Source organism: Phacochoerus africanus, chromosome 2 (assembly GCF_016906955.1).
Source record: "Phacochoerus africanus isolate WHEZ1 chromosome 2, ROS_Pafr_v1, whole genome shotgun sequence".
In the NCBI taxonomy this organism is placed as follows: Eukaryota; Metazoa; Chordata; class Mammalia; order Artiodactyla; family Suidae; genus Phacochoerus; species Phacochoerus africanus.
In genome coordinates, this window is record NC_062545.1 from 86,579,842 (window position 1) to 86,651,930 (window position 72,089).

The following is a 72,089-nucleotide window of genomic DNA, read 5'->3' on the forward strand; positions in this document are numbered from 1 at the left end:
GTAAACATTTCTAACAGCTGCATATTATGCTGTATGGATTTTTACAATACTTTTCTTAACTTCTTAATTATTTTGCAATGGTTAGACCTTTAGATTCCTTCCATTTTGTTGTTTTTTAATTGTACTGCATTAAACACTTGTGCATAACTTTCCCCCTATTTTTTAGGTAATTTTCATAGTATCCAGGAATGGAATTATTGAATCAAAGATTAAGGCGTGATTAAAGATTTAATGCATTTTGCCAACTTTCTTCCAGTTTTTTCTTGATAATTTTAGAAGCACTTTGTTCCAGTTTTTTCTTGATAATTTTAGAAGCACTGAATGTTACTTTGAGAAATCTTTTATAGTTTGATAGGTTTAAAAATGGTATCTGAGGTTGAAAATTTTTATGTGCCTATTGTTTGTATTGCTTGCTATGGGTCTTAACGTGGTATTTGCCCATTTATCCCCCCCGCTTTTTTTTTTTTTTTTTTTTTTTTTTTTTGCTGCCCTGCCTTATATGGTGTTGCTGGGCTAGGGATCAGATCCAAGTTATAGTCCTATAGTCCTGACCTAAGCTTAACCCACTGTGACGGGCTGGGTATCAAACCTGTGTCCCAGCACTCCCAAGATGCAACCAATCCCATAGTGCCACATTGGGAACTCCTGCCTATGGTATGTGGAAGTTCCTGGGCCAGGGATTGAACCTGCGCCACAGCAGCAACCCAAGCTGCTACAGTGACAATGCTGGATCCTTGAACTATTGCGCCCAAGGAGAACTCCTAATTTAAGTGTTTTTTTTTTTGTCTTTTTTAGGGCTGCACCTGCGGCATATATAGGTTCCCAGGCTAGGGATCTGATCGGAGCTACAGATACCAGCCTACACCACAGCCACAGCAATGCCAGATCGAAGCTGTGTCTGCCACCTACACCACAGCTCACGGCAACACCGGATCCTTAACCCACTGAATGAGGCCTGAAACCTCATGGTTCCTAGCTGGATTAGTTTCTGCTGCATTGCACCACAACGGGAACTCCTAATTAATTTTTAACATGTTTTAGTTTTACATTTTTATGCAATCTTAGATATTTTTCTTTGTTAACAGGCTTTGTTGATTTCTTTGATATCCCCACACCACCAAAAAAAGAAAAAAAAAAGAAACTGGTGATTTGATCATTCTTCACCTTTAAAATCAGCATTTATAATTTTTTTTTTTTGCCTTTTCTAGGCCTGCTCCCGTGGTATATGGAGGTTCCCAGGCAAGGGGTCTAATCAGAGCTACAGCTGCCGGTATATGCCAGAGTTACAGCAACTCGGGATCCTAGCCGCCTCTGCAACCTACACCATAGCTCATGGCAATGCTGGATCCTTAACCCACTGAGCAAGGCCAGGGGTTGAACCTGCAACCTCATGGTTCCTAGTCGGATTCATTAACCACTGAGCCATGACGGGAACTCTGGCATTTATAAATCTTAAGATTGAAAGGAGTCAAATTCACTTAACATTTATTCAGAGAGTTGTATGTCAGGTTCTTTACATCTTCTCTGTCTAGTCTATGACAGTCTGCCTTTGCTCCAAATACTGTGAATAACTGTGTGAAAATATAGATGAATTAAATTATAGCCTCTTTTAAAAATTACAAGCAGTATATTGTTTTGCTTTTAGTATCTTTCATTGTAATTAGCTGTAGAAATCCACTTCGTGAAATATGATGTTTCCCTCCCCTTCCTTAATTATAGCAGAAAAAGTATTTCTTCTAGTCACGCTGTGGATTGCGGACTTCAGATACACAGAGAAAGCAAATTGCACAGACATGAATATAATCCCCAGGATCTGAAGACTCTAAGAAATGGTCTTCAGGTTTGGATTTTTCTGAAGAAAAGAATCTGTGAAGTTATGTGAATAGAGACCATTTTTCAAAGCCATGGGGGAAAGAGAAGGAAGTCCAGATACTGATCGAGAAAGTAAGGCAGGCAGACACTGTTACTCTGACTGCTCATCTGACTTTGGAGGTACGCCACAGTCCTCCAGACGGTCATCGCTGGTTCACCCTTCCTCACCTACAAGTATTAAGGGCAAAAATTCTAAAAAACAAATTTCAGATAGCCAAGTGCATCATCAAGGTAAGCATCCTTTAAAATAGTCTCTAGACATAGCATATTCATTTTGAGTGCTTGAGGAAAACTCGTATGAATGATGTTCTTCTACTAATACATATAATGCTGTGCATGGAAACGGGCTGATTTATGTTTAGAAAAGGATGTATTTTTATAAATGTATATAAATGTTGCTTACGGTATTGTGTATTAAGTATCCTTTGTTATTTTCAAAGTCATGCTATATAGAAGAAAGAACCATAACTAATTTCGTTTTCTCCTGTTCCTAAATAAATGATTGTCTTGGGGTTTGTGAGGTACTGTAAAGGCCAAAAAAAAAAAAAAAAACCACAAAAACATTTGTGTCTTTATCTTCATTTCTAAAAAGTAGTGAAAAGCATTGATGTAAAGTGGTTAAGGGGCATTTTTATAGATTGAGTAAAATTACCTCTGCCTATCTACTGCAGAAGTTCAAATTCAACCTAGAAATGTAATTTGGGACTTGAGACCACCAGTGTGTTTTTTTTTTTTTTTGTTAAACTGTGTTATCATGAAAACAACATAAATAATTAGAAACTTTTTTTTTTAATTAAAATGTTACTAGTCTGGAGCTAGGTATCAATACATATTTGACCAGGTAATGTTCTAGAAATCTCTTCTTCACCTTAATAAATCCCTGGTCAATAAAACCCTGGTGTACTTAATAACAAAATATCTAAGGCCTATTATCATAGAAAAGTAAGTTAAATGAGGTTTTATAGTATACATTAATAAATGCAGCACAGCTATAACAGCAGTTGCTTAGAATGATGAGAGTTTGGATTGCACAGTGGAGAGTGGTAAAGTTGGGAGTGAAACAGGAAAATGGGGGCGAGGCATGAAATGCCTGGAATCCTATTAATATATTGACAGTTTCTGTTGGAAGGAATAGTTAATAATTGAAAAGATTGATGCAGGGATATGATTAAATTTCCCTTTATGAATTTTTACTTTGAAAAGTAATACTTGCTTTTTTAAAATCTGCAAACAATGTGTGTTCCTTTTGAAAGCAACCCTCTGATTGGACCCCTGATCTAGCTTCCCAGGGATGTCGAGGCTTTTAACAATTAGGTGCTTTTTCTTTTTTTCTTTTTTTGCAAGTGCAGTGCTACAGATTTCTTGGTCTCTTCCTCCAAATCTGTCTCCATGCAATTTTCTTATTTTGATTTGTTGTTGAGAACATGATGTGATATTAAACTTTTGCTGTATAATTAAGAACAAACAGACCTTAGGGTTAAACCTTAGAAATCCACAAAATCATTTACATACCTTGGGAATATTGGCGGGAATACTTTAATTTTTCTCTCCTTACCCAGAAGCATTTTAGGAGGCTATCCAATTAAGGAGCCAGAACTTTTTATGCCTTATCTTATTTAAGAAGATAATTGAGAGAAAACTGTGAGAAATAGTTTTAGCTAGCATAGCCCAGAAAAATTTCAGTTGTCTGCTTTGCATTGTCTTGTGAATTAAAATCTCTGTGGTAATTTTTAGGTCACTCAACAGGACCAAACTGGTAACTTTCCTTAAACATTAAGTAAATTTCTTTTGCTTTAAGTTGCAATTTCCAGTGTAGTCTAAACTAAGGAAAAGAACAAATGTAATTAAAAAAGGATCCTGAACACTTGAATTTGTGGAATTTTGTGTTTGACAACATATTCTTCCTTTAAATTTTTCAGCACATTTTATTATTTTAAAAAATAAAGTCTGTGCTCTATCAGAAGTTTTATATATATAATAAAATTTAATAATTTAGGTTATACATGTTTGTATATTACATGTTACATACTTGTTCTATTTCTTGTTTTATCAGTAATATAAGCATATTGAATTTTTGGTAGATGCATAGTTTATCTTTGTTACATGTTTTTTAAATGGAGTCATTGTAATTTTAACACCTCAAGGAAGGAAAAAAGCAATATTTGCTCACTTTTTTGATGGTGACTTAACAAGGAGAGGATAAAGAATGATAAACACAACAGTCATCTTCATTTTTACTCTTATTAGCCCTGTACTTCATCTTAATGGTTCTAAAAATGAAAAGGCAAGAGGTAGATGAAAGCTGAGAAACATTTTTGAGTTCTGGTCAAGTATACTTTGTAGACATAAGGAGAATATGCTACAAATAAATGGTCAGATATTTAGGATGTCAGAAGTTGGTTGTGGAAGCCCTTTCTGTCTGGCTAAATAGTTGAATAAAATATTAGTGGAAAAATTTTACCCTAATTCATATATCTAGGCTTTTAACTTTTCTAATTAAGTTTCCATTTATATGAAGTCTTGTCTGTTGAGCAATACAGTTTTGTACATAAAAGCCAGAGATTTGGAATGATTAATGTTCATCCATCTGTACAGTCTTTTAATATATAAAGTTTGTCACTCCAAGAGATGACTACATATTCTATAGTAGCATGTAGATACTAAAACTCTTTTAACCCAATATGTTGGGAAAGAAAGAAAATCGAAATGAAGAGGCTCCAATTTAAAATTGAAGCAGTTGTCTCCAATGTAAATGCAAGTCACAAATACAAGCTACACATATAATTTATATTGCCACATTTAAAAAGAAAAACAGGTGGAATTAATTTTAATAATGTATTTTATTTAACCCAGCATATCCAAGATATTATCACTTCTAAATATAGTTAATATAAAACATAGTGTGTGGAATACTCAGCATTCTCTTTTTTTTGAACTAAGCCTTTGAACTCTGGTGTGAATTTCACAGTTGTGGGTATCTCACTTGGACCACCAACATTTCACATTTCTCAATAGCCACATCTGACAACTGACTACTATATTGGATAGTGTAGTTTGTTTGTTTGTTTCTTTTTCTGTCTTTTGTCTTTTTAGGGCAGCACCCACAGCATATGGAAGTTCCCAGGCTAGGGGTGGAATTGGAACTGTAGCTGCTAACTTGTGCCACCACCAGAGCAACCCCAGATTTGAGCCGAGTCTGTGACCTACACCACAGTTGGCAGCAACGCCAGATCCTTAACCCACTGAACGAAGCCAGGGGTGGAACCTTCGTCCTCATGGATGGTAGTCAGATTTGTTTTTATTGAGCCACGATGGGATCTCTGGATAGCGTACTTTAGAAGTCACCAGTAGGTTTTCCCTCATTTCTTTTTATTACCACCTCCTTTCATGTATTCAGGCATTTATAGAGCTGGAATCCCAAATCAGTATACCTTCAATATACTTTCTCTAAAACTTCCATCTCTTTAATAAAACTTTATAATGTTAGGTTGTAAGTATTACTTGTGGTATTACTTGTTATCTTTTGCTTGTTTACGTAATCAAATCAGGATGTCCACTATCTGGTGAGATGGGTAGGGAAACGTTGGGTTTTGGGGTTTTCTAGTTTTTCTTCATCCCCTCCCCCAACTGGAATGCATTTCCTTCTTGAAAAAATGCAGTCACCTTGGAGATTAAAGTTGGTTAATTCTCAACTGTGGCAAATTTCCAGATGCCTCTTTTAAAGGGCAGGTGTTCTGTATATGAAGGGCTAATAAGTTTAATGGACTTTTAGTAAAAATAGTAACATTCTAAATTTTTGTGAAATGTGAGTTAATAAGATTTCATATGTTTATATTTTTTAGGATGTAGTTTTTTTGTTTATCTTTTTCTTAAATTATGAAGATTTTTTGTTTTTGGTGTTTTTTTTTGGCTTTTTTTTTGGCCTTTTTTTTGCCTTTTCTAGGGCCACTCCCGAGGCATATGGAGGTTCCCAGGCTAGGGGTCCAATCAGAGCTGTAGCCACCGGCCTGCACCAGAGCCACCGGCCTGCACCAAAGCCACAGCAACGCGGGATCCGAGCCGCATCTGCAACCTACAGCACAGCTCACGGCAACGCTGGATCCTTAACCCACTGAGCAAGGCCAGGGATCGAACCCGCAACCTCATGGTTCCTAGTCGGATTCAATAACCACCATGCCACGACGGGAACTCCATGAAGAAGTTTTTTGATTCGACTATCACACAAAAGAAAGCCCCGGGAAAGCATTTACAATCACATCTGTACTGCTGAAGTGTTTTCCATTTTCAATCACTGATACATGGGATTAAATTTTTATTACTGACAGAGAATATTTGTGGAGAATCTTCTATCTTACATGCATACTTCAGTTAATCCTCACTGTGAAATGATATCCTCATTCTATAGGGGGGGAAAATAGACCTGGAAAAGGTTTGGTTGAATTGCCCAAGGATTTATTAAGTATAAATCTGAGTCCCAAATCTTCTTGCTGTCATATTGTCATCCTCTTTCCCCAAATAAAGATTTCTAACTATTTTTTTTTTAAAAAACATACATTTCCACATTTCAAATAATGATCCCAAATATCTTGGCACAAATGACTTGAGTGTTACAGTGTTTTGTCCAGTGTTTATCAGGCACCATGCTAGTGCTAACAGTGTGTCTATTTGAATTCTGGCTTGCCATCTTATCTATAAAGTTAAAAATGGTAAAGCCTAATATTGCCATCTTTTAAAGCAATGTAAAGTAATCCCCTATAAACTATTGGGATATTATTTTGATGGATCAGAATATAATTCTCGAATTTTCTTAAAAGATTTCAGACCTTTCTTAAAAACATTGTATTAGGTGCTCTAAGTAAAACCTGATATTTAACTAAGTATTGTAAAAATCACTTTTTAAGGAAACAAAATGACTTAAAGAATATTATGGATCCACTTGTGTTAGGATAAGTAAATAATACTGCATCTGGTGCAGCTTCTACTTTACCTTATTACTGTTTCTTTTTTAGTCCCTAGGAAACCAAGCCCTAAGGGTCTGCCACACAGAAAGGGAGTCCAAGTGGGATTTTGCTCCCAGAGCCTCAATAGGGAGTCACTTCGGAAAGATACTGATCTTGTTACAAAACGGGTTCTTTCTGCAAGACTGCTAAAAATCAATGAATTGCAGAATGAAGTAACTGAACTCCAGGTCAAGTTAGCTGAGCTACTAAAAGAAAATAAAGCTTTGAAAAGGCTTCAGTACAGGCAGGAGAAAGCCCTGAATAAGTTTGAAGATACCGAAAATGAAATATCACAACTTATTGCTCGTCATAACAATGAGATTACAGCACTCAAAGAACGCTTAAGAAAATCTCAAGAGAAAGAACGGGCAACTGAAAAAAGGGTGAAAGATACAGAAGATGAACTATTTAGGACAAAATTTTCCTTACAGAAATTGAAAAAGATCTCTGAGGCTAGACACCTACCTGAACGAGATGATTTAGCAAAGAAACTTGTCTCAGCAGAGTTAAAATTAGATGACACCGAGAGAAGAATTAAGGTAAAATTTCTGCAGTGTCTAATTGTGCTGTTTTGCGTTGTTTTTCATTGAGCCTTTAATGTGCTCTTTTAAGACTGCTTTTGAAGTTCAGCATTTACTTGGAAATGAAAACTAACTTTTTAATATTATTTTTCTCAGAGGTTAGGAAAAATTTAGGGTTGTATCCTTAAGAGCAAGGTGTAAAAGATTGTATACATTATTGGGCCACATGTTAATGGATGTTTAATTCTGTGGATCCTAGCCATTTGGGGGAAATATAGTATTTGATTATGTGATTGTTTCTCTAAAATTGAAAATGATACTGTAATAGCTTTAGCATATAAAACTGACATTTGGGACCCATTGTGTAAGAAATACCACGTGAACAATAGTTTCTATATTTCTTTGAACATTTGTGAAAGATATATTTTGGAACAGGGTATGCCTCTGCCAGTTCTCTCCACCCTCCTCCCACATGAAAACTGATGTGAGAGGTTTAGTTAATAGTTCGATGTTGAGTTAATAGTCTGAAAATACCATATATATATACACACACACACACACACATACATACACACACACACATATATATAATGTATCTCACAAATCAGATAGTATATTTCCTCTAAATGGCTAAGATCCATGGAATTACATGTCCACTAATACCTGGCATGTGTGCACGCATGTGCACGCTCGCGCTCTCTCTCTCTCTCTCTCTCTGTATATACCAAACAGAAGCCCTGAGTCAGAGCTTAGGAGTGACAAAGTAGCTTGGAAAACAAAGGTAGAGAAAAAGTATAGGAATAAAGCCTGCTATCAGAGCTCTCTGACTAAGGGGAAGTCAGAACTGCAGATAAATTAGCCTTCTGCGTTGTATTAGGTGTTTTTAGTACATGTTAAGTTATAGTACTTTTTAGTCTCTGTGTAACATACCATGCTCAATATAGAATGCTATATGCCCAGGGTACCCTAGCTTATTTTCCAAAATTAGCAATCATTATCTTGTTTCAATGCGTAGAAGATAACTTTGTTGGATAGGTTCCACCATTGATCAACTCAAACTGCAAGAGCAAACATACGAAAACTTTTTTTAAGGGCCACTCACCTATGTAGTGAGATGGGGGGTAGGGGATGAAAACAGCTGTTGTCATAAAGAGCTGACATTTCCATTATTTTTAAAGTGAAATATAAAATATACCACATAATGGATTTTAAAATTAGAGACCATGAGCATAAAATGCTAATTAATAAGTATTATTAAGAAACCTCCATACCTCTGTCCGTGTTTGTATGAAACTAGAGAGTGCATGGAAACGTGTGAGCACATACGTGCACACACACAAACACACACACACTGCATTCTCTTCTAACCAGTTATAAATGGAGTTGATGGAGTGGTAGAGGAAGGAGGAGAAAGAAAGGAGAGAGGAAAAATGGAATAAGTCTGTGGATTCTGAGTTGTAGATGGGGTGAAATTATATGTCTTGCCCTCTCCAGAGCATGAAAATCAGTCCTCTGTGATGATGTCTTTGAAATACTTAATTGTATTCCTACTTATTTTCTTACTGATTTAGGAAAATTTAAAACTTTTGGAGTTATAGATTGACATGGAGTTGTAAGAAAATCATATAGAGAGATCTCATATACTCTTCATTTAGTTTCCCCAGGGGGTACATAACTGCATAGCTATAATATACAGTTATAATCAAGAAATTGGTAGTGATGCACTGATAGAACGCATCAACCTTATTCAGATTTTACCAGGTTTACATGGACTGTGTGTGTGTGTGTGTGTGCACGCTCGCGTGCATGCATTTAGTTCCATGCAGTTTCATCACGTGGGTGGGTTATGTGACCATCGCTGTAGTCAGGATGTAGAACAGTTCTATTAGAGGGATCCTTTGTGTCACCAACTTTTATAGGCACAGTTACCTTCTGCCTCCCCCAGCTTCTTGACCTGTGGCGTCTACTGATCTGTTCACCGTTTCTATAATTTTGGTTTTTTTAAGGATATAATGTAAATGAAATTATACAGTGTTTAACCTTTTGAGATTAGCAGATTTCTTTTTTTTTTTCCTTGAGCTCTATCCAAGTTGTTGCATATATCAATAGTTTGTTCCTCTTTTAAAATTTCCGATAGTATTCCATGGCATGGATATACAACAGAGTGTTACGGTATATCCCATTGAAGGACATTTGGGTTGTTTCCAGCTTTTAGTTATAAACTAATAAAGCTGCTGTGACCATTCATGTATAGGTTTTTGTGTGAACATAATTTTTCATTTCTCTGGGCTATATGTGGGAAAGTGTGCTTGATGGACTGTGTGATAAGTACATGTTTGGTGTTGTAAGAAAGTGCCATTCTTGTTTATAAAATAGCACTACCATTTTACATTTTTATCAGCAATGTATAAGTGATCCACTTTCTCCACATCCTTGCCAGAATTTGGTGTTATCACTTTAAAAAATTTTAGCCATAATTTAGCCATAGTATGTAGGTAGCGCTGTCTCCTGGTTTTAACTTGCATTATTCCAATGGCTGATGATGTTGAACATCTTTTTATATGCTTATTTGTCATCAGAAGATCCTATTAATTTTGTTCATGTTTTTTGCCTGTATTTCTAATTGGATTCTTGTGCTTCCACTGTTGATTTTTTGATAGTTTTTTTATTTTTAATTTTATGGCTGTCCCCACAAGCATATGGAAGTTCCTGGGCAAGGGATTGGATCTGAGCTGCAGCTGTGACCTATACTGCAGCTGCAGCAATGCCAGATCCTTTAACCTGTTGTGCTGGGCTGGGAATCAAACCCACACTTCTGTAGCAACCATAGCCACTGAAGTAGGATTCCTAACCCACTGCCCCACAGTGGGAACTCCTAATAGTTCTTTATCTGTACTAGATACTGGTTCTTTTGCAGATGTGTGGTTTGCAAATATCTTCTCCCAGTCTGTAGCTTGTCATTTCATCCTCTTCACAGGGTCTTTCAGAAGGAAGGTTTTAAATTTTGATGTGATCCAGTTTATCACATTTTTCTTTCATGGATTGTGGCTTTTTGGGTCAAGTCTAAGAATTTTTCCCTATCCCTGTCACCTTTTGCCAGTAGCCTCAATGATTTTCTAGTATATTTTTATTCAGAAGTTTTATAGCTTTATGTTTTACTTTAAAGTCCATGATTCATTCTGAGTTAATTTTTGTATAAGTTGTGAGGTTTAGGTCGAGGTTCATTTATTTTTTTCCTACCCCTTTGTGGTGCCCAGTTGTTCTAGCACCCTTGATTGAAAGGCTATTCTTCCTTCATTGAATTTGGCACCTTTGTTAAGAATTGGTTGGGCATGGAGTTCCCGTCGTGGCGCAGTGGAAATGAATCCAACTAGGAACCATGAGGTTGTGGATTCAATCCCTGGCCTCGCTTAGTGGGTTAAGGATCTGGCATTGCTGTGACTCTGGTGTAGGCCAGCAGCTACAGCTCTGATTAGACCCCTAGGCTGGGAACCTCCATATGCTGCGGGCGTGGCCCTAAAATGACAAAAAGACAAAAAAAAAAAAAAAGAAAGAATCAGCTGGACACATTGTAATGGGTTTATTTCTGGATTCTTTAGTCTGTTCTGCTGATGTATGTGTCTGTCCCTCTGCCAGTACCACATTCTCTTCATTGTAGGCTCTGTAGGGAACGCTACATATATGATTATGGTAGAGTAAGTCCTCTCATGTTATGCTTTGTTTTAATATTTTTAGCTACTCCAGGTTCTCTTTCTACGTAGACTTTAGAATAAGCTTGTCTCTGTTTGCCAACCCCTTCTTGAGATTTTGATAGGAATTGCATCAAACATGGATCAGTTTGTGGAGAATTGATATCTTTATTATGTTGAATATTTGATTCTTTTTTTTTTTTTGTCTTTTTTAGGGCTGTACCTGGAGCATATGGAAGTTCCCAGGCTCAGGAATGAATTGGAGCTGCAGCTCTTGGTCTACGCCATAGCCACAGCAACTGGGGATCTTAGCCACATCTGCAATCTACACTGCAGCTTGCGGCAGCACAGGATCCTTAACCCGCTAAACGAGGCCAGGGATGGAACCCATGTCCTCATGGATGCTAGTTGGGTTTCATGACCGCTGAGCCACAGTGGGACTCCTAAATTGCTTCGTTTCTATTGTGATTGAAATGATATTGGAGTCAACATGTAATCATTATTATGAACCTACTTCTCCTAAATCAATCTCACATCAGCTGTCACACCTGTACTAACTCTCTTCTGAGTGGAGGAGCCCATGCAACCCACCTGAAGGTGATTATTTTCTACTTTTTAGCTTACCTTGTCATACTTCCTAAAGTTTTTGTCCTCTTGTGTATAATTATATCATAATCTCAGTGATCAATCCAGACTTTGAAATTTTATTAATTTTCTTAATTTAGTGTAAAATTTAGCTTTAGTTTACATGCTTCAGTTTGTCAAATTTTCCTTCATTCAACACTAGGTTAATCATTTTTCTTCAGACTCAGTACCACTAATTATAAGGGTAAGGGAGCAAGCTAGGACCTCAATTGTGGCAAATTAACTAAAACCTAGAAAGTCCTGAATAGCCCTTGCAATTTCAGTAAATTCCTAGTAGTGCTATTTCTAAGTTCTGTGCAGTTCTTCCCTAAGAATGACTGTGTGCTGCTTTTTTGTTTGTTTGTTTGTTTGTTTTGTTGTTTGGTGTAGCATTTTGTTTTAAGAGTATGTCCTTAAACTGGAACTTGTGACAGGCAGCTTGGTGTATTTGTTTAGAGGTAGCCTCATTTCAGGACTCAGGCCACATTTTCCTTTTTTTGTCTTTTTAGGGCTGCAGTTGCAGCACATGAATGTTCCCAGGCTAGGGGTCCAGTCAGAGATATAGTTGCCAGTCTACACCACAGTCATAGCAACTCCAGGTCTGAGCCATGTCTGTGATTTATACCATAGCTCACGGCAATGCTGGATCCTTAACCCATGAATGAGGCCAGGGATTAAACCCGTGTCCTCATGGATACTAGTCAGGTTTGTTAACCACTAATCCCTGATGGGAACTCTCAGGCCACAATTTATTATTCCTCTTGTGAATTTCTTTTCTTAGTTGAGGGGGGCTCAAGGTTACCTCCAAATAGGTGAACTGTGAAAAACTTCCCTTTGTACCCTCTCTGTAAGTTGGATATAGGCTCATTTTGCTCATTGGTGGAAGTGACTGAGTACAGTCTCACTAATTTAAGACCTCAGAGGTTAACATGGTTAAAGAGATGGTGGTTAACATGGTTAACATAATTAAAGAGACAACCACACGCATGACTGGGGACAGTGGTCTGTGTCAGTTGTTTTTGGCCAGCCTTGCACAGTGTGGTCTGCCGGATCCTAGGTGTGTACCAGGAATGGAGAGCTGCTTGACGTGTTAAACTTGTCGAGCTCTGTATGGAGGGCAAACAGCTAAATCAGACTACGTGTTGATTTCGTAATTTATGGTTGGCTTTATACTTTCGTTTTGGCTTTTACTTCAATACGTTTATTAAGTAAGGTCCTGTCAAGGTATCAGCCTCATTTAAGCATATTTATTTTAATATTAGTAGTTTATACATTATTAATATTTAAATAAAGCTTCAAGAAACTGTAAAAAACTGTCACAAACTGTTAAAGTTGTGCCAATATTTTTAGCAGAAAAACATTTTTAGTTATATAATGCAGTGGTTCTCAAAAGTTTTGGCTTTTAAGACCCTTTTGTACTCTTAAAAATTATTGCACATCTCCCCCCCCCCACACTCCCACAGGAGCTTTTGTGTATTTGGGTCTATCTATTGCTATTTACCACATTAGAAATGAAAGAAATTTAAATATACTGCTGTATTTAAAATTAATAATAGGAGTTCCTGTCGCGGCTCAGTGGTTAACGAATCTGACTAGGAACCATGAGGTTGCAGGTTCTATCCCTGCCCTTGCTCAGTGGGTTAAGGATCCGGCATTGCCATGAGCTGTGGTGTAGGTTGCAGACACGGCTCGGATCTCGTGTTGCTGTGGTTCTGGCGTAGGCCAGTGGCTACAGCTCCGATTGGACCCCTAGCCTGGGAACCTCCATATGCCGTGGGAGTGGCCCAAGAAATGGCAAAAAGACAAAAAATAAAAAATAAAAATAAATAAATAAAATTAATAGTAAACAACTCACTGCATGGTATCATAAAATCTTTTAATGAAAAATAACCATTTTCTGAGCTCAAAGTAAATGAGGATAAGAGTGGTAATCATATATTTGCATTTTCTTCAGTGTCAGGCTTAATAGAGGACAGCTGTGTCCTCATAGCTGCTTTTGCATTCTGTCTGTTGCAAGATGTTATGGTTGATAGGAGTTAGAAAATGGAGGAATATTTGGGAGTTCCCATCATGGCTCAGCAGTTAATGAACCTGACTAGCATCCATGAGGACAGAGGTTCAATCTCTGGCCTCACTCAGTGGGTTAAGATCCGGAGTTGCCATGAGCTGTGGTGTAGGTCATAGACGTGGCTCAGATCCCACCGAGCTGTGGCTGTGGTGTAGGCCAGTGGCTATAGCTCCGATTGGACCCCTAGCCTGGGAACCTCCATATGCCATGGGTGTGGCCCCAAAAGACAAAGAAATGAAAAAAAAAAAAAAAAAGGAAAATGGAGGAATATTTAAAAACTTTTCAGATAACTGGATATTCTTTGATACTACATTAAAACTTAACAGCAGTGTTCTCAAAGGTTTATGAAAGAACTTTTTGTACTCTATCACATAAAATCCATCAGTCTTCTTCAAATGAATGTTTTACCCATGAATGATTTTGTAATACCATGCATTAGTCATATGGAAAATATTCATCATTTGGGAAATGTTTCTTCATTGCGTTAGATACATTTTGCAAATGTTGACATGTCTCATTATGTAACATCATAATGTTACATATAGCCTTTGGAAAACTCCAACATACACTCATGAAAAAAAGTGAAAACAGCAAATAATATTGTCTGATAAAACACTTCTGACCTTGCAAACTCCCAAAAGTGTCTCCAGGACCTGATTTAATATAAGTGGTTCTTTGTTAATGACTTCATTAGTGATTCTGCAGTCTGCAGTTTCTATTAATGACTGCCAAACTGCACCATTGCTTACTAGTCCTGGAACTGGCCTCCAGTAGGGCTGAAGGTAAGGCATCAATTCTGTCCCATCTCGCATAAGAAAGACAGTTGGGGTTGCATTCCTGATCTAAGGATGCAATAGCAGATTAGTCATAGATATGACCGACAATCTGTCATAAAGCAAATACTGTGAATTGTTAACTAGCATAAGAATCCTAAATCACTAAAATGGGGAATTATCTATTAAGTTTTATTAAAAGATCATAAATGTAATAGCATGTACATGATTGTTAGAAGTACTCCAATAAACTAGGCTACACATTTAATACATTAAAAATCCAACTGTATTTTAACATTAAATTGGCACAGAGTGAATTACCTTGTCAGAAAAATGTAATGAAACTGTTAACAAGGCTTTCTCTCCCTTTTTAGAAATTTATGGGAGTTCCCATTGTGGTGCTGTGGAAATGAATCCAACTAGTATCTGTGAGGATGTGGGTTCGATCCCTCGCCTCACACAGTGGGTTAAGGATCTGGTGTTGCCGTGAGTTGTGGTGTAGGTTATGGACATAGCTCAGATCCTGAGTTGCTGTGACTGTGGCATAGGCTGGCAGCTGCAGCTCCAATTGGACCCAGAGCCTGGGAACCTCCATATGCTGCAGGTGCAGCCCTAAAAAGCAAAAAAAAAAAAAAAAAAAAAAAAGAAATTTCTGAAGATTTGTGGGATGGATTTGAGTAGCCTGAGTATCATAGTATCATAGAGCTATAAAAGAAAGTTTGAATCAATGTTTCCTTTACAGTTTTTCTTGTAAGAGATTGGTATTCAAATTCCCTTGGCCTTAGTGCTACACTCAAGTAGGTATTTGTTTCTTGTTGATAAAAAATAGTGTAAATCACTTTCAGAGGTAAAGGTTGCTACAGCTTATCTTCTCTAACCCTTCTTAGTTTATTCACAATGAGAATTGAGCTGGCTAATATTGGTCAGGTAGATTCCTTTTCCTGCATCTTTCTATGTCATACCTTAGTCTTGTGGCTGGGTCTTTGCTCTTAATGTTTTTCTGCCATCTCACCCTCTAGAAACCCACATCCAGATGGCCTGCCTTTGCCTCACCTACCTACTATGTTTCTTTAAAAATGAAGCTATTAGGACAGAGCAGTGGAGGTCAAAGCAGGAGACAGCTGTGTTCTTGTCCTACTCTGATGTTGGGAATACTTCATTGTGATTTTGATTGCATTTATCTAATAAATAGTGGTGTTGAGCATCTTTTCATGTACCTGTTGGCCTTTCATATATTTTCTTTTGGAAAATGTCTATTCAGGACATTTGTATATTTTAAAATTTGGATTATTTGTTTTTTTGCTGTTGAGTAGAATGATTTTTTTTAAAATATATTTTGGATATTAACCACTTACTAGATACATGGTTTGCAAATATGTTTTTTCCATTTCATAGGTTGTCTTTTCATTTGTTGATTCTTGCCTTTACTGTGCAGAAGCTTTTTAGTTTAATGTAGTGTCATTTTGCTTGTGTTTTAGGTGTCATATTCAAAAAATCATTGCCCAGATGCATATCAAGTTTTCCCAGAACCACTTATTGAAGAGACTGTCTTTTTTGCATTGTGTATTCTTTCCTCCTTTGTCAGATTAATTGACCATCTGTGCATGGGTTTATTTCTGGGCTTTCTCTCCTGTTCAATTGAGCTGTGTTTCAGTTTTTGTGCCAGTACCATACTGTTTTGATGACTCTAGCTTTGTAGTATAGTCTGAATTCAGGGACCCAGGTTCCTCCAGCTCTCAAGATTCCTCTTTCTCAAGATTGCTTTAGCTATTTGGGGTCTTTTGTGTTTCCATGTGAATGTAAAAATGTTTTATTCTAATTTTGTGAAAAATGCTGTTGGTAATTTGATGGCGATTGCATTGAATCTGTAGATTGCCTTGGGTAGTTTAGTCATTTTGACAATATTGATTCTTCCAATCCAAGAACATTGTATATCTTTTTGTGTTCATTTTCTTTCATCAGCATCTTACAGTTTTCAGAGTACAAGTCTTTTGCCTCATTAGATAGGTTTATTCCTAGGTATTTTATTATTTTTGATGTGGTGATAAATGGGATTGTTTCCTTAACTTCTCTTCCTGATCTTTCATTGTTAGTGTATAGAAATATAACAGATTTCTGTGTATTAATTTTGTATTCTGCAGGTTTACCAAGTTCATTGATGAGCTCTAGTAGTTTTCTGGTAGCATCTTTAGGATTTTCTGTGTGTAGTATCATGTCATGTGCAAGCAGTGACAGTTTTACTTCTTCTCCAACTTGGATTTCTTTTTCTTCTCTGATTGCCTTGGCTAGGACTTCAAAAACTATGGTGAAAAAAAGGAAACATAAAATAAAAAGACACCCACTGAAAGGGAGAAAATAAATTTACAAATAGTGTGACTGACAAGGGATTAATCTCCAAAATACACAAACAGCTCATACAGGTCATTATCAAAAATGAACAACCCAATCAAAATGTGGGCAGAAGATCTAAATAGACATTTCTCCAAAGACATACAGATGGCCAAAAAGCACATGAAAAGATGTTCAGTATCACTAATTATTAGAGAAATGCAATTCAAAACTACAGCAAGGTATATCACTTCATACTGGTCAAAATGGCCATCATCAAAAAGTCTACAAATGATAAATGCTACAGAGGGTGTGGAGAAAAGGGGACCCTCCAACACTGGTACAGCCAATTTGGAGAACAGTATGGAGGTTCCTTTAAAAACTCAAAATAGAGCTGCTTTATGATCCTGCAATCCCACTCCTGGGCATCTACTCAAAGAAAACCATAATTTGAAAAGATATATGTACCCCAGTGTTTATTGCAGCACGTTTACAATAGCCAAGACATGTAAGCTACCCAGATGTCCATCGACAGAGGAATGGATAAAGAAGATGTGGTACATATACAGTGGAATATTATTCATCCATAAAAATGAATGAAATAATGCCATTTACAGCAACATGGATGGACCTGGAGATTATCATACTAAGTGAAGCCACACAGAAAAAGACAAATATCATATGATATCACTTAATGTGGAATCTAATAAAAAAATGATACAAATGAACTTATTTACAAACACAGATTCACAGACTTAGAAAACAAACTTATGGTTACCAAAGGGCAAAAGTGGGTGGGGGGAGGGATAAGTTAGGAGTTTGAGATTAAGTTATACACAGTACTGTATATCAAATATATAATCAACAAGGACCTACTGTATAGTGCAGGGAACTCTACTCAATGTTCTGTAATAATTTATGTGCAAAAGAATCCGAAAAATGATGTATGTGTATGTATAACTGAATCATTTTGCTGTACACCTGAAACTAACATAGCATTGTAAATCAAACTGTACTCCAATATGAACTAAAAATTTTAACAAGACCCATATCAGGGGGCTTATTTCCAATGTTTTCTTCTAAGGCTTTCATGGTTTTGTCTTACATTTAAGTCTTTAATCTGTTTTGAGTTAATTTTTGTGAGTGGCTTAAGATAGGGGGTTTAGTTTCATTCTTTTATGTGTGAATGTTCAATTATTTTTGCATTTGTTGGAGAGACTGTGTTTTTCCCACTGAGTATTCTTGACTTCCTTGTCAAATATTAGATTTTTTTTCCATCTTTTGTCTTTTTAGGGCCGCACCTGCTGCATATGGAGGTTCCCTGGCTAGGGGTCTAATTGGAGCTGTTGCTGCTGGCCTACACCAGAGTCATAGTAGTGCCAGGTCCAAGCCACGTTTGCGACCTATACCACGGTTCATGGCAATGCCAGATCCTTAACCCCCTGAGCGAGGCCAGGGATTGAATCCAAAACCTCATCGTTCCTAGTTGGATTCGTTTCTGCTGCACCATGACAGGAACTCCTGGTTTGTTTTTTTTAAGGCTGCACCTGCAGCATATGGAAGTTCCTGGGGCTAAGGGTAGAATCGGAGCTGTAGCTGCCAGTCTATGCCACAGCCACAGCAACACTGGATCCTTAACCCACTGAGGGAGACCAGGAATTGAAGCTGTATCCTCATGGATACTATGTTGGGTTCTTAACCTGCTGAACCACAATGCGAACTCCCTCAAATATTAGATTTGCCCATATATACTTGGGTTTATTTCTGGGTTCTCAGTACTATACAACTGACCTCGTCTTTATGTCGCTACCATACTATTTTAATTACTATAGCTTTGTAGTACCTCTTGAAGTCAGGAAACAATGATGAAAGAAATCAAAGATGAGTAAGTAAGGGGAGGGAATGGGATGGGCAGGGTTTTGGGTTGGTAGATGCAAACTATTACTTTTAGAATGGATAAGCAATGAGGTCCTACTGTACAGCACAGGGAATTATGTCCAATCTCTTGGGGTAGAACATGATGGAAGATAGTATGAGAAAAAGAATATATATATATGTGTGTGTGTGTGTGTGTGGAGAGAGAGAAAGAGAGAGAGGGAGAGACTGTGTCACTATGCTGTGCAGCAGAAATTGGCACAACATTATAAATCAACTATACTTAAAAAAAAAAAGAAAACAACCTAGTGGTTACTGGTAGAGATAAGGAACAATATAGGAGTAGGGAATTAGGAAGTACAGACTATTATGTATCAAATACAGATAACATACTGAAGAGGGTGTGGAGAAAAGGGTACCCTCCTACACTGTTGATGGGAAAGTAAATTGGTACAACCACTATGGAAAATGTATGGAGTTTCCTCAGAAAACTAAATATAGAACTACCATATGATTCAGCAGTCCCACCGTGGGCATATATCTCAGATAAAACTATAATTCAAGAAGGTACATGTTTTCTATATCTGTGAGTTTGCTTTTTTTGTTATATTCATTAGTTTGCTGTATTTTTTTAGATTTCACATAAAAGTGATACATAGAGTATTTGTCTTTGACTTGTTTTGCTTAGCATAATGCCTTCCAAGTCCACCCACATGGCTGCAAATGGCAATATTTCATTTTTTTTTAATGTCTGAGTAGTATTCCATGGTATAGGTATAAAACACATCTTCATTTAGCCATTTGTTGATGGACCCTTAGACTGCTTTCCTGTCTTTGCAGTTGTAAATACTGCTGTGAACATTGGGGTGCCTGTAGTCTTTTAGAGTTAGTGTTCTTGTTTTTTCTGCATATATACCCAGGAGTAGACTTGCTGGGTCTTATGGTGGTCATATGGAAGTTTTGCCTTTATATCACAAAGCTATAGTTACCAAACAGTATGGTGCTGGTACAGAAACAGATGCATACATCAGTGGAACAGAATAGAGGGCCCAGAAATAAACCTACAACCTTATGGTCAATAATCTATAAGGAAGGAGGCAAGAATATACAATAGAGAAAGGACAGTCTTTTCAATAAGTGGTGCTGGGAAAACTGGATAGCTACATGTAATAGAATGAAATTAGAACATTCTCTACCACTATATTAAAAAAACCCTAAAAACGTACTGAAGACCTAAATATAAGACCGAAGTACTATAAAATTGTTAGAAGAAGACACAGGCAGAACATTCTTTGACGTTAATCATAGCAGTATTTTTTTGGACCTATCTCCTGAAGCAAAGGAGTAATAAAAGCAAAATAGCCAGTGGGATCTAATTATACTTAAAAGCTTTTGCACAGCCAAGGAAACAATCAGAAAAACAAAAAGACAACCTACTGAATGGGAGAATGTGTTTTCAAATGATATGACCAATAAGGAGTTAATATCCAACCTATAGAAATAGCTCATAGAACTCAATATGAAAAAAAACAAGCAACCTGATTAAAACATGGACAGAAGAACTGGATAGACATTTTTCCAATGAAATTCATATGGCCAATAGGCACATGAAAACATGGCACATGCTGAGCATCACTAATCGTTAGAGAAACAAAACCGTGATGAGATGTCACCACACACTGTCAAAATGGCTGTCATGTAAAAGAACACAAATAACAAATGTTGTCGAGAAAAGAGAATTCTTGTACACTATTGGTGGGAATGTAGATTGGTGCTGCCACTGTGGAAAATAATATGGAGGTTTCTCACAAAACTAAAATTAGAACTACCAGTCTTGTTAGTTTGTTTCTAAGAATCTGTACGTTTTCTAGGTTGTCTGGTTTATTAGTATATAGTTGTTCGTAGTAGCCTTTTAGGAGATTTGTGTGTCTGGTGTCAGTTGTAATGTTTTCTTTTATTCATATCATTTGTTGATTTGCACCCTCTCTCTTTTTTCCCTTGGTTAGTCTAGCTAAAGGCTTGTCAATTTTATCTTTTCAAAGAACCAAGCCTTAGTTTGGTTAATCGTTACTATTGTTTTCCTGTTCTCTACTTCATTCATTTCTGCTCTAATCTTTATTATTTTCTTTCTTCTACCAACTTTAGGCTCAGTTTGTTATTCTTTTTCTCATTAGTTTAACCACGCAGTTATCGAGATCCTTTTTGTTGCTTTTTTCTTAAATGGGGGCACTGCAGCATGTGTGTGTATCTATTGTAGATTTTTGGTTTGCAGTTACCCTGAAGTTTTGATATAGGAGTCTCTCTCTATATATCTCATTGTTTTAAATTGTTGGTCTCTTAACTGCATCTCCAGCGTCCTCTATTTGTACCCTCTTCTTTTCATGATTTCTGATTTTGGGAGCATATTTGTGTGTGGATGATTTCCTACCTTTACCATATTTATGACTTTACTGGTGAATCTTGTCATTTGTAATTTTTTTTTTTCTGGTTATGGCCTTTTCTTTTCCACCTAGAGAAGTGCCTTTAGTATTTGTTGTAAAGTTGGTTTAGTGTTGCTGAATTCTCTTAGCTTTTGCTTGTCTGTAAAGCTTTTGATTTTTCCTTCAAATCTGAATGAGAGCCTTGCTGGGTAGAGTAATCTTGGAGGGTTTTTCCCTTCATCACATTAAGTGTATCCTGCCACTCCCTTCTGGCCTGCAGAGTTTCTGCTGAAAAATCTGCTGATAACCTTATCGGGGTTCCCTTGTATGTTATTTGTTTCTTTTCCCTAGCTGCTTTCTGTTTTTTCTCTTTGTTTTTATAATTTTTGTCAGATTGATTAATATGTGTCTCGGAGTGTTCCACCTTGGGTTTATTTTATATGGCACTCGTGCTTCCTGAATTTAAGCTGGTGATTCCTTTCCCATGTTAGGGAAGTCTTCAGCTATTATCTCTTCAAATATTTTTTCTGGCCCTTTCTCTCTCTTCTTCTTCTTCTGGCATCCTTATGGTATGAATGTTGGTGCATTACAGTTGTCCCGGAGTTCTCTTAGACTGTCTTCATTTCTTCTGCATCTTTTTTCTCTTTTCTGTTCCACATCAGTGATGTCCACTAGTCTTTCCCTGCACCTTGCTTATTCATTCTTTGGCCTCCTGTATTCTGCTATTGGTTGCTTCTAATGAAGTTTTTATTTTAGTTATTGTATTCTGCATCTCTGCTTGCTTAAGTTTTAAACCTTGTATTTCTTTGTTCAGTGTTTGCTGTAAATGATCAATCTTGCTCCCAGTTTATTTCCAGTATCTTGAATCATCTTCACCATCATCAGTCTAAAGTCATTGTCATGGAGGTTGATAATCTCCGGATTACTTAGCTTTTTTTCTGGGTTTTTTTCCTTGCTCCCTTTTCTGAGTTATAGTTCTCTGCCTTTTCATTTTGTATAGATTTTTGGTGTGGTGTCCTTTTTGCAGACAATAGTGTTGTACCCTCTCTTGCTTCTGATGTCCACTCCTCTGGTGTCTGAAGTTGGTACAGAGGCTTGCTTTAGGCTTCCTGATAGGAGGGACTGGTGCCTGCCGACTGGTAGGTGGAGCTAATTCTTATCCTTCTGGGTGAGATGAGAGGTGTCTGTGTGCCTAGGGGTCCTTTAGGCAGCCTGTTTACTGATGGGTTGTGCTGTGATCCTACCTGGATTATTGTTTGGCCTGGGGCTTCTTTGCACTGATGGGTGGGTGGGCCAGGTTTTTCCAAAATGGCCACCTCTAGGGGTACATGCACTGATGAATATTCCTGAGACCTTTGCCTCCAATGTCGTTCCCCCGCAGTGAGCCACAGTCACCCCTGTTTTCCCAGGCAATCCTCCAAGAACTGCAGTCAGGTCTGACCCAGATTGCTACAGTGTGTCTTCTTTGCCCTGGGACCCAGTGCACATGAAAGTGTGTGTGCACCTTTCAAGAAGGGGGTCTTTATTTCTCTCAGTCCCATGGAGCTCCTGCGTACAAGCCCCACTGGCCTTCAGTGCCAAATGCTCCAGAAGCTCCGTCTCCCAATGCCAGATCCCTAGGCATGGTGACTTGATGTGGGGCTCAGAACTCTCACTTCCATAGTTGAGTCCCTGTGATAAAGTTACTTTCCTTTCTGTGGGCTGCCCACCCAGTGAGTATGGGGTGGCTTATGTTGCGTAATTGCCCCTCTTATCATCTTGATGTCACCTCCTGTTTATCTTCTGGAGTAGTATATCTTTTGATAGTTTGCAGTCTGGTTGGAGGTTGTTCAGCAGTTGGTTGTAATTCTGTTGTTTTTATGAGAGAAGGTGAGCTCCAGTCCTTCTGTTCTGCCATCTTTAATCCCCTGCATTGCAGTATGTGGAAGTTCAAGCTGCAGCTACAACCTACACCACAGTTGTAGCAATTTCGAATCCTTTAAGCAGTCTGCTGGGCTGGGGATTGGACCCATACCTCTGCAGTGACCCATGCCACTGCTGTCAGATTCTTGACTGCTGCAGTGGTAACTCCTTGCTTCTTAATGTTGGCTTTTATTCCTATGAACTGCTTTTGGTGTATTCCATAAGTTTTGGTATGTTGTGTTTTCATTTGCTTGTCATGATACTTTTAAAATTCTGCTTTAGTTTTTCTTTGATCCATTGGTTGTTCAGGAGAATGTTGTTCAGTTTCCATGTATTCATGAATATCCCAGTTTTCCTCTCATTATTTATTTCTGATTTCATACCATTGTAGTCAGAGAAAATACTTGGCATGATTTCAGTTTTCTTAAAATTTGCTAAGACTTGTTTTGTGGCATACCATGTGATTACCCTAGAAAATGTTCCATGTCCACTTGAGGAGAGCATATATTCTGCTGCCAGATAGAATGTTCTGTGTATGTCTGTTACTCCCATTTGACCTATAGTACTGTTCAAATCTCCTGTCTTCTTATTTATGCTGTCTGAAAATCCCCAACTACTATTATATTGCTGTTTATTTCTTCCTTTAGCTTAGGTGTTCTGATGTCTGGCACATAAATATTTATAACTGATACACCTTTTTGATGTATCAAACCCTTTTTCATTATTTTATGTCCTTCTATATCTTTTTAAAAAATATTTTTACTTTGAAGTCTGTTTTATCTGATGTAAGTAGAGCTTACCTGTGCTTTGTTTTGGGTTACCATTTGCTTGAAATATCTTTTTCTATCACTCAGTCTCAGTCTGTGTGTCTTTAAGGCTAAAGTTGGTCTCTTGCAGGTGGAGTATTGTTGGATCTTGTCTTTTAACTTATTCAGCCTGTCTGTGTCTTTTGAATGGAGGATTTAATTTATGTTTAAAGTAATTATTGATAATTTAGGACTTACTATTGCCATTTTGTTTTATGGTTGTTTTGTAGATCCATTATTCTTTGTTTCTCATCCTGCTGTTTTTTTCTATGTGTTTTGATGTTATGTGGTATCAGTATGGTTAGACATTAGCATGTTTTCTTGAATAATTACTACAGAATTTTCTTGTCTGGTTACCATGGAACTTATCTAAAATTTCTTAAAATTATAATGCACTATTTTATTTTACTTTTTTCATTTTTATTGAAATACAGTTGATTTACAATGTTGTGTTAGTTTCAGGTGTACAGCAGAGTGATTCAGTTATACATACATACATATATATCTTTTTTCAGATTCTTGTCACTTACAGGTTATTACAAAATAGTATAGATCCCTGTGCTATACAATAGGTCTTGTTGGTTATTTATTTTATACATAATAGTATGTATATGTTAATCCCAAATTCCTAACTTATCCCTCCCCATAGCATCTTATCTTAAACAAATAACAACTTCAATAAGATTCCTGAACTTTACACTTTTACTTTTACCTCAGCTCACGTTTTAGGTTATTGACATTACATTTTGCATATTTTTTATATTTTGTAACTAATAACGGATTACTGTAGTAACAGTTATTTTTCCTAAGTTTGTTTTCTTAACTTTAAACTAGAATTATAAGTAAATTATTCACCACCATTGTTATAATACGGAATCCAAATATATCTACATATTTTCCATTACCAATGAGTTTTATATTGTTGCCCTCTGTTTTTATGACATTAACTAGCATCTTTTTATTTACATTCAAAGAACTCCTACTGGGGTTTCTTATAAGGCAGGTCTACTGGTGATGAATTTCCTCAGCTTTTGTTTATTTGGGAAAGTGTTTTTCTCTCCTTCATTTCTGAAGAATAGTTTCCCCAAGTATAGTTTTCTTGGTTGAGATATTTCTTTTCTTTTTTTTTTCTTTTTGGCCTGCCCATGGCATGTGGGAGTTCCCGGGCCAGAGGTCGAACCTGCGCCATAGCAGCAACCTGAACCATTGCAGTGACAGTGCCAGATCCTAACCCACTGTGCCACAAGGGAACTCCCAGATTTTTTTTTTCTTTCAATATTTTGAAAGTGTCATTCCATTCTCTTCTGGCCTGAATAGTTTCTGTTAGGAAATCTGCCAGTGGTATTATGAGGTTTCCCTTGTATGTCACTTCTCTCTTTTTTTAAATTGCTTTTATAAAATCCTTTGTCTTTGACTTTTGACAAATTAATTATAATGTATCTCAGTCTAACTTTTTTAGAATGCAACCTATGTGTGGTCTTTTGGACCACTTAGATGTGGTGATCTGTTTCTGGCCAAGAGATTGAGAAGTTTTCAGGCATTATTGCTATAAATATACTTTCTGTTCCTTCTCTCTCTCTTTCTCTGGAATTCCTATAATTCGAATATTAGTTTTGTTTTCATTTTGTCCCATAAGTCCCATAGGGTTTCTTCACTCTTTTTCATTGCTTTTTCTTTTAGCGCCTCTGACTGAATTTCAGATGTTCTACTCCCAGGTTGTGGGTTCTTCTACATGTTCGAGTTTGCTTTTGAAGCTCTCTGAATTCTTCGGTTTAGTTATATTATTCAGCTCTAGGATTTCTGTTTGTTATGGTTTCTATTTCTTTGATGAACTTCTTGTTTGTACATGTGATGATTTCCTCTTTTTTTGTTGTTGTTGTCTATGTGTTCTTGTAGTTTACTAAACTTATTTAAGAGGAAGATTATTCTGCATTCTTTGACAGTTCATGAGGTCCGATCATAGTCCCTTTCCTTAGGGTCATTTATTAGAGCTTTATTAGTTTCCTTGAGTAGTGTCAGATTTACGTGAGGTGTGTGTGTGTGTGTGTGTGTGTGTGTGTGTGTGTGTGTGTGTGTGTGAGATCCCTGATTCCTTGCATTGGTTATCTGTGCTTTTGAGTAAGTGGTATCCTCTTCCTGACTTTGACTTTGCAGGTTCGCTTTGGTATCACCACTTCTTCACCAGTCAGCTCAATCTGGGTTTCTGGATGTTTCTGCTGGTCACGTCCCTGGGCAGCAGGGCCTGCTTTTAGGGTCTGTTTTTGGCCGAGGCAGCTATTTGAGTTCTGAGGCCGGGACTGGTGGGGTGTGCCACTGGCTGGAAGGAGCCGGAGAGGACTGCTGACTTGGTCCTCTGCCCAAGTGAGCCTATAGGATGGCCTTGCTGTTGCCTGGAGTCTCTGGTCAAAATTCCTAGAGAGTCTGGACCAGGTAGTGTCCTCAGCAGTAGGTGGGGCTAGGAATCAGCTTCCCATCCCTGGTGGGGTCACAGGACTGGACACAGGGCCTGGGTGGCTCATTGTTTGGGGACCCACCTCAGGCAAGCGTGTGGGCTGAATATCCTGGTCAGGAGAGGCCATGGGTTTGGCCCTGCAGACGGGGAAAGCCACAGCTGGGTTCTCTGTTCAAGTGCCACTGTCAGCAGGGCTGTTGGCTGGGCTCTCAGCTCCCCATGTGCCCTGTTACAGTCCCTGGTCAGTGGGCTGAAGGCTATCTTCAGCTGGAAGTGGGGCTAGGATAATTAGTTTCCCTTCTCAGACTCATCAACTGAGTATCTCCAAGGCCATGAGTGCTCTGGACTCAAGCCTGCCTGTGCCCCAGTTCTCAGTGGCTGGACAGTGCTACTGACAGCTCTGGGGGCCACCAGTTCTGCCCACTCTCCCGCCCTCCCGCCAGGTCAGGAGTTGCTGGGTTGTGCAGCTTCCAGGTGTTCTTGTCAGCCCTTCCTGTCAGATGGGTCTAGGGCCCACACTCCATGGGTGGGGGGGCTCTGACCCAGACTTCTTCCTGGGTGGGACTGGGAGAGCCCACTTCAGGCAACTGCTGCATTTTCCTGCAGGGGCTTTCTGGTTGGGAGGGGCCGAGAGCCCCTGTGACCTGCAGCCGGCAGGGCTGTGATTCAGCTCTGCCACTGAAATGGGCAGGAGCAGGCTCCTGGGCTGGCAGATCTCTTCCTTTGAAGACCTGAATTAGGTAGGCTTGCAGGTCACCGAGTTTCCTCGCCAGACTGTGCCGCCAAATGGGGCTGCAGGTGAGCAGAGATGCTGGTTGGGTTTCCTGCTGGAGCTCTGCAGGTGGACACTCAGTCTGCCCAGCTCTGAATGCTGCTTGCTGGAAGACCCCGCCCCTACTTCCTCCATCACCATCAGATGCCCAGTGGTTGAGCCCGCAGGTGCTCCTGTGATCCCCGGGAAGTGACCCGCAACTGCTGGTGGTGCTGGATGTCATTGCTGGGCCCTCTTTTGCCACAGGAGGAGCCGTGGGAGTGGTGCCGGGCTGGCCTTGGGAAAGGGCCGTGCAGTCAGTGTGCCGCTGTTCCCCTCACCCTTCACTGCAGTCTCTCTGGGTCTGTGTGGGGCGGGAGGTGTCTCAGCCTAACTCCCGTGTCCTGATAGTCTCTCAGTGGTGCATAGTTGTCTGTTGTTCTTGGGAAAGGGATCCAAGTCAGGAAGGACCTCTGTCACCATCTAGGTTATGTCATTCACTCCAGTCTCATTCTTTTTAAAGGCTTTTTACTAGGCCATCTCACACACACACACACACACACAACACACACACATATTTCATAATATGTTGATTCCCTTCCCTTATTATCGTATATTTTAGTTTCTTTTTTTGAGGTGGTCTAGATATGCATGGCAGTAAATGTCAGTTTTTGCATGCATGTGTAAGTGTATTAATGGAAAATTCCTGCAGGTTAATGTCTCTGGGTCAGTAAGGTATTTAAAAATTATTTTTGCTACTTGTTAATATAAAAACCTAAAGAATGCTACTGGATAATAATTTTTCTTGGAGTAATAAAACATACTCTATTTTTTTAAGGATTAAATTGCCCTTCCTTGTGGTTAATATCACTTAAGAAGATTCTAAAATGTATGCTTTTTATGTAAGCATCTTTAACATGAAAACATTGAATTTTACCAACTTAGTTGTCAGTAGTTATTGCCTTAGAATTTAAGGCCACATAAAAATTATTTAGTTTATACTTTATGCTATTAATTAATACCTACCTCTTAAGCTGTTAAATTCCTAATGAAACTTGGAATTTTATACACACACATTATATAAACAAACGAGGTTCAAAGTCTCATTCTATACTGAATTAGCTTTATGATGTGCTTTAGCACTTAGATTATCTGAACCTCAGTTTTCAGTCTTTAAAATCTTGCAAGTGGTGATGAAACATGTTAAAGTTCATAAAGGGTCTGGCTTAGTGCCTGGTGTTTATTGAGTGCCTAAAACATGGATGAAAGGAGAAAAGAAATGCACTGAAGGAAAAGTACATTATTTAAAAATTAATGCATCATAACATGTTAGTAGCCTACAATTTGGATTTTTTTTTTTTCTTTTTGGCATGGCCTGCGGCATGTGGAAGTGGTCCAGGGAGCAAACCTGTACCACACCAGTGACCCGAGCCACTGTAATGTCAGTGCTGGATCCTTAACCCACTGCACAACAAGGGAACGTTAATCTTTTTTTTTTTCCTTCGGCTGTGCCTGCAGCACGTGCAGTTCCCAGGCCAAGGATCAAACCCATGGATCAGCAGTGACAGCACCAAATCCTTTGCCCTCTGAGCCACCAGGGGACTCCAGTATCCTACAGTTCGAAAAGACTGTAGAAATGGTTTAGTGCATTGATTTTCAAATTGAGCTCGGTGAACTTTAAGGGTTCTTTTTATTATTATTTTATTATTATTTTTTAAGTTTATAATTACCAATTTGGTCCACTGGTTTTTCACCTTTTATCATATCTTCATGGGCAGCCAGACAAAAACAACTTCACCTACTCTGTGTGATCATTGGTGAGTCATGCTGCAAAGAGGCCTTTAGAAAGTCACTTGCCTAGCACTCTTAAATTCCTTCATGAGGGAACTCTGTAGTCTAGTCCAGATCAGCATTTACCAGTTGAAGAGGCAATGACAGAGAGCTGTAATTTGCCATGTTCCAGGTCAAGGAGAGTTGCACAGGGCATTAGAACCACTGCCTAGGACCAGTGCTGCAGTCTTTTTCTCCCCTTCTGTTGCTGTATTAGCCTTATTTTATAAAAATCTTGGGATTGTATTACATAGCTAAAAGCTGAATAATTTGTTCCTCTTATAATAGTGCATTTTTGCATAATTTTTAATGACAGCATGAATTAAGATACTAAAATTAACAACTTTATCAGTATCCATGTGTTGTTAAAGAAACCATTTTTTCAAAATCTCTCATATTAATTTTTTATTTGCAGTTTTTTGAATAAGAACCACTCCTGAAATCTTGTTTTATTTTTGGTTCTGATAACTACTATGGAGTAAAATCTAACAATGTTGGAAGACAAAAACTCAGAGTAAGCAAAGGTTTACAAACATTTTAAAAGAAAATGGTACAAGTTTCATTAGAGTAATACTACATGAAGTGGTCAAAGAAAGCATAATTTTTGGATTCTCTGTTGCTTCTTACTTGTCCTGCTTAAAGCAGATAAAGAAATAATAAGTGTGTCAGTATACTTTGAGGATTTAGGAAGCATAAGAAAGGAGAGAAAAGTAACAAAAAACAAGTATCGGTGTTTTCAAAGAATGGTGGAAGTAGATATTAGAAATTATCGATCAGTATACTTAATGCTAACCGCTACCAAATTTTTGACTATGTTTCTTACTTAGAAGTATCCTCACTTTTATCCCCGTGAGATTGTTATTGTTAGATTGGTACATCAAGGTGTACTTTATCTCTTATATTTTACTGTATACATGTACTATGTTCATCTATATTCTAAACTATATGTTATGCTCTATACTTTATAATATATGCTTCATATAATCTATGTACATCTGTATTCTATAGGTATATACTATAGATACTGAATTCTAGTAGATATATCTCGATATGTAGTAGATATGGTATATCTTGATATATAGTAGCTACAGTAAATTTTTTATTTTTATTGAAGTATAGTTAATTTACAAGGCTGTGATAATTTCTGCTGTATAATACAGTGACCCAGCCATACATAGACATACATCCATTCTCTCTCAGATTCTTTTCCCACATAGATTACCACAGAATTGTAGAGTTCCCTGTGCTGTGCAGCAGGTCGCCATTGGCCAGTCGTTCCATATACTTCATTGTGCATATGCCCATACCAAACCCCCAGTGCATCCTTCCCACTACCGCCACCCGTAAGTTTTTCAAAGTCAATACAGTAAATTTTTCATGTTTGTGATTCAGTGGAGCAATGTGGACTGGTTGAACATCATGTTGGAAAGCTTTAAAATTATATCAGTAACTGGACCCAAAGAGGGCAAATAAGTAAACAGCTATCAGCTTGAAGAGAACATTTCTAGGTGGGTACTTTGGGTGCCATATTTGGCTGGCCCTTTAGCATGCTTATCAGTGAATTGAGTGGGCTTCTTAAAGGCAAGAATAGGTCTTATTTGATTTTGTACTTGGAACATTTAACACACTGTCTGGCTAGAATTAGTGTTGGTTAAAGGAACAAACAAATGGATAGAGCAATAAAATAAAGTGGCACTCATGCCAGGTTCACAAATAGGAGGGACAGCTAATTTGATGGATGAGAAGATTAAGATTGAATTGATCTCCTTAGGTTCACAGTCTGGCAGAAAACAAGATAACATTTAATCAAGTTAACTGTTAAGTCCTGAATTTTTTCCATCCATTTTATGGATACTGTATGGGGATACCTGGCTTGAAAGTTGTTCCTGTTTTTTTTTTTTTTTTTTAAGTATATAATGTTTTAGTTGGAGAGCCTGTAATCATATAGCTGTTTTATTTTATTTTTGCTTTTTTTTTAGGGCCGCACCCATGTCATATGGAAGTTCACAGGCTAGGAGTTGAATCAGAGCTGCAGTTGTAGGCCTACATCATGGCCACAGCAATGTGGGATCTAAACTGCGTCTGAGACCTATACCACAGCTCTCAGCAACACCAGATCCTTAACTCACTGAGGTCAGGGATTGAACCTGCATCCTCATAGATACTAGTTGAATTTGTTATTGCTGAGCCACAGTGGGAACTCCTAATCATATAGCTTTTTAAAAAGATAACTGAAGAAAAAAAAAATAGCTAACTGTGTCTGGTGGTGCTAGGCTCTCAAAATAATATAATATCAAGTAATTTTATTAGCCAAGTTACATTGATAACAGGTACCCAATTTTAGGTTAAAAAAAAAAGAAAACTTGACATGTAGAGAACAAGCAGGAGAACCGGGGTGTCAGAGAACTGGCATATAAGAAACAGTGGAAGAAACATGGAACTATGGATAAGATTCAAATTAAGGAAAAATGTAATTGAGTATTTAGGGAGCTGTTGTGAGGAAGAGGAGAAATAGATAAGCTTTTGGTTGTTCTTGAAGGCAGTGTGATTGTAATAGATATTTCTGGGAAACAAATTTCCACTCATTAATGAAGAAGAGCTTCCTAATAGTTGGAATTGTCCGAGGATAATGAAATCAGTATTCTTTTTTTTTTTAATTAATTTTTTTTTTTTTTAGGGCTGCACCCGCTGCATATGGAGGTTCCCAGGATAGGGGTCCAATCAGAGCTATAGCGACTGGCCTACGCCAGAGCCACAGCAACTTGGGATCTGAGCTGCATCTGTGATCTACACCACAGCTCATGGCAACACTAGATCCTTAACCCACTGAGCGAGGCCAGGGATTGAACTTGCATCCTTGTGGATAATAGTCGGGTTTGTTAACCACTGAGCTACAACAGGAACTCCATGAAATCAGTATTCTTAATTATTGAGCTTTTCTGTCGCCAGAGGCATTTTCACACAAGCTGAATGACCACTTCCTGAGAATGTAAAAACTGTTCCTATAAGGTATTCTAGGGTCTTTCCTTATACAAGAGCCTAAGGTCTTCAGAATTGAGTTATAGTAACACTGAATGACAAATAAAACAATAGACATTTATAGACCTGTTTGCACAAATGCAGTATTGTTATTTAAGTATATATTGCTTTATTAATTAACAAAAAATGAGGTAAGCTCAGTAATTTTTTGGGTTTTCTTTTTGGGTTTCTGTCTCTTAAAGGGTTAGAATTCTGCTCTGTTTCCTTTTGGGAAAATATCCAGTTAAGAAATTAAAATATTTCTTGTATTATTGAAATGTTGGTTAAAGACATTTTTGGATTTGCAGTGAAGTAGAAAAACACCTATAGTCCTTCCAGCCAAAGATTTTCTTTTGTTTTAATTCTGTATCTTTAATTTCTTAAAGCTTATGAAATATGCTGTACTTATAGAAAAGAGAATAATGTTTAAAACATTCATCTGCCTACTCAATTTTTTGCTTTAGGTCATTTTTTAAAAAATAAGATATTACTTTAAGGTTCTCCTGTACACTTTGTCCAAAATATCTCTCTTCTCTTCTCCTTTCTCAGAAGTAACTATTCTGATGTTGATAGATATATCTTCTTCCTATTTGATTTTTTTTACATTTAGATGTATTTTTAGATATTGTCTTTTTAGTTTATGTAAGTAGCACCTGTACATTTTTTAAAACCTGAGAAAAATAAAAACTTAACATTCTTACCATCAAGATATCAACAATTTTAGCATCTTCTTGTATATCCTTCTGGATCTCTTCTCTCTGTGTGTAATAGTATGTATTATAGATGAAGAAATTTCCTTCTATTACTGACCTGCTGAGATTTTTGTTTTAAATCAAAGATAATGTGGAACTTTATCGAATGTTCTAATGCCTTTTTTTTTGCTTTTGTTAAAATGAGCGAGTATTTTTTTTTCTCATTTAATTAACATGGAAAATTATATTTATGTGTTTTTACTGTTACACTCACTCTCATTGCTTTTTTTGGAGAAGTGCTACTTATTTGTGATGTAATTTCTTTTGCTAATATTTGTTTGGGATTTTTTTTTTCTTTTTGTGGCCACACCTGTGGCATATGCACAATCCCAGGCTAGGGGTTGAATTGGAGCTACAGCTGAAGCCTACGCCACAGCCACAGTGTGTGGTACCTTGCAGCAACACTGGATCCTAAATCCACTGAGGCCAGGGATTGAACCCATATCCTCACAGACACCATGTTGAGTTCTTAATCTGCTGAGCCACAGTGGGAACTCCATTGTTTGGGATTTTTGCAGCAGTATGCATATATTTAAGAATGGTTAATGATGTAATTTTTTTCAAGCTGTTCTTATCCAGTTTTGGCATCAAGATTATGAAAGTTCTCACAAGGGATGACTTGGAGAATTTTTCCTTTTTTGTTTACAGGTTATAAAAGATAGGGAATATCTCTACCTTAAAATTTGGTAGATTCTGTTTCTGAAAACTAGATCTAGTGCTTATTTGTAAGTTTGTTTTGGAGGTTTTTTAAACTTTGAAATATAGTTGAATTACAGTCAGTTAATTTCTGCTGTATAGCAGAGTGATTAAGTTATACATATATATCTACATTCTTTTTAAAAATGTTCTTTTCCATTATGGTTTATCACAGAATATTGAATATAGTTCCATATTCTATACAGTAGGACTATATTTATCCATTCTGTGTATAATAATTTGTATCTCCTAACCCCAGACTCCCAATCCATTCCTCCTCTACCCCGACTTCTCCCTTGGCAACCACAAGTTTGTGTCTGTGAGACTGTTGCTGTGTTGTAGATAAGTTCATTTGTGTCATATTTTAGATTGCATATGTAAGTGACTTCACTTAGTAAGATGATCTTTATTTAGTTCCATGTTGCTGCAGATGGCATTACTTCATTCTTTTTTAATGGCTAAGTAGTAGTCCAGTTCATATATATGTACCATATCTTCTTAATCCATTCGTCTGTTGATGGGCATTTACATTGTTTCCATGTCTTGGCTATTGTGAACAGCACTGCTGTGAACATAGAGGTGTATGCATCTTTTTTTTTTTTTTTTGCTTTTTAGGGCTACACTCATGGCATGTGGAAGTTCCCAGGCTAGGGATCAAATCTTAGCTACAGCTGTGGGTCTGTGCCACAGCCACAGCAATGGGGGATCCAAGCCATGTCTTCACCCTACACCATAGCTCAAGGTAATGCCAGATTGCTGACCCACTGAGCGAGGCCAGGGATCAGACCGACATCTTCATGGATGCTAGTTAGATTCATTTCCGCTGCACCACAATGGGAACTCCCAGATGTATGTGTCCTTTTTTTTTTTTTTTTTTTTTTTTGCTGTGTGTGTGTGTGTCTTTTTGCCATTTCTTGGGCTGCTCCTGCAGCATATGGAGGTTCCCAACTAGGGGTCAAATTGGAGCTGTAGCCAACGGCCTATGTCAGAGCCACAGCAACACGGGATCCAAGCCATGTCTACAACCTACACCACAGCTCAATGACAACGCCGGATCCCTAACCCACTGAGCACGGCCAGGGATCGAACCCACAACCTCATGGTTCCTAGTCGGATTCGTTAACCACTGAGCAATGACGGGAACTCCTGTATGTGTCTTTTTGAATTATCATTTTGTGCAGCTACATGCCCAGGAGTGTGTTCAGAGAGTTCCCTTTTCTCCACACCCTCTCTAGCATTTGTTATTTGTAGAGTTTTTTTATGTTTATTTTGTTTTATTTTATTTTCTCTCTCTTTTTTTTGGTCTTTTTGTCTTTTTAGGGCTGCACCCATGGCATATGAAGGTTCCCAGGCTAGGGGTGTAATTGGAGCTGTAGCCGCTGGCCTACACCACAGCCACAGCAACACCAAATGCCGAGCTGCATCTGCAACCTACACCACAGCTCATGGCAACGCCGGATACTTAACCCACTGAGTGAGGCCAGGGATCAAACCTGCAACCTCGTGGTTCCTAGTTGGATTCATTTCCGATGCACCACGGTGGGAACTCCAAGTTTATTTTATTTTTATTTTATATTGGAGTATAGCTGATTTACAATGCTGTGTTAGTTTCAGGTGTACAGCAGATGATTCAGTTATGCATATACATATATCCATTCTTTTTAAGATTCTGTTCTTATACAGGTTATTACAGAATATTGAGTAGAGTTCCCTTTGCTATACAGTAGGTCCTTGTTGATTATCTATTTTATATACAGTGTGCATATATGTTAATTCCAAACTGCTAATTTATTCCCCCCCCCCACTTTTCCTCTTGGTAACCATAAGTTTGTTTTCTAAGTCTGTGAGTCTGTTTCTGTTTTGTAAATAAGTTCTTTTATATAATTCTTATTAGATTCCACATATAAGTGATATCATATGATATTTGTCTTTTTTGTGTGACTTAATTTCATTTTTAGCATGATAATCTCCAGGTCAGCATTATTTTGTTCTTTTTTATGGCTGAGTAGTATTCTATTGTCTATGTGTACCACATCTTCTTTATCTCTTCCTCCATCAATGGACATTTAGGTTACTTCCATGCTTTGGCTGTTGTAAATTGTGCTGCAGTGAACTTTGGGGGTGTATATATCTTTTCAAATTATGCTTTTCTCTGGATTTATGCCCAGGAGTGAGATTGCAGGATCATGCATTAGCTCAATTTTGAGTTTTTTAAGGAAACTCCATATTCTTTTCCATATTGGCTGTACCAATTTACATTCCCATTGATAGTGAAGAAAGGTTTCCCTTTTTTCCACCCCTTCTCCAGCATTTATTGTTTGTAGACTTTTTGATGATGGCCATTCTGACCACTCTGAGGTGTTAACCTCATTGAGTTTTCATTTCCATTTCTCTAAAAATTAGCAATGTCAAGCAACTTTTAACAATCTTTCAATTGTTTTTGTTTTTAAAATTTTTTTCCTTCTTCATTTATAGATTTAGATCTTGTATTTTTTGTTGCATTTAATAATTTATATTTTTATGGAAAATTATTTTATCACAGATTTTGTATTTGTTGGTATTAGGTTTTTCACAGTATTTATGATTTTTAAATTTCTATAACTTCTATAGTTATACACCCTTTTATTCCTATTATAGTTGATATGTATCTCTTCTTTTGCTTGGTAAAGCTTGCCCCAAAATGTAACATGTTTGGAAGATTTGTTATTTATAAGTTCAGAATTGAACCTAAAAAATGTCCAGGGTTATTTTACCTTTCTGGTAAATTTTTTTTAGTATTAAAAATTCCTGTCTCTCCCTAATAATGCTTTTTGTCTTAAAGTCTATTTAATCTACACTGCTTTTCTTTTATTTATTTTTCTTGCCTGACACATTTTTTATTTTACTTTTGTCTTTTTTATGTTAATGTTTTACCTCTGTGCTTGTACAATATTTTACTAAATTTATTTTTAAAAGGAATCCAACATTAGAGTATCTTGTTCAACCATTATAGTTATTTATTTATGTTTGTTGGAATTACTTATTTAGATGTACCTGGGTTATCTTTAAAAACAAAATTATCATTTGGTTTTTTTTCCCTTCCTGCCTTTTACACTTTACCCTGCTTTTCTGCTGATTTCAGAGTAACACATTCTACTACTATTCTTTCAAAGTTTATATCCTTGAGTTTTTAAGTTATATGTACTTAAAGAAGTCTAAAGGAATTAATATCTATATTTTTCAAATTCTGTCAGTACAGTAGAACACTTTCTCCAGTCTCTTCTCAGGTCATTATCTTATTTTGAAACTCAGTTTTTTAATCATGCTTATGAGGTTTGCCCTTAGTTTCTTTGTTCACCATTGTTGCTTGTGTATCACCATTGCTCATTATTGCTCCTTTCCTTCAGGGTGTTTTTTTTTTTTTTTTCCTTATCTTTCGTTCATTCTGTCAGTGATGGTTTCTGAATAGTGTAAGTTTCCAGTCTTCGCACATAATCTATCTTCACTCTTTTTTTTTTTTTTTTTTATATGGAAGTTCCCAGGCTGGGGTCAAATCTTCATTCATGAATGATAGTTTTACTAGGTCTTGGAGGTTGACAGTTACTGTCATTTAGAACTTGAATTTTTTTTTCTTTTACCTCCAGTAGCTTTTAACATTTTCTCTTTGGGTTTAGTGGTTTCCTGTTTTTGTTTCCAAATATCTAAAGGTACACTGTACACTATTTTTTTTTTCTTTTTTTTCTTTTATGGGCACACTCACGGCATAGGAAGGTTCCCAGGCTAGGGGTCTAATCAGAGCTGCATACACCACAGCCACAACAACGCAGGATCCAAGCCACATCTGCAACCTACACCATAGCTCACAGAAATGCCAGATCTTTAACCCACTGAGAAAGGCCAGGAATTGAACCCGCAACCTCCTGGTTCCTAGTCGGATTCATTTCCACTGTGCCATGAGGAGAACTCCAAAAAGGTACACTTTTAAATTAACTTTTTGTATGGGAATAATTTTTTGTTTGTTTTTAGGGCCACACCTGTGGCATATGGAGGTTCCCAGGCTAGAGGTCAAATTGGTGCCGTGGCCACTGGCCTAAGACACAGCCACAGCAACGCCAGATCCCAGCTGCATCCTCAACCTAGGCTGCAGCTTTGGCAGTGCTGGAACCTTAACCCACTGAATGAGGCCAGGGATTGAACCTGTGTCCTCATGGATACTATTTGGGTTTTTAACCTGCTGAGCCACAATAGGAATTCTGTGTATGGGGATAAGTTTAAGGTTACTGAGAGTTCCAAATGTGTATGTAGTACTAACAACATTCTCATACTCTTTGCACAGTTCATGTTTTGTTAACATTTTATCCCATTTGTCTTATGTACACGTTTTCTGTCATGTATGAACATAGACACATTTTTTTTCTTAACTATTTGAGGGAAAGTTCATCATGTCTTTTCCTTCTAAATACATTATGGTTATATTTCCTAAGAATAGGGACATGATCTTGTATAACTATGTACAGTTATGATATAAATTTACATTTATAAAACAATTTTCTCTAATCTCTCCATAATACGGTTTTTTTAGTTGACATATTACTATCTTTTATAGCACTTTACCCTTTAATACAAGGTCCAATCTAGAATCAAGTATTATGTTGATTCTCCAGTTGTCTTTACCCTTCATTAGTCTGGAACATTTCCTCATACTTTTGTTGTCTTTTTTATGACACTCACATTTTTAAAAGTATGATACCCCGACCCTTTTCGTTTAACAGAATATTTTAAATTTGCATTTCTGTAATGTTTTATTGTTATTAGACTGAGGTATTCAGTTTCTTGGCCAGAATATTGAATAGGTGATGTAGTTTCCTTCTTAAGATACCATGTCTGCAAGTATGTGATGTTCATTGCTGGTTAATTATGATTGCCTTGCCAATGTATTGCTTGGTTTGTCTATCATGAAACAATGTTTTTCTTCTTCAGTGAAATCAGTAAGCACTCTGGTGTGCCACTTAGAATGTGAATATCTTATTGCCTATCAGAATTTAACATCTATTGAGGATTCTTTCCTGATCCAGTTTTTATCATTATGATTTTTCCAGCTCCTCCTCTCTTTTTATATCTTCAGTTATAGAAAATTCTTAGTCTTATTGTTTATTTGTTTCATTTTTTTTAGCATTGCTTCCTCCCCATTTTGTCATTATCGTTTAAATTCCTTTTACGCCATATAAAAGCAGTTTATACAGAATATGGATAAACAGTAGACATAAAAATTGACTCCAGTAATAATCCAAGAAATATAAATTAAAATAGTTGGATCCTTTTGTTGCTAGTCTAATAGATTAAAAAATTTCAATATCCAGTTATTGCAAGTGTATAATAAAATAAAGGCTACTAGACTTTTGAAGAGAATAAATTGTTACAAATCTTTCCAGAGGACATTTTGGTTATGCTTTTCAAAACCCTTAAAATTATACAAATGTTTATCAACCCAGAAACTTTATTTCTTGACATTTACCCTGAGGAAATAATAAAAATATAAGCCTAACTTTATATATAATAATGTTCACTATAGGAAGAATTGGAAGCACCTGAATGTTGAGCAGCAGAATATAGTTAAATAAATTATGATCTGTAAAATAGAATATTATTTCATTGGAAAGTTTTTGTGGTATTTATTGACATAGAAACGCATTTATGATATTTGCAGAGAAAAATATATAAAAGTATCAAATTATATACACCACAATATTGGCAGTGATTATCACAGGATCATGAGACTGTTGCTTTTTAAAATTTTCTATTCTGGGAGTTCCCGTCATGGCTCAGTGGTTAACAAATCCGACTAGGAACCATGAGGTTGTGGGTTCGATCCCTGGCCTTGCTCAGTGGGTTAAGGATCTGGTATTTCCATGATCTGTGGTTTAGGTTGCAGATATTGCTCGGATCCTGCATTGCTGTGGCTCTGGTGTAGGCCGGTGGCTATAGCTCCTACTGAACCCCCAGCCTGGGAATCTCCATATGCCGTGGGAGCGGCCCAAGAAATCACAAAAAGACAAAAAAATAAAATAAAATAAAATTTTCTATTCTTTGTTACGTATAATATTTTAAAATAAACGCTACATTTGTCATCAAAATTTTAAATTATAAGATGGTAATTTTTTTTGCTTTTTAGTGCTGCACCTGCAGCACGTGAAAGTTCCCAGCCTAGGGGTCGAATCAGAGCTGCAGCTGCTGGCCTGTACCACAGCCATAGCAACGCAGGATCTGAGCCCTGTCTGCGATGTGCACCACAGTTCATAGCAATGCCAGTTTCCCGACCCACTGAATGAGGCCAGTGATAGAACCCACATCCTCATTGATACTAGTTGGATTTGTTTTTGCTGCCCCACAACAGGAACTCCTTAAGATGGTGATTTTTAATTACCATTTCATCCAAATGTTAGAAATGGTATCTTGACAACTTATTTTAAAAGAAAAAAAAATTTATTGTTTTTTTCTTTTTCGGCTGCCTTGCAGTATATGGAGTTCCTGGGTAAGGGACTGGATCAGAACCACAGTTGCAACCTATACCACAGCTTCAGCAACACCCGATCCTTAATCCATGGTGCCAGGCCAGGGATTGAACCTGCATCATGGTGCTACAGAGACATCACTGATCCTATTGCACCACAGCGGGAACTCCAGAAAAAAATTTTAATTGACTGTTTGACATGTAACATTTTATAAATTTAAGCTGTATATTGTGTTACAATGATATACTTAAATGTTTATCAATATTATATAATTATAGTACAGTATTGTTGTCTGTATTCATTATATGGTATATTAAACCTCTGTGGCTTCTTTAGTACTCATTACAAGTTTTTACCCTTAAGCACCATCAGTCTTATCTCCCTGGCCCTCTTCCCCTGGAAGCACCATTTTACACCATTTTTTTTTTTTTGACTTTGGTTTGGTTTGGTTTTAAAACTAACTTTATTGAAGTGTAGTTGAGTTAAAATGCTGTGTTAATTTCTGCTATACAGCAAAGTGATTCAGTTATACATATATATATATACACACACATTTATTTTCATATACTTTTCTATTGTGATTTATCACAGGGTATTGAATATATCCTGTTCACTGTGCTATACAGTGGGACCTTGTTTATCCTTTTTTAAAAAGTTTTATTGAAGTATAAATAAATATTTATCACAGTCTTATACATTAATGTACAAGGCTGTGATAATTTCTGCTGTACAACAAAGTGACCTGGTCATACATATACACATACCCATTTTCTCTCAGATTTTTTTCCCATATAGATTATTACAGAATAACAGGTAGAGTTCCCTGTGCTATACAGCAGGTCCCATTGGCCAAATATTTCAGAGTGCATATGCTATTCCCAAAACCCCAGTCTATCCCCTCTGTCTCCTGTCCCCTTTGGGAGCCATGAATTTTTCAAAGTCTGTGAGTCTGTTTCTGTTCTGCAGATAAGTTCATTTGCATCCTTTTTAAAAGATTTCACATATAGGTGATATCATAGGATGTTTGTCTTTCATTGTCTGGGTAACTTCACTTAGGGTGATAGTTTCTAGGTCATCCATGTTGCTGCATATAGCATTATTTCATTCTTTTTTATGGCTGAGTAATATTCCATTGTATACCACATCTTCTTTGTTCTTTCCCCTGTTGGTGGACATTTAGGTTGCTTCCATGTCTTGGTTACTGTAACTGGTGCTGCAGTGTATATTAGGGTGCATGTATCTTTTCGAATTATGGTGTTCTCCAGATTGATGCCCAGGAGTGGGATTACTGGATCATATATGGTAGTTTTATTTTTAGGTTTTTGAGGGCATATTGACCTCTTATCTGATAATTGGTTTGCAAAAATTTTCTCTCAGGAGGCTGACTTTTCAACTTGTGAATTGTTCCTTTTGCTCTTCAGAAGCGTTTGAATTTTATGTATTGCCATTTGTTGATTTTTGCTTTTGTTGTTTGTGCTTTTGATGACCTGTCCAAAAAATCATTGTGGAGATAAATATCGGTGAGCTGCTTCTCTGTATTTTCTTCTAGGAGTTTTATGGTATCAGGTCTTATATTTTAAGTCTTTGATACATTTCAATTCAATTTTTGTTAAAGGCGTGAGATCAGGGTCCAGTGTCATTGTTCTGCATGTCCTTTCCACTTTTCCCAGCACTATTCTTGAAAATACTGTCCTTTCCCATTACATGTTCTGGCTCTCTTGTCAAGTTATTAGTCGACTGATAATGCTGGGATTTAATTTTGGGCTCTCTATTCTGTTCCTTTAGTCTAGGTATCTTTTTTTTTTTGTCTTTTTTGCCATTTCTTGGGCCACTCCCACAGCATATGGAGGTTCCCAGGCTAGGGGTTGAATCAGAGCCATAGCTGCCAGCCTATGCCAGAGCCACAGCAGCACAGGTTTCGAGCTGCATCTGCAACCTACACCACAACTCAAGGAAACGCCAGATCCTTAACCCACTGAGCAAGGCCAGGAATCAAACCTGCAACCTCCTGGTTCCTAGTCAGATTCGTTAACCACTGAGCCGTGATGGGAACTCCTCTAGGTATCTATTTTTGTGCCAGTGCCATATTGTTTTATTATTGTGGCTTTGTAGTTAAGTTTGAAATCAGGAAATGTGCTACCTCTCTCCAACTTTGTTCTTTTTTCTCAGGATTGCTCTATTTGAGTTCTTTTGTGGTTGTACACAATTTTGGGATTGTTTCTTCTGTTTCTGTGAAGAATGGTTTTGGTATTTTAATGGAGGTTGCATTGAATTTGTAGATGGCTTTGGGTAGTACAGCTATTTTAATAATATTTATTTTTCTGATCCATGAGTAGGTATGTCTTTCCATGAGCCTGGCTAAAGCCTCGAATTTATCTATTTTCTTTAAATAAAAAAAAAAAAAACAGCTCTTAGTTTCATTGATCTTTTCTGTTGTTTTTTAAAATATCTTTTATTCTGTGATTTTTATTATTTCCTTCCTTATGACTTTGGGCTTTGTTCTTTTTTTAATACTTTTAGGTGGTAGGTTAGGTTGTTTGAGATTTTTCTTATTTGTTGAGGAGGGCCTGTATTGCTATGAACTTCCCTGTTAGAATTGCTTTTGAAGCATCTCATAGATTATGCATAGTTGTGTTTTCATTTTCATTTATCTTTAGGTATTTTCTGATTTCCTCATTGATCCATTGTTTATTTTATGAGTACTTTGCTTAATATCCACATGTTTGTTCTTTCCCTGCTTTTCTTTATGTAGTTGATTTCTAGTTTCATACTGTGGGGTTGAAAAAATTTCTGTCCTCTTAAATTTGTTGAGGCATGTTTTGTGACTTTGTAGATCTGTCCTGGAGAACTTTCCATGTGCACTTATATGAATGTGTATTTTGCTTTTCTGCATGTCGTCTCATGTAGGTATCAATTAAGTCCAACAGGTCTGTTATATCATTTAAGGCCCCTGTTGCCTTATTGATTTTCTGTCTTGAATATCTGTCCATTGATGTCAGCGGGGGTATTAATGTCTCCTACTATTATTATATTATTGTTGATTTCTCCCTTTATATCTGTTAGTATTTGCTTTATATATTTAGGTGCTCCTATACTGGATGTGTATATGTTAAGTCTTCTTGTATTCTTCTTTTTATCATTTTATGTAGTCTTCTTTATCTTTCATTTTAGTCTCTATTTTAAAGTCTATTTTGTCTTTAGCACTAAAGTAAGTCTCTCTCTCTTTCTCTTTTTTTTTTCTTTGGTCTTTTTAGGGCCACACCCTTGGCACATTGAGGTTCCCAGGCTAGGGGTCTAATTGGAGCTGTAGCTGCTGGCCTGTGTCACAGCCATAGCAGTGTGGGATTTGAGCCACGTCTGTGACCTACACCACAGCTCACGGCAACGCCGGATCCCTAACCCACTAAGCAAGGTCAGGGATTGAACCTGCATCCTCATGGACACTAGTCAGGTTCGTTAACCATTGAGCCATGATGGGAACTCTCTGAAGTGAATCTCTTGGAGGCAGTATATTCAAGGGTCTTGTTTGTTTTAATCTAGTCAGCAACCTTATGTCTTTTGATCAGAGCATTTAGTCAATTGACATTGAAAGTAATTATTAATAGGTAGTATTTATTGCCAATTAATTACTCGTTTAATCATTGTTTTTGTTGTTCTTTCCTGTTCACATTCTTTCTTTTTTTTTTCTACCCTTATGTATGATGGTTTTCCTTAGTATACTTTTGTTTCTTTGTTTTTGGTTTTGTGTATTGGTTGTAGGTTTTAGATTTGAACCATGGGGTCATATATGTTGACCCATAATTATATCTTCTAGTTTTAAAGTGGTAATCATTTGAAGTTCAAACAGATTATAAAAGATCTATATTTTAAACCTCCATAACACCCATTTTATGTTTCTAATATCATATTTTACATCTTCATGCTTATCCCTTAACTTTATTTTAGTCATAGTTGCTTTTGTCCTTTTTAAATCTTTTAATCTACATACTGGTTTATTTATGTGATCATTCATCTTTACTGATATATTTGCCTTTTCTATTCAGATTTTCCCTTTCCTATAGATTCTTACTTCTTTTAAATTTAAAGAAGACCCTTCAACATTTCCTTTAGGGTAGGTTTAGTAAAACTAAATTCTTTTAGTTTTTGTGTGTCTGAGAAGTTAATTAGCTCTCCTTCTATTCTAAATGATAACCTTGTTGGACAGAGGATCCTGGCTTGCAAGTTTCTTCCCTTTCAACATTTAAAATATATAATGCCACTCCCATCTGGATTACAAAGTTTCTGCAGAGAAATAGGCTGATAACATTATGGAGATTCCTTTATGTATAACTGTGGTTCTCTTGCTGCCTTTAGAATTCTCTCTTTAACTTCTCCCATTTTAATTATATGTCTTGGTGTTGATATCTTTCAGTTCATTTTTTTCGGGACCTTCTGTGCTTCCTGTGTCTGGATGTCGATTTCCTCCTTCATTTGGAAAGTTTCATCTATAATTTGTTCAAATATATTTTTGGATCCTTTTCTCTCTCTTGCTCTCCTTTTGGAACCCCTATAATGTGAATATTGGAATGCTGAAAATTATTGGAGAGATCTCTTAGATTGCATTCATCTTTTTTTTTTTGGTCTTTTGTCCCTTTATGGCTGCACCCTTGGCATATGGAGGTTCCTAGGCTAGGGGTCTAATTGGAGCTGTTGCTGCCAGCCTATGCCAGAGCCACAGCAACACCAGATCCGAGCCACATCTGCGACCTACACCACAACTCATGGCAATGCCGGATCCTTAACCCCCTGAGGGAGGCCAGGGATAGAACCCACAACCTCATGGTTCCTAGTTGGATTTGTTTCTGCTGTCCACGATGGGAATTCCACATTCATCTTTTAAAGTTTGTTTTTCTTTTTGCTGTTCTGATTTGGTGATTACCATTATTATATCTTCCAGGTCAGTTTTGTGGTTTTCTGTATCACTTAGTCTGCTATTCATTCATTCTAGTGTGTTTTTTATTTTACCTGTTGAATTCTTCATTTCTGATGGGGTCTTTTTTTTATATTTTCTAGTTCTTTGTTAAGATTTTCAGTGTTTAGATCAATTCTTTTAGCTAACTCAGTTAACCTTTTTATTACCACATTTTGAATTACTTTGTTATTTATTTTGGTTTCATTATTTTTTCAGGGTTTTTCTCTTGCTCTTTCAATTGAGAGTGGTTCCTTTGCCTCTTCATTTATACTTTATTTTTTTCTGTTTCTATGAACTTTGGTGAAACAGTTAACCTATAATGGTCATAAAAGAGTGTTCTTATTTGGGAGCATCCCTGTGCAGACAGCATTTGCACAGTGCCTTTGGTAGGAGGGCTGGATTTGATGTAGATGCCAGCCACATCTTTCCTGAAGTTGTTCTGGCAGCTTTCACCTTGGTAGTGGTTGCAGCTGGAGGTGGTGCGGCTAGAGCTCACTCTTGGTGTAAAACAGAACTTCCTTTCTGCTCTGTGGCTGTCACCTCCCTGTCAGGGGTGGGATCAGTTTTCAAGTTGCTGAAGCAGAAGCCCTGAGTGTCAAGATTAAAATACCTCTGTTCCCTTTAAGTGTGTGTATTTCTCTCTCCCAGAACCAGGGCCTTTGCCCCCAGAATAGGGGAGTGCTGAAGCAAATGTGGCCTGTTCACATATAGAGATCCAGTGCACTTCTTGTATAGGTGTCTGTGGCTCTTTTCAAGTGCAACCCATGGTCAAGTCTTTTCCCTGGTCATGGCTGTCTCAGATCCAGTGCTGCACTGTGATGTGGACTGAACAGGGCCAGAGCATTTGCTTGGCTTTGGCTGGGGCTCACAGTGAGATGGTCATGGGAAACCCAGAAGCCACTAAAGCAGACCTCTCCCAGCCCTACTTCAGGGGCAAGACCCCTTTTTTTTCCCTCAGAGTTGGTTACTATTCCCAGCTTCCACCATGTTCCATGGGGGGGGGGTGCAGCCTGTGTGGTTTATCTGTGTTTGGGGGTCAGGGTGTTGAGGTGTGGTGGAATGGCTGCTATCAGATATCTGACCTGCTTTGGTGTCACTTAAATAAGTGCTGATAATATCTACTTCAGTCTACCCAGCCTCTGCCCTGGGACTGGGTTGTCTCTCTTGCCCAAAGTTTGAATCTTTACCCTGGTCCTGGCTATCTTAGAACCACTGCTGAATGATTGCATGGGGTGAGCAGGGCTGGAGTGTTCATTCAGCTTGAGCTGGGGCCCTGAGTGATGCAATTGTGGGAGACTCAGCAGCTGCTAGAGTGGACCTCTTTCCACCCTGCCAGTGATCCTCATGATTGGAGTCTGGGCTTCTCCAGCCTTTCTGTCTGCACCAGGGTCCTCCAAACAGCCAAGGAGGCTTATCTCCTCCACATAGGTCCCCAGGACTGGGACACCCAGTCTGTGGCTTGACCTACTCACTCTCCAGGCATGTGTTCACCTGTGCAATTTCTCATTTCCTCCGAGTTCCCTCCTAGCAGCACAAATCCCTGCCCAATCCCCTTTCTTCCATTCCTATCTGATTACCTATGTGTCTTCCTCATAGCCTAGGTTGTACAATCCTGTTTCCAGTTTTCAGTGAGAATTGTTCTACCTGTAGATGTTCTTTCTTTTGTTTTGTTTTGTCTTTTGTCTTTTCTAGGGCTGCTTCCCGCGGCATACGGAGGTTCCCAGGCTAGGGTTCTAATCAGAGCTGTAGCCTCTGGCCTACACCAGAGCCACAGCAAAGCGGGATTTGAGCCGCGTGTGCCACCTACACCACAGCTCACAGCAACGCTGGATCCTTAACCCACTGAGCAAAACCAGGGGTCGAACCCGCAATCTCATGGTTCCTAGTCGGATTCGTTAACTACTGTGCCATGACGGGAACTCCTGTAGATGTATTTTTGATGTGTATGTGGGGGGAGGCGAGCTCCATGTTCTCTTACTTTGACATATTGATCTCCTCTCTTCCATGTTGAGAAATTTTTGATTACTGATTGAATCTCTTTACTCATTTTTAATCTGTTTAGGTTTCCTGTTTCTTCTTGATTCAGGCTTGGTAGGTTGTGTGTTTCTATAAATGTATCCATTTCTTCTAGGTTATATAATTTTTTGGCATATAATTGTTCATTGTAATGGCTTATAATTCCTTGTGTTTCTGTAGTATCAGCTGTAAGCTCTTCTCTTTCATTTCTAATTTTATTTAAGTCTTCTCTCTTTTTTCCTTAGTCTAAGTAAAGGTTTGTCACCTTTGTTTTTCTGTTCGAAGAACCAGCTTAATTTCATTGATTCTTTCTGTTCTTTTTTTTTTTCCTGGTTTCTTTTTCATTTATTTCCACTTTGATCTTTATTATTCCCTTCCTTCTGCTAACTTTGGGCTTAATTTATTTTTTTTCTTTCAAATTTCTTGAGGTGTTTATTTGAGATCTTTCTTATTTCTTAATATATGCATTAGTGCTCTAAACTTTGTTTTTATTGCACCCCCTCAATATTTTGTATGTTGTGTTTCCATTTTTACTTGTTGCAAGATAATTTTTTAATTTCCCTTTTGATTTCTTTTTTAACCTAATGTTGTTTAGAAGTGTGTTGTTTAATTTCCACATGTTTATAAGTCTTTTCACTTCCCTCTTGTTGATTTCTATTTTTTATACCACTGTAGTCAGAAAAGATAAATTGGTATGATTTACTCTTCTTAAATTTACTAAGATTTGTTTTGTCATCAGCATAATCCATCTTGGAGAATGCTCCAAGTGTACTTGACAAGAATGTGTATCCTGCTGCTCTTGGGTGCAGTGTTTGCTCTATTTCTATTAAGTGCATTTGTTCTAAAATGTGGTTCCAAAATTTCCCTGTTGATTTTCTATCTGGACAGTCTTTCTATTGCTGATAGTGTCGAACTGGGGTCCCCTGCTATTATATTGTTGATTTCTCCCTTGAGATCTATTAATATTTGCTTAATATGTTTTAGTGCTTAGGTATTGGGAAGTGTATGTATTATGATTGTTATATATCTTTGTATTATGATTGTTACATATCTTCATTTTTTTAGTTATTTTTATTTTTTCCTTTACAGTTGGTTTACAGTGTTGTCAGATTTCTACTGTACAGCAAAGTGACCTAGTCACACATATATATATATACATGGTCTTTTTTCTCACATTATCCTTCATTATGCTCCATCACAAGTGACTAGATACAGTTCCCAGTGCTATACAGTGGGATCTCATTGCACATCCATTCCAGTGCAATAGTTTGCATCTGTTATATCTTATTGATTTATTGTCCGTTTGTCATTATCTAATGAGCCTCTTTGCCTTTTGTTACTCTTTTTGGCTTGAAGTCTATTTCATTTCATATAAGTATGGTTATACCAACCTTCTTTTGGTGTCTGTTTGCTTAGAATATCATCCATCCTTTCACATTGACCTTACTTGTATCTTTAGAGCCAAAATAAGTAAAAACTGGAATGATAATCTCTGCACCTTGAATAGTGCTGTGTAATTTTACATAGCTGTCTCAGTATCCATTTGCCCACACAATAATTCCCATTTCCCAGACAGTGACTTCCCCCAGTGTTTCTCATCACATCCTTTGGCTGTCTCTTGCTCTCAACTTAAATGACTCTTCATGCAGATGCTTAAGAATTTATCTATGAATCCATTGCTAAAAACAAAGAAAGGAATAATAGGCTAAGTATGTTACTGAACTGTAGGTAAATCTACATCCTATTTTATTTTATACTTACCAACACTAAGCCCAACCTGATTTGTATGTCTTGTTCAGTACCACTAAAAATACCATTTGGACACTAAATGCAGTATTTTACTGTTCACTGAATTCTTTTTTTTTTTTTTTTGGCTGCACCTGTGATCAAACCCGCACTGCAGTTGTGACCTGTACCATAGCTGTGGCAATGCTGGATCCTTAACCTGCTGCACCACATGGGAACTTTCTGAATTATTTTTTTATGTACTATTTTTTATCTTTATATACATAGGAACTATCAAGAAACCTTGAGCTAAGTACTAACAGTTTCCAACGACAGTTGCTTGCTGAAAGGAAAAGGGCATATGAGGCTTATGATGAAAATAAAGTTCTTCAAAAGGAACTACAACAACTCTATCACAAACTAAAGGTAAGCACTTTATTTTAAATTGCATCATTTCTCCCTTCAATATATTTTAGATGAAAAGTCACATTTTAAAATACTTATTTATATTTGGACCTCTGGTACAATATCATTTACAAAATTTGAATATTTAACATTTGTAAAGAAAAATATTTGTTAATATAATCACTTATAGCCAAAAATGAGACATTAGATACACTAATAGGAATGACGTAACTGGAGAAAGTTATAAAATCCTGGAAGGAAGTTATGTGACCTAGAGTTTTTCTGAGTTGCACAGTTGGATAATCTATTGTTCTTCCTTCAATGATCCCATGATTGATGATTTTTGAAGTTCCAAATAATGCTCTTCATTTTCACATTGTTAGAAGATGCTTTCAAATTATTTAATTTTGTTAAAGTTGGTGTTCTTAATTCTATCCAGAGGTCATTGATGGGTTGAAATTTTGTGAAAAATTGTTTATGCATTAACTTGCATAGAATTTTCATTTTGTTAATCAGATTCTCAGAGAAAATCCATAGCTACAAAATGGTCAAGAACACTTGTGTTTGAAAAAGTAGTCTAATTTTTAACTCACTGTTGTTAATTTGGAGCCCACATTTGAGAGTTGCAAACTAAATGATTTGCCTCTGTGAGTAAACCTAGAAGTCAGTTGAAGACAGTACTACCTGTCATATGAGAGTGGGTAGAGAATGAATTTTGCCTCATTTGTTCTTTACTGCCAGTGCCTTTTGGATTTTTAAGGAAAATCATCGTTCTACTCTAACCTAAATGTCCTAAAGACCATCCTTTCTGTAGTTGGTAGTTACAAAGGGAAGCCGAACTTACATATATTCCAGTTTGGTGAGAAAAATACCACTTGACAAGGTGAGGGATTTTGCTTTATTTTAAATTGAGACTCTACATTCTTAATTGTATTGGGGTTTTTTTCAGGAAAAGGAGAGAGAGTTGGACATTAAAAACATTTATTCTAATCGTCTTCCAAAGTCTTCTCCAAAGAAAGAAAAAGAACTTACATCAAGAAAAAATGGTATAGTAGTTTTTATTGTTGAAAAACATATTGTTTTTAATAATAAATTAATTTTGAAGTAGAAGGAAGATAAAAGAAAAAATATATTGAAATAAATTTTAATGTCCTTTTAGGTACTTTTCAGAAATCTTTTCACTTTCTCAGTTTTTTCCTCCAAGGTCATTAAAATTACGTTTTTCCTAATTTAAAAATTTTTTCTTATTATAACTTATATTTAAAATTTTTATGAAAACATAAGCATACCCTAAATAGAGATTATAGTATATAATAAACCTTTATTTATGTATATAACTTATCTTTAACAGTTAAATATTTTACTAATTTTATCTATTTTTCTCCACATTTTTTCTAGAGTATTTTGAAACAAATCCCAGCTGTAATTTCATTTCACTCATAAATATTTTATTATTTTTATGCATATGCTTTTTTTAAAAAACAAAAGTATAACTTCGTCTCTGGAATATTAAAAGTTAAAAACATAAACTTTGTAAAACTTTAATAGAATTTATCCCTCACCATTGTCCTCAAATCAAAAATTGCTAGTAAATCCTAGAAGTAAAAATAGTAATAGTGAGTAGTCATGGAGCTGAGAAACGTGTGTTATCTCAGTTAGAGGGTGAATTCCATATGTCTTAGCACTGTTCAATACGATTAGAAAAATTCTTTTATAATTTTCATGGTAGCTGCATGCCAGAGTGATATTACAAACCAGTGTACAAAAGGAGTACAAACCAGTGAAGACTTGGAGCTGAAGGAATATCCTATAACACCACAGACAGTTATGTGTTATGAAAACAAATGGGAAGAACCTGAACGTCTTTCTTTGGTGAGTTTAGCAATATGATGAGGTACTAAACTCTAGGTTTGAAATTATTCCTAAATACCCAATATCAAACTTTTAAAAATTTCAGCAATGAGGCTAGTGTCGCTGTATAAATATGCAACTCACCTTTTACAGAGAAAGAGATAACATCTGTGCATTTTATTAAACTCCTTTGGATTGACTCTTAGTTAACATTGCATCTTTCAGATGCTTTCAGAAAGGTTGGTTGTACTTTCTGGATTGGAGGAAGAAGAAGAAAAAAATGTCTAAGTTTCTTACCTTTTATATCTCCTACCAGATAGTCTCTAAAAACCCTTCTTGCTTTAATGTTTAATAGCAAGTTATAGTAGCTTTCAAATGATTTGTTAGAATTTGACTATATGAATTTTTTTGGCCTCCTTTACAAGAGAATTTTGTAGGTTAACTGAATGTTGAGCAAAGTAATTGCAGTGGAATCAGACTTTGGAACATTCAAATTAGAGTGGAATTCAGGGGGATATGTTGGATCTTCATTTAAAAAGACTCAGTACTGGAAGGTCCTTTCCTCTAAGAGGGTTTTATCTTTAGTGTTTACAGTTGAAACTCTAAAGAAAATAAAGTATGAGGAATTCTGTATATTTCATATAATCCCATGTTTTTGTGCCTTGTAAATATCCCAGTGATCCTTAGATCTCTTCCTGTGGTATAAACAGAAAGGATGGGCTTAATTGCTTCCCATTGTACTCTAGTTTTTTGTTTCTTCATTTTTGGTTTACAATTTGGGTAAGTTAACTGTGTCTGCTAAGTGTGTTTCTTCCTGTATTTATGTATCATTAAGACTAGGTCATGTTAACTTGGTTTTTTTAAAGGTAAAGTGTGGAATAGCAACGTAATTCTTAATTTTAGAAGAGTAGAAAAAAAATTGCCCTTTGTATTACAAGCTTCATCAGAAGCAGCAGCAGTGTGATATAGGGAGAAATGATATGGCTCTGGAGTTAGCACTGCTTTTTAGTTAAATTATGGTTCTGACATTTTAGTGACTTGTGTGACTTCTTGGAGCTTCAGTTTCCTAATCTATAAAATGGGTGCATTACACTTTAGGGTTGTGGAAATAACTAATCATGGAGTTTATAGAGCTCTTAAGACTAATCCTGACTCTTTAAAGGGTCTCGGCAAATGGGGGAGCTGTGTTAAAGTAGAGGCTGTTGCTATTAAAAAGAGACCCAGGAGTTCCCCTTGTGGCTCAGTGGTTAACGAACCTGACTGGCATCTGTTAGGATGCAGGTTCAATTCCTGGCCTCCCTCAGTGGGTTAAGGATCCAGCATTGCTGTGAACTGTGGTGTAGGTCACATGCACGGCTCGGATCCCATGTTGCTATGGCCCTGGTGTAGGCTGGCGGCTACAGCTCCGATTCGACCCCTAGCCTGGGAACCTCCATATGCCCTGGGTGCGGCCCTAAAAAGACAGACAAGAAAAAAAAAAAAAAAGTAAAGAGACCCAGAATACAGTGGCTCAAGCAGGATACAAGTTTCTTTCTCTGGTAATATACTGAAGGTCACTCAGTAGTCCAGGATAGGCAGACTTCTTTGTTCCATAGTAGTCACTCTGATCATTCTCTGTCTTGTCGTTCTTCAATCATAAAGAGTGTAATATCATCTTTGTGGTTGGAATTGGCTTACCACACCTGGGAGAAGGAGGAATGCGGAAGTGGAAAGCAAGCAGCTTTTGTTTTTATAAATGTGACCAGAAGTTGCATATGTACTTCCACTCATACCCCACTGGTCTGTCTAGCTGCAAGGGAGGCTAGCAGAGGTGGTTTCCAGTTGGGCAGCACCCCCTAACTCAAAGGAAAAAGGGGAAAATGGACTCTACCAGTCCACTAATGATAAATTTTACTTTTATTAAGAAAATTACACATACACATGTGAAAGGGACCATAAGAAACAAATTTTAAGCTTTTAAAAAAATTGATTTAAATATAAGATTTATTAGTTGAAGGCTTTGGACATAGTATAAACTCAAAAGATTCACTGCAATTGTCACTGAGGGTGTTATAGTTCAACACTGTGTCACTCGGCTTTTAATAGGTTATTAATAACCTTTTCTGGTTAACTTAATTCATCAGATTTTGTTGTGAAATGTACAAAGCAAGGATGCTTCAGATACTTGTCTCTTCAAAGTTTTACATAATGGTTTTGCTTCCATTATATTGGTTCTGATATGTCTTCCAAATGCCTCTTTAAAAACTTTAACTAAAGTAAGACAATAACCTGTGTGCTTTTGAAAATATTTCAAAAGGTGGGTAATTGTGTCTTGCTAAGAAATTGAATATCTAACTTAGTTGGTATTAATGGGGCATAAATCTTTGCTCTTTAAATTGCTTCCTCCCTTTTCCTGCATGTGAACGTGCATTTTTTCAAAAATTGTGTAATAGGATCGGAAATCTCAAAAGGGAAATGATCATGAAGAAGCAGGGATTCTAAACCCAGTTGTGGAAAGAGAAGACAAATTTGTTAAAGATCAAGGACTCCGCATTGTGAAACAGGAGGTTGAGAAGCTGGAGGATGGTAAGAAAGAATTTGTTTAAGTGAGTGATGATGAGTCAGCATTCCTTGGGAACGAAAGGGCTAGATTCCCTTGATATTTTCTAGCTGAACAGTGAATTGATTATACAGAACAAAAAGAGTGATTCAGGTGAGGGGAGTCTATCAAGAGTCACAAACATTTGAATGAACTTACTAAGGAAAGAAAAAGAATAAAGGCGTCAGTTATTATTTGGGGCTTGGGGAAAAAGACAAGTTTACCTTCAGGAAATTCAGATGAAATAGGACTCAGATGAAAGGGGGAAAATTCCTTGTGTATTAACTGAAGCTTGATGTAGAGATAACTGAAAGGCAACCCTATTTTATTGGTTTGACCTTGAAACGCTCTAGTTTATAGATGAGCCCAAACATTAAAATTAATGAATTGGGAGTTCCCGTCATGGCTCAGTGAAAACAAATCCGACTAGGAACCATGCATGAGGTTGCAGGTTCAATCCTTGGCCTCGCTTAGTGGCTTAAGGATCCAGTGTTGCCATGAGCTGTGGTGTAGGTCGCAGACGTGGCTCAGATCTGACATTGCTGTGGCTGTGGCGTAGGCTGGCAGCTATAGCTCTTATTAGACCCCTAGCCTGGGAACCTCCATATGCCGCAGGTACAGCCCTAAAAAGACAAAAAAATAAATAAATAAATAAAATTAGTGAGTTGTGAAGCCTTGAATATATTCCTATAATTTTTCTTTGGTTTTAGTATATAAAATAAATCTTTAACATATTCATCCACCAGTGTGCTAGTTTAGTGAACCAACTCACATAGTTTCAGATATTGGAAATGAAGTTCATTTCCGTTTGGATAAAGTGTCGTAAAGGTATAAATGGGAAGGATCCCACACTCTAATCCTTTGCATGCATGTTCTTAGTTATATATCAGTTATCTTCAGAGGAATACTTTTTTCCTCCCTTAAAGTTAATGGAATGTAAAATCATGACCTAATTGTTGTTTAAATTTGTGTGTATTGTGTGTGTATTTAAAACAATATAGCAGTTGAAATAGAACCCATATTTATATCACTATTGGCTAACGCACAAAGGGAAATGCTTCCATATGTTAAAATATAGAATAGAAAATTAGGTAATGTGGTCAGTTCTGATAACACAACAGGAAAGGGAATAAAGTAACAGAGGACTATCACTTTGTCATTTTGACTGATATTTTACCCCTGGAGTCAGTGTAGAACAACCTGATGTCAGAATATATGTCATTTACTGAAGTTATTAAATGTGTAGTAGTGTTCTTAGATATTTTTATATTTTTAACCTTTTCATTTAGAAATCCTTTCAAAATTTTAGCAAAGTGGCACTAATGACTAAAGAATCATTTAAGAGTAAGTTGCATACTTCATACCCATACTCTAAAATACTTTCATATGTATTTCTCCAAATAAGGACATTCTCTTTGATTATGCCAGTCTAGTTTTCAGCTTCAGGAAATTTAACTTTGATATAGCACATTTCTCTAATCTGCCATCCACATTCCAGTTTTTGTTGGTTGATAAAATATTGCCCTTTATAGTAGTATCTTCCCTCTAGGATGGGATCATGATTGCATTTAGTTCTAATATCTTTTCAGTCTCCTTTAATCTAGAACAGCTTCTCAGTCTTAAAAATATTTTTTGAGATTAACATTTTGAAGAACACAGACTCATATTTTTAAATAGATTGTTTCTTATTCGGGGTTTATCTGACGTTTTAATTAGATTGAGGTTATTGCGTCTCCTGTCTGAATACTACATAGGTGTTGTGTCCTATGTGTCGTCCTCAGGTTATGACGTACAGAGCTTCGGTTTCTTTTTAAGATAAAAGTCTCAGGGGAGGGAGTTCCCATCGTGGCTCAGTGGTAATGAACCTGACAAACATCCATAAGGATATGGGTTTGATCCCTGGTCTCGCTCAGTGGGTTAAGGATCTGGCATTTCCATGAGCTGTGGTGTAGGCTGGCAGCTGCAGCTCCAATTCAACCCCTAGCCTGGGAATTTCCATATGCCACAGGTGTGGGCCTAAAAAAAAAAAAAAAAGGATAAAAGTCTTTGCTTCTTCCATCCCAGCACCTTCATTCAGTGTATAGGAAATACTAGATGTAAAAATGAGGCAAGGGAACCTTCTTTCTCACCACTAAATTGAAGAACAAAATTTTTCTATAAATGTGAATCTTAAATATGTATAAATTTTTTGAAACCCAGAATATCAAGTATAAAAATGAAGCTTATGGTGTCCACCCTTACTGTACTGATCATACAGAAATTAAAGATTACTGTTTTGTAAAAGATGAGAGTAGAGTTTTTAATTTAAAAATATTGACTACTATAAAATGCAATTTTAAAAATTTGATTTCAAACAGAGTGGGAAAGAGAAGAACTTGCTAAAAAGCAAAAGGAAAAGACAGCTTTGTTGGAGAGAGAACAAAAGCCAGTGTTGGAAACTGGAAGATATCAAATGGAAATGTACCAAATTCAGAATATGGATAAACTGGAAGAAGAGGAAGAAGAAAGGCTGAAGAGAGAAATGCTACTTGCTAAACTGAATGAAATCAATAGAGAGCTCCAAGATTCTCAGAATCTAAAATATCCTTCTCTGCCATTGCTTCCCCATTTGGAATCAAAACTGCACTCCCGAGAGAGAAACTCCAGAACATACATGTTCTCTGAATCCTCCGAGACATCTAATGGGCATCATTTGCAAGACATTGGTCTTTTAGCTGCAAAAGGAGATGGTCCGAATCCAGGAGACATCAGCAGCCCAGCCTCTGCGGATGAACTTGCATTTGGTAGCTATGTGCCTTCGTTTGCAAAAACATCAGGGAAGTCAAATCCACTTAGCCAAAAAAGTGGCCTTTTGGATTTCCAAAGAAACAATATAGAGAAAGTTAGTAAAGACAGTGTAGATTTAATCACAAGAAAAGAGAAAAAAGCCAATCTCATGGAACAGCTATTTGGTACCAGTGGCCTCAGCAGCATTTCCTCTAAAAGCAGTGACCCAAATTCTCTGGCTGCCCCCAAAGGAGATTTGGACCCTCCAGATTTTCTCCCTGGGGATAAAAGCAGCAGGGGTAGGGAACATGATGATGATGATGACAGCTTTTTCCTCAGCGAAGGGAGAAGTTTTAATCCGAATAGACACCGGTTAAAACATGCAAACCATAAACCAGCGGTAAAAGCAGTTGATTCTGTAGAAGATGAAATTGAAGAAGTAGCACTGAGATGACTGACTAGAATATATGTTTTTTCCAATTGTAAATATTAAAGTATTTTAATACAGTATTTATTATTAAACATTTAGACGTTTTAATATTAAAAAGTCCTTGTTAAATAATTTTTAATGTATGAATACAGTGGAAATAAGAAGTAGAAGATCATATCACACCACATAACTAGTTTTCCAAGAATGCAAGAGGTTCTTTTGATTGAGACCAAAAGTAAAGATTTATCTTACTTGGTTTTGACTTTTTATTTACAAATAGGTTTTACCTCTTAGATTAGCGATGGGGGAGTTTCACTCCATTGGCGTCCATGTTCATTTTCTGCTTTATCCCTGTTTATTTTTGGTCCTGTCCTCACTGAATTAAATCCAGTCTTCCTGATGATTGCAGAATGGAAAGTAAGAGTGAGAGGCTCCAATCAGGGCATAGCTCCCGAGAGGCAGGGAATGGTGCCGGGAGCCCTGCCCTCTGACTAGGGCTGGGGGTCCCTCTGTGCACAGCAAGGCTGAGCTGCTTCGAAGGAGGAAGCGGTGACAGCATTGTGATTTACCACTCCTCTGGAAGTGACCACACTTAGATGCTGCTCCTTCCCAATTTAAATCACTTACCCACAGCTGTGCTGACACACAGTAGACGTTTGTCTGTTTGCATGGACAGTTGCCTGTCACGGCTCCCAGAGGCTTGGGTACAGTGTAATCACTAATTCCTCTCCTTGACCCCTTACATTTTTAGTATCTCAGTGACTGGATGTGAGATTTCATACCAAATACAAAGAATAGAAGACGTTTCATTCCAGTTTTGCAAGATTTTTCAACACAAGTTTCCAGAGTAATGTAACTTAGAAATTTTAATATGTCTTTTTAAGATGTGAACTTCCTGTCAAACCAAAGAGACAGCAGTAACGTGATATATTGGACTTTCAGGACTGATTTTAAATCACCCTCAGTTAAAAGTGCTGTGTAAGATGGGGCTCCTGCCTCGCAGAATAGGGGGAAGAGTGTGTTCTGTTGAAAAGCATTTAGTCTTTGCTCTTTGTAGCTCACTTCAGCTGCAAAGGAATTGATGACCTTGAGTCATGCTGGGCATGACTGGTCTTTGAGAAGCAGTAATATATACCACCAACCAAGGAGAAAACTCTCAGATGAAGAATAGTGGGAATAGTGTGTCAAGGGAAGAGTAAATAAATGTTGATTGACACTTATACTAAAGTGACCTGTTGTTTTCAAAAATTTACCACGTATTTGCTCATAGATTTTTGATGCCAAGCATACATACCGATGAGGGAACTAGAGTTAACGTTTTATCTTGAGTTCTTGTAAGTGCTTATTGAATATAATTTCATAATTATTTGACAATACTTATGTGGTTAGGTCTTTAATTAAAAGATGTGCCACCTAGCATCTTCGAAATTGTGTTCCTCTTACTTTTTGGGAACTGAATCTGCTGCTGAATTGACTCCTAAACTATATTAAATTTTTTAAATAGATTTTTTTATGACTGATATTAACAAGCATTTTGTATGTTGTAAATCATTCTTATATATAAACTACAATATTATTGTAATGCAGTTTCTGATAAATTATGTGATATTAATTTTGTTCATGCTGCGCCCAAAGTATTCTTATTTTTAGGTTTTTGGTTTTAAAGGCTTTTTCAAAAAAGTAAAGCTTTATATTCAGGTCATTTTAATTAGTCTCTTGCTGTTTTCTACCTGATGTTTTCTAGTCTCTAATCAGTTGCAATCAGACATAATTATTAAAATAAACCTAAAATTCAGTTGTAGACCTAGAAGCATTATGGTGTTAAGCTTTAATTGGAGATTAAAATGTACAGAACAGGCTTTTCTTTGTGACAAACCTTAGTGAATAACTTTTTTTCTAAATGTCAAGTGAAATTTATTTGTACTCAGAACTCTTACTAATAAAATTGTAAAACACACTGTGACTCTTTATTTGAATGATACCTTAAGTCACATCACAGTGGAAATAGGACCTACAGGGTTTTTATGTCATTATTCATCTTTTTTTTTTTTTTTTTGGTTCGGTATTTTTAGTTGAAATAGGTGAATTTGCCCTAAATCAGGTTAGTGTGCTTAGTCTTATCAGGTAATTATCGTTTTAATTAATCCTTTTACCCTTAATAGCTATCAATATGGCATATATTGCTTATAATGTAAAAAGTTGGGGTAAGGAGGATTTGATTGAATCATAAACTTATTTCATGGCTGACTCACTGTTTTTCATATCCTCCTCTCCATCTCATATTCAGACATAGTAAATTTCTGGTATTCCTGGTTGGGTGTCAATTAAGTAGAGCCTGCAAGTCTGCCTGGTGAAAAGAAAAGGGAAATAGGTATTACAGTGACCATGAGGATTTCTTTTTTTAGGATTAAAGAAGTTACCATAAATTGTCAAGAAAGGATCTGCTTTGGAACTTTTTCCTTTTTACGCAATAAACGCCCCTTTAACATTAAAGTCCCCTTTTGTACGATTTGAAGGAACTCTCTTTTTCAGAAAGAGCATGTCATGTATTCATTCATTAACCCTTTGTTTGAGTGCTTCCTGGGGGTGCCCGGGCACTATGTTGGTGCAGGAGGTAGGACCCTGCCCTTGTGTTGTGGGTGGAGCACGGCAGATGGACTGCACCCAGGCCCACCCCCCTCCTCCACCTTCCACCTACTCCCTGTGTGGTGTTTGCTTCCTTAGTTGTTACTGATCTTTCCTAATACTTCTTAGGGTGGCTGCGAGGAGTAAATTCAGTACTTAGAGTACTGCTTTGTCAGGTGCCTAGTGCATTATAAGCACTCAGTAAACATCAGCTGTTGTTATCACAGCTAAGAGTTTCCTTTAGGGAATAATTGAAAAAAGAATCAAGCATAAGTGTGTATATATAGACACATTGACACTATACTTTGAGGAAGATACAGCAAACCTCCAAATTAACCATCATAAAACATCTGTACTAAAATGTATCCTGTCCCTGAGGTCTGCACTTAGAATTGTCCTTTATTCAGCACTAACTATGCAGGATGATTGATGATCTTGTTTCCTAATCTACAGCTACATTTTGGAAAAGTTTTCTAAAGATAAGTTTGGTGACATAAGGAGAGGTGGGAGTTGGCCTCAGAGTAAAAAGACTGTGAAATCCAGAAACCCAGGACTTTGATTGTATAACGTGACTGACTGTATCCCTGCTCTCTCAAAGAGTGCATCTTTGGGTACAAACAGGATGTGTGTATCCAAGGATACACAAAGCCTCCCTGCCTTTCCCCTGTATAAGATGGGGCTAATGATAGTTCATACCTCCTGGTTTGCAGACCTTCAATGAGTTGACACATGAAAAAACACTCAGAACCATTTGATGCTTAAACTGTGGGTGATATCTTGAGAAGATAATGGAGAAAAAGGGGAAATGAAGTGGTATCGTTGAATTCTGTGTGGCAGTTGGTGTTTTCATTGGCTTCTCACAAAGTATCTTCTAAAGAAGGCATTTAATTCTCCCATTTTACAGTCGAGACTAACAGGTTGTAATGTGTAAGTGATTGATAACACACGTGATAGACTGACTGCATCCAACAGTCTCAAGCCGTCCAAAGAAATAAAATACTTTAGGAAGAGTTTTACATTAGTACTCTCTAAGTGGTTAAGTCACATAAACCCAAAGAGGACTAGCTTAAGCAAAACAAGGAAATTAATTTTGACTTGAATCTGGAAGCTCAAGAAAGTGTGGTTTGCTCCAGAGGTTACAAGAGTAGCGCTTACTCTGTCCACCTCTTAGCCTTGCTGGCTGTCCTTTCCAGATAAACCCTACATTTGCTAACAGTATTGGAATTGGCATCCCTTTGGCTGGCACCCATCTCAAAACAAGAAAATCTTTCCTGTAGTTTGTGTTGTGTGCTCACCTATAGGGCCGGTGGCACCCTGCCTACCCCTCTTCATGGAATGCTCGGCGTTTCTGTGCAATGGGGGAGGCCTTTTCCCCTGATGAAGACATTTTGACATACAAGAATATAACCATATTTCCTCTATATTCCAATTAATTAAAAAAATAACATGGAGAGGCTCTTAATGAAATGAGCATTGGTTACTTACTCAACACACCTTATTCCTAGGGACAAGCCATTTTTGTGATAAGATCAGACTATGCCACAGGGTTGTGCTGTCAAGTTCAATTTACTATTCAAGGTGAGCAGGTCAGCAGTAGGTAAGGTGTGTATGCAAGACATTTAAACTACACTTTAGAGCTCATAGAAAAGGCTTAGAGATTCAGACCCGCAGCTCCGCATACTAAATGCTACATATGTGAAATCCCCTGTAGAAATGAAGATATTCTATCTCAGTCCAGAACAACCCCCAAATTAGAAATGGGTAACCAGGGTAGGGTAGCAAGAACACGGGCCTGGGGGTTGGAAGATTGCCACTTACTAATTACAACTTTGGTCAAATAATTGAACTTTTCTTAAGGTTCCTCAGATGTGAAATAGGGCAGATCATATCTTACAAGGTTATTATGAGGATTAATGAGATGGTGTGCTCTTGAGAGATGAGAAAAAGAACAGTGTGGCCTGTCAGCAGAGGGAGAACGTTCCCTAGGCGTATTTTATTTCTGTCTCAACACGCCAAACTTTTTTTTTTTTTTTTTAACAACAGACGTCTGTTAATGTGGAATTTTAAAACCTAAACATGTTGTTTTGCCCTATAATCAGCCATGTTTGAAATGGCTCTTGTCTTCACAGACCCACGCAGAGACTAGTCTTGCAGAGAAGGTGCTTGGCTGCTTGTTTCTAGAACTGTGGGGGAAGCAGTTTAAAACACATCGTTTTGCTTCACCAGCCGTTTCCATGGAGGAGGAATAGATGGAAATCAGGAGCCCACATTGTGGTCTGAAGTCAGGGCACTGACGCTCAGCGTGCAGGCTCCCTGCTTCAGAGCTGGGGTCGCCCAGAATAACACGGCCAAAAGCAGCTGCCTTTCCTCTCTCATTCACTGACCTGAATATCAAATTTCAGAATTCCTGTCCCAGTTGGTATTGATCCTGGCTAGACATACTTTTCACACAATCTATATATAACAGTACGTTGTGGCTTTCAGATTTTTTCATCCTGATAAAAAGAACTCAAGAGTTAACCTACATGGGCAGTCATGGATACTGAAAACTTCTGGGTACAACTGATGGAAGTCTTTTTTTCTTCTCTAAGAACTAGCCCCCCATCTTAAATTTAGCTTCTAATTTCAATAACCTGTAGTATTTACTCCCGTGAGCACTTAGAGAGGAGTTCCTTGAAGTAATCAGCCAAAGCCGTCCTTTATCTAAGATATTTTCCGTAAAGTGTAATCAGCAGAACCAAAGAACAGAAGCAGGGAAACAGTTAATGTTATCACCTCCAACATTATCAGTGGGGCCCATGACTCTGAAATCCAACTTCATAATAAATAAGTAACCCTTGGTCAAAGCAGGAAATGGCGCTTCCCTGGACAGTAACCATGGTTTTCCTTTTTAAGAACAGATTCAGCATCATTCATTCATTTATTCATTTATTTATTTAGGGCCGAAGCTGCGGCATATAGAGGTCGCAGGCTAGGTGTCAAACTGGACTACAGCCGTCACCCTACACCACAGCCACAGCAACGTGGGATCCAAGTCGCATCTGCGACCTACACTGCAGCTCACAGCAATGCCAGATCCTTAACTCACTGAGTGAGGCCAGGGATCGAACCCACATCCTCATGGATACTAGTCAGATTCATTTCCACTAAGCCACCAAGGAAACTCCAGATTCAGCATCATTTAAATAGACAATCGTGCTTTCTACTTGAGGCAATAGTTCTCATGTGTGTGCTCCCCGCCCATGCCCCCAGAGCTGCAACAGTGTCCCCTGGGAACTTGTTAGAAATGCCAATTCTTGGGCTCCACCCCAGACCTCCTGAATCAGAAACTCCAGGGATGGGGCAGGCTGTATTTGAAGAAGCCCTGCAGCGGATCAGAGTGCAGCTCAAGTTTGAGAGCCAGTGCTCTAAGATAACACTCGTAGGTGGTGGTGGTGGGGGGTGGGGGGTCAGACAGAAGTGGTTTCCCGCAGGACTTGAGAAATCCAAATCTAGCGCTTGGGGGTCCAGTGTGCAGGTGCAGGATACAGACCCACCTTTGCCCCCTCACACTGCACACTGTCTAGACTAGAAATAAGCCACTGTCTCTTTTATGTCTGTAACAAATATGATCTGTCAGCTCTCTCTGGTTAATATATCAGAAGATTTAAACTAGTCAGGAAAGAAAAATGCTATTGGAACCACTAGAACCAAAAAATTGTTTAGTTCATGGAGTTCCCTGGTGGATCAGTGGTTTAAGGATCCGGCGTTGGCACTGTTGTCGCTTGGGTTTGATCCCCAGCATGAAACTTCTGCATGGGCATGGCCAAAAAAAAAAAAAAAACCCTGGGTAGTTAATATGTCATTCCTCTGTCATAGCCTTTAACCCCTAAGCTTCCAGAAAAGCCTTCAAGACATCTTATAGGACTCCCTGCAGGAAAACTAATCAATACGGTTTAAATTTGATGTTCTTTGTGAACATGCATTTGATTATAGCAACAAATTCCTTAAATTTGCAAGCTCAGCTTTTTCAGTGTTCAAGATGTGTGTATTTAATGATCCAGACAAGTAATTTCTGCGCCCGAGGTTTAAGAAATACTGAATTATCTGAAAGAGGAGTTCCCATTGTGGCGCAGCAGAAACGAATCCGACTAGGAACCATGAGGTTGTGGATTCAATCCATGGCCTCGCTCAGTGGCTTAAGGATCCGGCATTGCCATGAGCTGTGGTGTCGGATCTGGCCTTGCTGTGGCTGTAGTGTAGGCCGGCAGCTACAGCTCCGGTTAGACCTCCATATGCTGCTGGTGCGGCCCTAAAAAGGACAAAATACACACACACACACACACACACACACACACACACACACATCTATCTGAAAGAAATTAACCTATATAGAGGGAATATGTTAAATAAAAGAAGATTTTGAACTAAGCATTCAGATTTCTCATGTGTCCATTCCTTAGCATCAGTGAAGACAGATGTATATAAACAAGAATGCCTATACACATTCAGGCGAAGTTTTTATTTATAGACAAAGTAGGCCATGTGCTCACGAGTTTGGATTTTGATTGCTGTACAAGGTCTCCATCTGTCTTTCTCTGGCTTCCTTGAATTATGCATTAGCCCCCCCAAAACCCATCTCATCTAGGACAAACCTGTTTTCCGTGTAATCTGTTATAAATAGCTATAGATATACACAGATAAAGATGGGACCAACATGTCTGGACTTGTAAAACAGTGGTGGTGATTCTGGGGTGTGGGGACTGGCAGTTGGAGGCAGTGGTGATGAAATTAGCTATTTCCAAACGTGTACTCAAGAGAGATATATTTCTGCAGGGCTCGGTTCCCTGAAAACTTTTCACCACTAGAAAATGTACATTTAGATAATCCATTGAAAATGTAGTGAGGCTTCAGGTTTGAATCTATCTATAAAGCTATGATTATTTCAATGTAATTTTGATCCTGGGACTAGCAATCTCTTAGAGTAGTTAATATACTGGTTCTGACACCCTACTGCAGTCATAGCTTTTCCAATTTCATTGCTACTTGGCTTATTGATAACTGTGTTCTAGAGTAGAAAGTTTTTTTTTAATTTTTTATTTTTTAAGAAAATCTTCCCTTTTAGGAGTTCCCGTCATGGCTCAGCAGAAATGAATCTGACTAATATCCATGAGGACGCAGGTTTGATCCCTGGCCTTGCTCAGTGGGTTAAGGATCCAGTGTTGCTATGAGCTGTGGTCTAGGTCGAGGTTTTGGCTCAGATTGTGCATGGCTGTGGCTGTGGTGTAGGCTCAGATTCGACCCCTAGCCTGGGAACTTCCATATGCCATGGATGTCGCCCGAAAAAAAAAAAAAGGAAAAAAAGAAAAACTTCCCTTTTGCTCCTGCGGCAATAATTCTCATTTTCAGCTGTGGCTTAATTTCTCTTTCTGTCTTTAAGTATCTTTTTGATTAACTGCAAAGTTTGATGAAGACCAGTAGCATAATTAAATCAGTGCGTATTGTCAGCTGGGTCTTTCCTGAGCTGCTGAGGGGTTGCTAGGAAACTCTCTTAAAGGTACAATTGCCTTAACTGCAAAACCCCAAATGCCCAAATAATATTTTTATTAATTCATAAAAATACAGGCAGGGATTACATTTAAATTTATAGCAAGGTGAGCACTACATATCTCTGGATGCTTTCAGCTTTACAGAAATGCATTTAGATCCACTTACAAAGAATGTGCTTTGAATAACAATTTAGTGGTTGAGAATTACTCACTTTTTTTAGGGGGAGTATTTCTCTGTGTTATACAACTTGTATGGATTTAGAACTGAAAGAATTCTGAATTTTAAATTACCACTAGGAAATACGGCTTGATGGTGCCTATAGTGCTTCAGAAACCCTATTGTGGTTATTATGATTATTATTTGTCAGTTTTTTCAAGTTCATAAACGTGCCATCATCTCTGGTTGATTTAACAAAACAAAATCAAGAAACTTACAAAGAAAAACAACTTCATCTGCAATAGTTTGATGTAATGTGGACAGTTGTTTCAGAGGTTAAGTTCTAGCCAGTGGCTTTAACTGATTGACATTTCTTCTAACAATTGCTTTATGGCTGAAAATTATCTTGATAAATCTACTCACTGCCCATCATCCAGTTGTTCATTTATTCATTCATTGAACAAGGGTTTATGGACCTTCTCTTATGTAAACTGCAATTTACTAGAAGTCAAGAGAATTTTAAGATGACAGTTCTATACTATTGTGGAGAATGGATTAAAACATACAGGAATTGCAAATAAGAAGTAATGAGAGAATGACATCACAAAGACGATGCTTCCTGACTTGGCTCCTCTTCCCAAGAAGAACAACAAACAACTGTGCATGAACAGACACCACTGAGAGACTATCAGGACACGGGAGTTAGGCTGAGACACCTCCCGCCCCACACAGACCCAGAGAGACTGCAGTGAAGGGTGAGGGGAACAGCGGCACACTGACTGCACGGCCCTTTCCCAAGGCCAGCCCGGCACCACTCCCACGGCTCCTCCTGTGGCAAAAGAGGGCCCAGCAATGACATCCAGCACCACCAGCAGTTGCGGGTCACTTCCCGGGGATCACAGGAGCACCTGCGGGCTCAACCACTGGGCATCTGATGGTGATGGAGGAAGTAGGGGCGGGGTCTTCCAGCAAGCAGCATTCAGAGCTGGGCAGACTGAGTGTCCACCTGCAGAGCTCCAGCAGGAAACCCAACCAGCATCTCTGCTCACCTGCAGCCCCATTTGGCGGCACAGTCTGGCGAGGAAACTCGGTGACCTGCAAGCCTACCTAATTCAGGTCTTCAAAGGAAGAGATCTGCCAGCCCAGGAGCCTGCTCCTGCCCATTTCAGTGGCAGAGCTGAATCACAGCCCTACCGGCTGCAGGTCACAGGGGCTCTCGGCCCCTCCCAACCAGAAAGCCCCTGCAGGAAAATGCGGCAGTTGCCTGAAGTGGGCTCTCCCAGTCCCACCCAGGAAGAAGTCTGGGTCAGAGCCCCCCCCACCCATGGAGTGTGGGCCCTAGACCCATCTGACAGGAAGGGCTGACAAGAACACCTGGAAGCTGCACAACCCAGCAACTCCTGACCTGGCGGGAGGGCGGGAGAGTGGGCAGAACTGGTGGCCCCCAGAGCTGTCAGTAGCACTGTCCAGCCACTGAGAACTGGGGCACAGGCAGGCTTGAGTCCAGAGCACTCATGGCCTTGGAGATACTCAGTTGATGAGTCTGAGAAGGGAAACTAATTATCCTAGCCCCACTTCCAGCTGAAGATAGCCTTCAGCCCACTGACCAGGGACTGTAACAGGGCACATGGGGAGCTGAGAGCCCAGCCAACAGCCCTGCTGACAGTGGCACTTGAACAGAGAACCCAGCTGTGGCTTTCCCCGTCTGCAGGGCCAAACCCATGGCCTCTCCTGACCAGGATATTCAGCCCACACGCTTGCCTGAGGTGGGTCCCCAAACAATGAGCCACCCAGGCCCTGTGTCCAGTCCTGTGACCCCACCAGGGATGGGAAGCTGATTCCTAGCCCCACCTACTGCTGAGGACACTACCTGGTCCAGACTCTCTAGGAATTTTGACCAGAGACTCCAGGCAACAGCAAGGCCATCCTATAGGCTCACTTGGGCAGAGGACCAAGTCAGCAGTCCTCTCCGGCTCCTTCCAGCCAGTGGCACACCCCACCAGTCCCGGCCTCAGAACTCAAATAGCTGCCTCGGCCAAAAACAGACCCTAAAAGCAGGCCCTGCTGCCCAGGGACGTGACCAGCAGAAACATCCAGAAACCCAGATTGAGCTGACTGGTGAAGAAGTGGTGATACCAAAGCGAACCTGCAAAGTCAAAGTCAGGAAGAGGATACCACTTACTCAAAAGCACAGATAACCAATGCAAGGAATCAGGGATCTCACACACACACACACACACACACACACACACACACACACACACACACACACACACACAGACACCTCACGTAAATCTGACACCACTCAAGGAAACCAATAAGGCTCTAACAAATGACATTAACAAAATGGAGATCTATAAATTGTCGAAGAATTCAGAAATTCATCAAAGAAATAGAAACTGTAACTAACAAACAGAAATCCTAGAGCTAAACAACACATTAACTGAAGAATTCAATAGAGAGCTTCAAAAGCATATTCAACCATGCAGAAGCAGGAATCAGAAATCTGGAAGTAGGAAAGTAGGACTTTTGAAATTATCCAGTGAGGGGAGCCAAAAAAAAAAAAAAAAAAGGGAATGAAGAAAGCCTATGAGACTTTTGGGACAAAATAAAAAAAAAATCCCAATATTCAAATTATGGGAATTCCAAAAGAAGAAAGGGATAGAAAGTGTATTTAAAGCAATGACGGCTGAAAAATTTCCAAGCCTGTAGTGAGAAACAGACCCCCACATCCAAGAGGCTCAAGGGACCCCAAATAGTTTGAACCCTAATAGGCTACAGCAAGACACATTATAGTTCAATTGTCAAAACTCAAAGAGAAAGTTTTTTTTTTTTTTGCTCTTTAGGGCCATACCCATAGCATATGGAAGTTTCCAGGCTAGGGGTTGAATTGGAGTTACAGCTGCCAGCCACAGCCACAGCCACAGCAACATGGGATCCGAGCCATATCTGCGACCTACACTACAGTTATGGCAACACCAGATCCCTGACCCACTGAGCAAGGCCAGAGATTGAGCTTGCATCCTCATGGATTCTTGTTGGACTCATTTCTGCTATACCACAATGGGAACGCCCAAAGACAAAGAATTTTAAAAGCAGCAAACAAGGGAAACCCCATAAGGCTATGGGACAAATTTCTCAACAAATCAACAGAGTGAAAGGACTATGGAATGTGAAAAAATATTTGCAAATGATATATCTGATAAGAGGTTAATATCTACAATACATAAAAAACTCATACAACTCAATAGCAAAATTCAAATAATTTGATTTAAAAATGGGCAAATGACCTTAACATTTTCCTAAAGAAGATATGTAAAGCAAACAGGTACATGAAAAGATGCTCAACATCACTCATCATCAGGGAAATGCAAATCCAAACCACAGTGAGATATCACCTCACACCTATTGGAGTGGCCATCATCAAGAAGATAAGAAATGACAAATGCAGGCAAGGATGTAAAGAAAAGGGAGGCCTTGTGCACTGCTGGTGGGATTATAAAATGGTACTGTCACTACGGAAAACAGTGTGGAAGATCCTAAAAAAAAATTAAAGATAGAACTACCATATGGGCCCCGGCAATTCCACACTGGGGACTACGTCCCAAGGAAATGAGAATACTGACTCAAAAATTTATCTGTACCTCCATGTTCATAGCAGCACTATTCACAATAGCCCAGGCATGGAAACAACCCAACTGTCTATCAACGGATGAATGGATGAAGAAGTTGTGAGATACACACTATTCAGCCCTAAAAAAACAAGAAAATCCTGCCATTTGCAACAACATGGATGGGCCTTAAGGGTATGACATTAGGTGAAATTAAGTGAAATAAATCATATAAAGACAGATACTGTATGACCTCACTTATATGTGGAATTCAAAACAAAGTCATAGAATAAGATCCTACCCCAAAGAAGGCAGGGTAGGCCCTGGGGTGGGTTGGTGGGCAGGTTGGAGGAAGGTAGTCAAAAACACAAACTCCTAGGAATTCCTGCTGTGGCTCAGCGGAAATGAATCTGACTAGCATCCATGAGGATGCAGTTTCGATCCCCGTCCTCACTCAGTGGGTAAGGATCCAGCGTTGCTCTGAGCTGTGGTGTAGGCCAGAGCAGCTACAGCTCCGATTGGACCCCTAGCCTGGGAACCTCCATAAGACACGGGAGTGGCAAAAAACAAAAACAAAAACAACAACAACCAAAAAACAAAAACAAAAAACCCCCACAAACTCCTAGATTATAAGGAACATTCAATACGAGGGAACATAAAATCTGATGGCTATAGCTAACGTTGCTGTATATTATATATGACAGTTTTTAAAAAAGCTCTAATAGTTCTCATCACAAGGAAAACAATTCTTGTCTTTTTTTGCTTTTTCTTTTTTTGAGTCTATATCAGATGAAAGACATTCCCTAAACTTGTTGCAGGAGTCACTGCACAATATGTTAATCCATCATGCTGTACCACTTAACCTTATACAGGAAGGTATGTCAATTATATCTCAATAAATCTGAGAAAAATAGAAATAACAAGAGAAAGAACCAATGGGATACACTATTGATGAACTGTTGAATTATTGCTGAGAAGGAATTGACAGCACGTGGTAATTCATTGGGTATGGGGGAGAGAGAAGAGGCCTGGAGTAACTGACGCTATGAGAGTGTCATGGCCTGATGGGGACTATGACAAGAGCAGGTGTGGGAGGTGAAGGGTGATGGGGAGCTGCAGTTTAAGCTGTTGAGTCTGTCATGGGTTGTCCATATGGGCATGTCCAGCAAGCAGAAGGAAGCTCCACACCTGAGATACCGATCTGGGACTCAATCACACATGTAGGGAATTTGTAGCCCTGCAGAAGATTATGAACTGTGTAAAAGGTATAAATAGAAATGTCTGGGAGTTCCTGCTGTAGCACAGTGGGTTAAGGAAACAACTGACTACAGTGTCTTGGGTCTCTGCAGAGGTGTGGGTTCGATTCCCAGCCTGGCACAGTGGGTTAAAGGATCTGGCATTGCTGCAGCTGGGGTGTAGGTTGCAGCTACAGCTTGGGTTCAGTCCCTGGCCAAGGAAATTCCATGTGCTGTGGGGCAGCCATTTTAAAAAATGTCAATAATAGCAAAGAGATGATTTTATCAATTTCTTTAAAGATCATTACTCACTTTTAATTCTGCGTTTCATAAATACCTAAACTGTACAATTAATGAAACTGCTGGATCTTTCTCCTTTCTTTTGCCCTTCAAATCCTTCAAGGTTAGAAATGTATTTTTTTTAAAAATAGGAGAGGCTATCACTTTTTCAACATTTTCATGAAGATGAATTCTCTGATTCTCAAGAGGCTTTTGATCCATAATTGTTTGCCTCTGCTAAACTTTCCAAGAGGGATTAAGAACATTTTTTTTTTTAATGCAGCCAAAGAAACGAGTTTATTGAGGAAATAGGCAATACAGATAGGGAAAAAAAATGGTGTGTGTGTGTGTGTGTGTGTGTGTGTGTGTCTGTTTGGGACTTTGTATCTTATTCTAATGATCTGCCTTTTCTTACACCAGTACCACAGATTTTTATGGTTGATTCTTCTTTTTAATTTTTATTTATTTATTTTGTCTTTTTAGGGCTGCAACCATGGCTTATGGTGGTTCCCAGGCTAGGGGTCCAATCGGAGCTGTAGCTGCCAGCCATAGCCACAGCCACAGCCACAGCAACATGGGATCTGAGCCACGTCTGTGACCTACACCACATCTCACAGCAACGCTGGATCCTTAACCCACTGAGTGAGGTCAGGGATCTAACCCGCGTCCTCATGGATGCTAGGTGGGTTCATTAACCACTGAGCCATGACGAGAACTCCACATCTTTTTTTTAAATTAAACATTTCACTTGCATAATACACTCTATGGTTCAAAAATTAAAATATGACAAAGTATATAGTATCCCAACCAATTACACATGCATACATATAACTATGAGACTCCTTCCAGAGTTTATGCAAATGCAGGCAGTATGAATTCTTGTTCTTACACTTTGTAAATAAAATGTAGCATATTTACTCACTACTGTTTATCTCATTTTCACTTAATATATTTTTTGGTGATTGTGATGGTTGGTTTACACGTCAGCTTGGCTAGCTGTGGTACCCAGTTGTTCAATCTAGAGAACACCATATGAGGGTGGAGGCAGATACTGAAGTGGTGTCTACAAGTCTAGAACTGGCAAGGATTGCCAGCAAGCAGTAGAAGCCAGGAGAAAGGCATGGAGCAAGTCCCGCCCAGGAGCTTCAGAGAGCAGTGGCCATGCTGAAACATCTTGATTTTAGATTTCTCCTTTCCAGAACACTGAGAGTATTTATTTATTTATTTATTTATTTATTTATTTTTACAGGCTCACCTGTGGCATGTGGAAGTTCCCAGGCTAGGGGTCAAACAGGAGCTACAGCTATAGGTCTATGCCTTGGCTTGTGGCAGCGCCAGATCCTTAACCCACTGAGCAAGGCTAAGGATCAAACCTGCATCCTCATGGAGACTATGTCAGGTTCTTAACCTGCTGAACCACAACAGGAACTCCTCTGTTATTTTAAAAACACCTGATTGGTGGTTATTTGTTACAGCAGCCCTGAGAATCTAATACAATGATATTTTTACATTATTACATAGAAAGCATCCTTATTTTTTTTTTGTCTTTTTGTTGTTGTTGTTGTTGTTGTTGTTATTGTTGTTGTTGTTGCTATTTCTTGGGCCGCTCCCGCGGCATATGGAGGTTCCCAGGCTAGGGGTTGAATCGGAGCTGTAGCCACCGGCCTACGCCAGAGCCACAGCAACGCGGGATCCGAGCCGCGCCTGCAACCTACACCACAGCTCACGGCAACACCGGATCGTTAACCCACTGAGCAAGGGCAGGGACCGAACCTGCAACCTCATGGTTCCTAGTCGGATTCGTTAACCACTGCGCCACGACGGGAACTCCAGCATCCTTATTTTTAAGAAGTAGCTTCATGGAGTTCCTGCTGTGGTGCAATGGGATTGGCAGCATCTCTGCAGCTCCAGAATAGAGATTTAATTCCCTGCCTGCACAGTGAGTTGAAGGATCCAGGTTGCTGCAGCTGCTGCATAAGGTTGCAACTGCGGCTCAGATCTAATCTCTGGTCCAGGGAACTCCATATGCTGCAGGTGAACAAAAAAGAAAAAAATAGGAGTTCC

The 72,089-nt window shown here is 38.2% G+C and overlaps 1 protein-coding gene across 1 annotated transcript; it reads left to right on the top strand.

Moving 5' to 3' along the window:
- Positions 1-1,723: 1,723 nt before the first annotated feature.
- LCA5 (lebercilin LCA5) lies at positions 1,724-58,512 on the top strand. The gene is made up of 7 exons (XM_047763418.1): positions 1,724-2,103; positions 6,882-7,411; positions 48,849-48,986; positions 49,915-50,011; positions 50,695-50,837; positions 53,249-53,381; positions 55,752-58,512. Exons 1-7 carry the CDS (start codon positions 1,905-1,907, stop codon positions 56,612-56,614), a joined length of 2,103 nt encoding a protein of 700 aa, XP_047619374.1. The 5' UTR covers positions 1,724-1,904; the 3' UTR covers positions 56,615-58,512.
- The last annotated feature ends 13,577 nt before the right edge of the window (positions 58,513-72,089 follow it).

Coding starts and splice junctions, on each gene's coding strand:
- LCA5 (XM_047763418.1), top strand. CDS start 1,905: ATGGGGGAAAGAGAAGGAAGTCCAGATACTGATCGAGAAAGTAAGGCA. Junction 2,104..6,881: donor TAGCCAAGTGCATCATCAAG/GTAAGCATCCTT, acceptor TTTCTTTTTTAG/TCCCTAGGAAACCAAGCCCT. Junction 50,012..50,694: donor ACTTACATCAAGAAAAAATG/GTATAGTAGTTT, acceptor TTTTCATGGTAG/CTGCATGCCAGAGTGATATT.